The sequence below is a fragment of the Gorilla gorilla genome, chromosome X (assembly GCF_029281585.2).
Source record: "Gorilla gorilla gorilla isolate KB3781 chromosome X, NHGRI_mGorGor1-v2.1_pri, whole genome shotgun sequence".
Classification (NCBI taxonomy): Eukaryota; Metazoa; Chordata; class Mammalia; order Primates; family Hominidae; genus Gorilla; species Gorilla gorilla.
In genome coordinates this window covers 135,518,908-135,587,219 of record NC_073247.2, presented here as the reverse complement: position 1 = coordinate 135,587,219, position 68,312 = coordinate 135,518,908, and the positions used below count along the sequence as shown (strand labels likewise).

Sequence of the window (68,312 nt, the reverse complement as noted above, 5' to 3'; positions counted from 1 at the left end):
CTACAATACAGCATGCTTAGCCCCAGAGAGGAAAGAGAGAATTTCATCTGATTAAGACAATACAGGCAGGGCGCAGTGGCTCACGCCTGTAATCCCAGCACTTTGGGAGGCCAAGACGGGTGGATCATGAGGTCAGGAGTTCAAGACCAGCCTGGCCAAAATGGTGAAACCCCGTCTCTACTAAATATACAAAAATTAGCCGGGCATGGTGGCGGGCGCTTGTAATCCCATCTACTCGGGAGGTTGAGACAGGAGAATCGCTTGAACCCAGGAGGCGGAGGTTGCAGTGAGCCAATGTTGTGCCACTGCACTTCAGCCTGGGTGTCAGAGTGAGACTCCGTCTCAAAAAAAAAAAAAAAAAAGACAATACAGGCAAGGTATAGTGGCCCATGCCTTTCATCCTAGCACTTTGGGAGTCCAAGGTGGGTAGATCACTTGAGGCCAGGAGTTCGAGACCAGCCTGACCAACATGGAGAAATCCCATCTCTACTAAAAAATACAAAGATTGGCTGGGCGAGGTGGCTCACGCCTGTAACCCTAGCACTTTGGGAGGCCGAAGCTGGTGGATCACTTGAGGTCAGGAGTTCAAGACCAGCCTGACTAACATGGTGAAACCCTGTCTCTACTAAAAATACAAAATTAGCCAGGCATGGTGGCGCACACTTGTAATCCCAGCTACTTGAGAAGCTGAGGCAGGAGAATTGCTCAAACTCAGGAGGCAGAGGTTGCAGTGAGCCAAGATCACGCCATAGCACTCCAACCTGGGCAACAAGAGTGAAACTCTGCCTCAAAAAAAAAAAATAATAATAATAATACAAAAATTAGCTGGGTATGGTGGCACACACCTGTAATCTCAACTACTTGGGAGACTGAGGCATAAGAATTGCTTCAACCCAGGAGGTAGATGTTGCAATGAGCTGAGATCATGCCACTGCACTCCAGCCTGGGTGACAGAGTGAGACTCTGTCTCTAATAATAATAATAATAATAATAATAATAATAATAATACTTTCTTCATTTCCTTCCACCCAATCTTTCCTCGGGCTCATTAGCCTTGATCTCCTTGACTCAATCAATCCTCCCACCTCACCCTCCCAAGTAGCTGGGACTACAGGTGGGCAGCACTCCACCCAGCTTATATACCATTTTATCAACTGTGTAGATTCATGTACCCACCACCACAGTCAGGATACGGAACAATTACAGCATCACAGATTCTTCCTGTTGCCCTTTTATAACCACACCCATCTACCGCCACCCTCCCTTCCCCAATCCATGGCAACCACTTACTCTGGCCCTCCACTTCTTAAATTTTGTTATTTCAAAAAATGCTATATAAATAGGCACTTTTCAAAAGTTTTCTGCACTCAGAGTGAGAAACATATGCAGTGCTACAGTATTTCAAGAAGGGTGGAACCCTCTTGTGTTTTCTTACTCCATTTAAAGGAAAATATTTCCTTCCAGCAGAGTAAAATTGACTCACTTTCTGGGTACTTTAGTAAATTTCTACTTTAGTAATGGCGGCTGAATCCCCTTAGCAATGGGCACTGCTTCAAGTAGTAGTTTCTATGAAGGAAAACAGCCTCCCCACACCCTATATAGTTCAGACAGAACTTTGGGGCTGGAGGAAAGAAAAGTTTTTGCTTGAAATTCATGTATCAAAATTATCACACATTGATAAAGGACAGAATTCAAACCTAACATACGAAAATGGGGCTGGGCGTGATGGCTCATGCCTGTAGTCCCAGTACTTTAAGAGGCTGAGGCAGGAAGATCCAATTAAGTCCAGGAGTTCAAGACCAGCCTGGACAACATAGGGAGATCCCATCTTTATAAAAAAAAAAATTTTTAATTAGCTGAGTGTGGTGGCACAGCCTGTGGTCCTAGCTACTCGGGAGGGTGAGGTGGGAGGATGGCTTGAGCCCAGGAGGTTGAGGCTGCTGTGAGCTATGATCGTGCCACTGTACTCCAGCCTGGGTGACAGAAGAAGACCCTGTCCCTCCTGCCCCCCCCCAAAAAAAAGATAAAAAGAAAAATGTTTGATTTATACTCATAGTCTCATATTCCATTTCATATTCCATCTTGGAACCAAATATTTAGATTCTTTGGGGCTATCAGAGAAAATGTGCTTTCCTTTGAACATAAAGTTGCCACCAAGTAGGATCCAAGTTTATCCAAGTTCATTAGAAGATATAAACTTGACACTGTTTTCCTGTAATGGAGAGGGATACTACACTCTCTCCTTTCCTTCTCTCATATGGCAGAATGGCAAAAGGAGTGTGTGGGAAGGTTGCCCAGGTTACGGGTCAGTAGTTCTTTTTTCATGTGTTCTCAACTGGCTTTGTTGTTCCAGGTTTCCCCTTACTACCCAGAGTGACTGGGATGTTGTCACTACATCTTGCTGGTTTCTCCCCTCTTGTTTTCTGCTTGGCCAATCCCAGCCCTTCTCCTTCCCGACTTAAATATTCAACATTCTGATTTCAACATCTTTTTCCTTCTCCTGCTGTGGAGACATCTAAAGAATTTCACCTGCTGTGTGTTTCCAACAGGCCAATTAAAATATGGAGCAGGTGGAGGGAAAGAAGAGGAATAAGAACAGCAAACAAGAAATTACCAAGTATTCAGCAAAGCAAAGAGGGGCCTCCTATTAGGTTTCAGTGAAGCCACTGAGCTGATCTTTTACAATCTTCACGGACTGTTTTCAGAGAGGAGATGAGTGAGCCAACTGAAGTGGAAAAATTGAAAAATGAAGGTAGAAAATGATCTGGAAAACTATACTCCCCAAGAAGAAAGACTTGGGCCGGGTGTGGTGGCTCACGCCTGTAATCCCAGCACTTTGGGAGGCCGAGGCGGGTGGATCACCCGAGGTCAGGAGTTCAAGACCAGCCTGGTCAACATGACGAGACTCTGTCTCTACTAAAAATACAAAAATTAGCTGGGCATGGTGGCAGGCGCTTGTAATCCCAGCTACTCGGGAGGCTGAGGCAGGAGAATCGCTTGAACCCGGGAGGAAGAGCTTGCAGTGAGCCGAGATCGCACCACTGCACTCCAGCCTGGGCGACAGAGTGAGACTCCGTCTCAAAAAAAAAAAAAAAAAAAAAGAAGAAAGACTTTAAGTATCCTAAAGCCCAAAGGATTAATGGTCCTTACTACTACTGTGGGTTGCATTCTATTTTAAAGACAACTGGTATCAGTGGATAAATAATGTAGTACTAACTTGAGAACATGGAAAACCTACCTGAGTTGTGTCATTTCAAATACCTATTAAAGAGTTGAGTAGAGGATGCAAGTATGAGAGACTCGCTGCAGTATGTAATTATGCACTTTGAAAGCATGGTTCATCCATGGCTCTCAAAGCACATTACCAACTTTAATTGTTTTTTGTAACACCTCTGTAAGACCATTATTCCCTACAGACAGATGAAGAAATGGAGACAGAAAGGTTACCAGGCGCCTTCAGTCACCATGAATCATCTGTGGAGTTGCTCCTATTCCAGATTGATTTGTCATTTGAGTTAATTGACCACTTCCAAATGAAGACAGACTGCTTGAGCAGTGCTTTGAGTAAATTTTGGCTTCTAATTTTTGTTTGTTTGTTTGTTTGGAAGCAAGGGAGGCTAGATTCATTTTAAGCTGTAATCTGTTTGAAGAGTTATTATTCAATAAAATGTACATGGAAACATATTAAAATATGCAAGACATATGCCAGCACACACATATAAGTTTATAACATAATAGACCAAGTGGGTCCTTTTGTCCTCCATCACTCACCTTGCACAGAAAACAAAACAAAACAAAATGACAAATGTATCATATACGATCATACAGCTTTAGGATCTGGAACAACCTCAGATCTTTTTTTTTTTTTGTGAGACAGAGTCTCACTCTGTCACCCAGGCTGGAGTGCACTGGTTGCCCACTGCAACCTCCACCTCCTGGGCTCAAGCAGTTCTCCTGTCTCAGCCTTCCTAGTAGCTGGGTCCACAGGTGCGCACCACCATGCCCAGCTAATTTTTGTATTTTTAGTAGAGATGGGGTTTCACCATACTGGTCAGGCTGGTCTTAAACTCCAGACCTCAGGTGATCCACTCACCTCGGCCTCCCAAAGTGCTGGGATTATAGACGTGAGCCACTGCACCTGGTCAATCTCAGATCTTTTAGCTTTTGTGACACTCCTTTCAGAAAACCTACTCCAATTATTGGGCCACACCTCATTTGTCCTTCTGTGTTCCTGTTGTAGTGATAGTCTATTACACACAATCTAGCGCTGTATCACACTGTACTTATACTCTTTTGTTCTTTTGATTTTTTGGGGTTAAACAACACAACAGTTATCAATGCCCCTGTATTGTATTTGGAATCAGGGAATAGCTTGTGAATGATGTATGTAAGTCTCTTTCTGCCAACGAGACTATAAACCCCAGGAGGGCTAAGTTTGAGTCTTGTTTTCTTATATCCTACTTCCCAGAATTTCTGGGTACACATCAAACACTTAACACACAGTGTTAGTTTGATTTAATAGGATTGAGAGACGGTGGTGAGGGTAACAGTGAAGTGAAATGGGTTCTATTAAACTCATTAATCAAGGTGGCTGAATTTAAATATATATTTCAGGTGGCCGGGCGCGGTGGCTCACGCCTGTAATCCCAGCACTTTGGGAGGCCGAGGCAGGCGGATCACGAGGTCAGGAGAACAAGACCATCCTGGCTAACATGGTGAAACCTCGTCTCTACTAAAAATACAAAAAAGATCAGCCAAACATGGTGGCGGGTGCCTGTAGTCCCAGCTACTTGGGAGGCTGAGGCAGGAGAATGGCTTGAACCTGGGAGGCAGAGTTTGCAGTGACCCAAGATCGTGCCACTGCACTCCAGCCTGGGCGACAGAGTGAGACTCCATCTCAAAAAAATAAAATAAAATAAAATAAAGTAAAATAAATATATATTTCAGGCCGGGCATGGTGGCTCATGCCTGTAATCCCAGCACTTTGGGAGGCTGAGGCAGGTGGATCACAAGGTCAGGAGTTGAAGACTGGCCTGACCAACATGGAGAAACCCTGTCTTTACTAAAAATACAAAAGTTTGCTGGGCGTGGTAGCACACGCCTGTAATCCCAGCTACCCGAGAGGCTGAGGCAGGAGAATCGCTCGAATCCGGGAGGCGGAGGTTGCAGCGAGCCGAGATCGCCCACTGCACTCCAGCCTGGGCGACAGAGTAAAACTCCATCTCAAAAAATAAAAAAAAGGGCCAGGCACGGTGGCTCACGCCTGTAATCCCAGCACTTTGGGAGACCAAGGCGGGTGGATCACGAGGTCAAGAGATCGAGACCATCCTGGCCAACATGGTGAAACCCCGTCTCTACTAAAAATACAAAAATTAGCTGGGCATGGTGGCGCTCGCCTGTAGTTCCAGCTACTTGGGAGGCTGAGGCAGGAGAATCGCTTGAACCCGGGCGGCAGAGGTTGCAGTGAGCCAAGATCGGCCACTGCACTCTAGCCTGGGGACAGAGTGAGACTCTGTCTCAAAAAAAAAAAAAAAAAAAGAAATACAAAAATTAGGCAGGCATGGTGGCACACCTGTAGTCCCAGCTACTCAGGAGGCTGAAGTGGGAGTTTCCCTTGAGCCTCGGAGACAGAGGTTGCAGTGAGCTGGAATTGCACCACTGCACTCCAGCCTGGGCAACAGAGCAAGACTCTGTCTCAAAAAAAAAAAAAAAAAAAAAAAAAGGAGGCCAGACGCAGTGGCTCACGCGTATAATCCTAGCATTTTGGGAGGCTGAGGCGGGTGGATAACCTGACGTCAGGAGTTCGAGACCAGCCTGACCAACATGGAGAAACCCCGTCTCTACTAAAAATACAAAAATTAGCTGGCGAGGCTGAGGCAGGAGTATCACTTGAACCCAGGAGACAGAGGTTGCAGTGAGCCAAGAACACGCCATTGCACTCCAGCCTGGGCAACAAGAGCAAAACTCTGTCTCAAAGAAAAAAGAAAAGAAAAGAAAAATTTGTAAAAACATCAGTATTGATCCAAATTATATTGTACTTGTCAATGCACAGTTTTTGGATGGGGAGGTCTTCCCACTCCATTTATTTATTCATTTGTTCATTCATTCCTTCACTCATATATTTAGGTACTGAGCAAAAATTAACTCAGTGCCTACTAATGGACTAGGTAGTGTGCTAGTCATGATAACATAGGGACTAGGGAGACATGGTTCCTGACTTCCAAGGTTTGCCTTGGCAGTGTAGTGAAAAGTTATCTTTCCCATTTCCAAATTCCTGAGATCAGAAATGTAGTTAAACTTTTTTTTTTTAAGAATTACTTTAATTTTTCAATTCAAGTTGAATAGATTTGGTTTTGTGGTTTGGTATCATATGGCCAGCCAGGTCTTGCCATCCAAAAAGGAGCTTAGATTTAGACGTATATACATCAGACAGTGAGGCAGCCAATTTAGCTAAATGATGCCAAAAATTAGCTAGAAACAGCTTTGTTGCCTATAAGAACAGCTTGACTGGTGATTCACCATATGATTTAGGTGAGTCATATAACCTCTACGTCTGGGGTTTCTCAGCTGTAAATTACAGAGATGCTAGGAATATAATGAATAAGAAACACAATGGCATAGTGCAAGAGTACCAGACCAGAAGTCAGAGTTATTTTTATGGCTTCGCTTCTACCTATCTGTATGACCCTGGGCAAGTCACCTAACCTTTCAGTGGCCATTTCATTAACTGCAGAATTATAATAAACTGCCCACTTTAGAGAGATGTTACAAAACAAAGCAGGTAAAGTGCTTTGAAAATTATAGTTTCAGGTTGGGCGTGGTGGCTCACGCCTGTAATCCCAGCACTTTGGGAGGCCGAGGCGGGCAGATCACAAGGTCAGGAGCTCGAGACCATCCTGGCTAACACGGTGAAACCCCGTCTCTACTTAAAAATACAAAAAATTAGTCGGGCGTGGTGGCAGGAGCCTGTAGTCCCAGCTACTCGGGAGGCTGAGGCAGGAGAATGGCGTGAACCCGGGAGGCGGAGCTTGCAGTGAGCCGAGATTGCGCCACTGCACTCCAGCCTGGGAGACAGAGCGAGACTCCACCTCAAAAAAAAAAAAAAAAAGAAAAGAAAAGAAAAGAAAATTATAGTTTCAGAGATGCTGTTGTGTAAATTGATATCACTACTATGTATCAAGAGATCCTTTGAGAATACAAATTAACATCCCTAAATTTATCTGTTTCATACATTCTTATTTTCATGTTAGAAAACAGAACTGACTTGACTGTCCAAGTAAATCTGAGGGCCCCTTGAATGGCAGGACTTAAGAACACAATTTCCACAATGGTACACAACAACGATTTCTCCAATTATCTCAGTGCCATTACCCATATACTGATTTAAACATAAGGAGTAACCATATAGAGAGTAGAAGGCAAAGAGATAATGTATATAAAGGGTTTCGAGAGCCATGGAAATGGCTAAGAAGCTGTATAAATGAATTTCATCATGCTATATCCCTGATTAATCATACTGTTTCACGACTGTTTCATTTCGTGTGAAACTAACACATAATTAGTCCAATAAACTCTAATTAGAGGAATGATTCCTCAGGCTTATATAGAGGGTTTGTACTTTTTGAATCTCTTTCATGTACGTGTTCTCATATGATCCTTACAACAATCCTCTGAGGTAGGTGAACAGGAATTATTACCCTCTTGTATTGATATTTTTATGTTTCACTTCATATAACTAGTCAAATATTGACTTACAATTCACACTTAATATAGGTCTTTTCACTTAATTTTTTTTTTTTTTTTTGAGACAGGCTCTTGCTCTGTCACTCAAGCTGGAGTGCAGTGGTACAATCACGGCTCACTGCAGCCTCGACCTCTTGGGCTCAGGTGATCCTCCCAGCTCAGCCTCCTGAGTAGCTGGCACCACAGACACATGCCACCACACCTGGCTAATTTTTCTATTTTTTTGTAGAGACGGGGTTTCGCCATGTTGCCCAGACTGGTCTCGAACTCCTGGACTAAAGCGATCCACCCACTTCAGCCTCCCAAAGTGCTGGGATTACAGGCGTGAGCCACCCTGTCCGGGCTTTTTCACTTAGTTATTATGGATCACATAAAAATCTAATGTATCTAAAAATTTATAACAGAAAACCAAGAACGGTACAGCATAGAGTACATTCTTTTTAGTAATCAAATAACAACAACAACAAAAAAATCTAGTTGAAAGAAAAACAGGTTTTTCCAGATTTGTTAGATCATTCTGTTTACTTAATGATTAACACAGACCTTTGTTAAATTTCTACTAAGAAATCCATGTGTAATGTTTGTTTAATGAAAAATAAAATGATTTTTAGCAAGTTTTTCTCAACTTCAGAAGATTAATTTTATGGGAGAAGATTTGGAGTCTTTTGTTTTTAATCCTAGTTTCCCTGAAACAACAGTTAGGTGTTCATGAACATACTCATGTGTTTGCCTTTCTTCCTCAACATAATTGTCAGTAATCTGGCAGAAGCAGAGCCTAGTCTCTGCCAAACAAAATTCCAGTATTTAACGAGAAAATACACTTTTTATGCCTTAGCCAAAAATGCAAAGCCCCTTATATAAGCTAATGGAATTAAAAAAGAAATCCTCAGTACCTAGTAACAGGAAAAAGCTAAAGAAACATTTCCAAGTCACTTATCTGAAAAAATAAAAAATAAACAACACACACACAAAGAAAACTGACTCTCAAAATAAAAGTTCACATAACAAATAGACATTAATAATTTTGTATGTAAAATATATTTTTGGAACAGTAAGGTCTATTGTAAGAAAAATTAAATTTTGAAGCTAGATCATTGTTTAAATACATATCTCAATTTATTATATCCTAGTCTTTCTTCGCAAATTTAAGTTCTGGGAAATTACAAGAAGAAAATAACAGTTTTGATTTCTCTTGGGTTCTTATTCTTTGTTTCTGTTTTCTTTCTTAGAGAAGGGGTCTTACTAAGTTGCGCAAGCTGGAGTACGGTGACTATTCATAGGAGCAATAATAGTGTACTGTAGCCTCGAACTCCCAGGCTCAAGCAATCTTTCTGCTTCAGCTTTCTGAGTAGCTGGAAATACAGGTGCACAAACACTCCAGGGACCCTTATTAACTTTTACCCAGTATTCTTCCAATATTTAGTCATAAGCCTACAATTAACAAGTATAGGCCCAGGCCAGGCGCGGTGGCTCACGCCTGTAATCCCAGCACTTTGGGAGGCCGAGGAGGGCATGAGCCACCGTGTTCGGCCAGTTTTCTTTGGTTCTTTTGTGGCACAATTATTTTTAAAATTTCAGAACTAAAAAAGAATTCAGAACTACTAATTATTATGAATTAGAGAGGCTGACTTCTTCCAACTCTGAAATTCTAGCATTCCAAATTCAAGGCTCATGTTGCACTGAAGCTTTGGCACTTTAGAAATGCAGTTCTGTTCTGTACAATCTCAACTTGTTGCTGTTGGGCTAGCACTAATGAGTGAGCCTTCAAATACATAACTCTTTCATTGCTTAACTGGAGGATAGTGTAATGGCAATGAGCAATGTGGGGCTATGTTGAACTCAGCAGGGAAAGGGTTGCAGAAAAATTCCCATTACAAAGTTCAAAGTGTATGCAAGAGTTTTTTTGGAAAAGTAGAATCAGAAGGCATTCACAAGATGTTGTATTTTATGCCTTTATATTTTGTAACATGAGAAAATACAACACTGGGCCACCAATGAGTGAGTTATAGGGAAAAGTAAGAAAGGTGAGGATGATAATCATTTGCAGAGATCTACATCAATTTGATTTATAGGTTTCAGACCCCATATGATATTCCAGTGTTTTTCAAACTTTAGCTGGCACCTATACCACGTAGAGAGCTCATTAAAAGATTGCTGGGTTGCACCTTCAGTTTCTGATTCTAGGTTTGAGGTGGGGCCCAGGAATTTGAATTTCTAACAAATTCCCAGGTGATGCACTTTTGAGAACCACTAGGTATCCATATACCATGTAGTTAGTCTACTAACTTTTTTTTTTTTTTTTTTTTTGAGACGGAGTCTCGCTCTGTCGCCCAGGCTGGAGTGCAGTGGCGCGATCTCCGCTCACTGCAAGCTCCACCTCCTGGGTTCACGCCATTCTCCTGCCTCAGCCTCCCGAGTAGCTGGGACTATAGGCGCCCGCCAGTACGCCCGGCTAATTTTTTATATTTTTAGTAGAGATGGGGTTTCACCGTGTTAGCCAGGATGGTCTCGATCTCCTGACCTTGTGATCTGCCCGCCTCGGCCCCCCAAAGTGCTGGGATTACAGGCGTGAGCCACCGCGCGCCGCTAGTCTACTAACTTTTAATAAGTACTATATTTGTTCTACAATTTATAAGCAAACTACCACATGAAATAGTGAAAACGTGGTTTAAAAGTATTTTTGAAATGATAATATCAGTTATGGGGGATTTTATTTCCCTTAATTTTCAAATATGGAAAAATGGGACATAAAGTTGATTTTAATTATTGTGTTTTTTGTTTTTTTTTGTTTTTTGTTTTTTTGAGACAGAGTCTCTCTCTCTTGCCCAGGGTGGAGTGCAGTGGCGCGATCTAGGCTCACTGCAAGCTCCACCTCCCGGGTTCACGCCATTCTCCTGCCTCAGCCTCCCGAGTAGCTGGGACTACAGACACCCGCCACAATGCCCGGCTAATTTTTTTGTATTTTTAGTAGAGACGGGGGTTTCACTGTGTTAGCCAGGATGGTCTCGATCTCCTGACCTCGTGATCCGCCCACGTCGGCCTCCCAAAGTGCTGGGATTACAGGCGTGAGCCACCGTGCCCGGCCTAATTATTGTTTAAATGTATATTAAAATTCAGCAATAATAGTGGTGAGTTAAAAATTCACACATTTATGCAAATTTTTTGTTATGCATTAGAAATACATAACAAGGCAGCTGGGCGCGGTGGCTCAAGCCTTTAATCCTAGCACCTTGGGAGGCCGAGGTGGGCGGATCACCTGAGGTCAGGAGTTCGAGACCAGCCTGACCAACATGGAGAACTCCCCTCTACTAAAAATACAAAAAATTAGCCGGGCATGGTGGCACATGCTTGTACTCTCAGCTACTCAGGAGGCTGAGGCAGGAGAATTGCTTGAACCCGAGAAAGAAAGAGAGAGAGAGAAGGAAGGAAGGAAAGAAGGAAAGAAAGACATAACAAGGCTGGGCACGCGGTGCCTCATGTCTGTAATCCCAGCACTTTGGGAGACTGAGGCGGGCAGATGGCTTGAACCTAGGAGTTCAAGACCAGCCTGGGCAACATGGTGAAACCCCATCTCTATAAAACATTTAAAAAAAGAAATATATAATGAGGTAATTACAGGACAAATGACATTATGTCTAGGATTTACTTTGGAGTATTGGGGTGAGCAAGTGGAAGGAGTGCTAGATGAAACAGGACTGATAAAATGTCAAATTGTTGAGGATAAGTGATGAATATCGTGGAGTCATTATGCTTTCTAATTTTGTATTGTTTAAAATTTTCTGTAATAGAAAGCTTTGAAAATTCACATCTTCAATATTAAAGTTTAGTTGACACGTAAGAAAATATTTGGACTGTGTTTAAGACATGGTTATTAAGGTTTATCTCAGACAACAGTGCAGTGATAACACTGTCAAAGATTAGATAACCAGTCCCTACGTAGACTGGGCCTGAAATACAACTTAATTCAGGAATCTCCATTGTGGGCAGGAACTTCTAAATTTCTTTCTGGCCGGACATGGTGGTTCACGCCTGTAATCCCAGCACTTTGGGAGGCCAAGGCGGGTGGATCATTTGAGGTCAGGAGTTCCAAACCAGCCTGGTCAACATGGTAAAACCCCGTCTCTACTAAAAATACAAAAATTAGGCTGGGCACAGTGGCTCACATCTGTAATCCCAGCACTTTAGGAGGCCGAGGCAGGTGGACCACCTGAGGTTGGGAGTTCAAGACCAGCCTGGTCAACATGGTGATACCCCATCTCTACTAAAAATACAAAAATAGCCGGGCATAGTTGCGTGCACCTGTAATCCCAGCTACTCGGGAGGCTGAAGCAGGAGAATCACTTGAACCCGGGAGGTGGAGGTTGCAGTGAGCTGAGATTGTGCCACTGCACTCCAGCCTGGGCGACAGAGCAAGACTCCGTATCAAAAAGAAAAAAAAAATTACCCGGCATGGTGGTGGGTTCCTGTAATCCCAGCTACTCCAGAGGCTGAGGCAGAATTGCTTGAGCCTGGAGGTGGAGGTTGCAGTGAGCAAAGATCGCGCCGCTGCATTCCAGCCTGCGAGACAGAGTGAGACTCCATCTCAAAAAAAAAAAAAAAAAAAATCTTTTTGCCAAAGGTTCTTTATTCCCTCATTCTTTATCCCACCAGATTGCTCACAGCTTCTGAAACTCACTGGCAGTTGCTTCCACAAACTCACAAATATCCTTCCTTGCTGCCTGCCTCAAAGGGGCAGTGGTTTTTTAGGTTCATTGCTACTTGCCTGTTCAAGTTTTGTTATAGTGAGTATACTATCTCCTGAGACAACCAAGCATATCTTTTTGGAGGGAGTGGTGTTACTATTGTTCATATATATACATTTTAAAAATTGACATTTCATGCACTTATAGAATTCCATACATTAATGTGAAAACTGATGTCTTTTCTTTTAAAACATGGCATGACCTAATGTGTACCTTACGCCTACGTACAATGGCATAAGATATATTTAGGAGGTTACATTGCAGTATTTTTAAGAGGGTGATTTTATTTTTTCTAAGAAAGTGAAACAAATACAAGGTAGTAAGATATAATTTTAAAGAATAGTATTTTATTGAATACGTTTTATTCACAGAAAAATAAGCTTTAATCTACAATGAATGCCAGATTATACAGCAGAAAGCAATTTTCTTAAGTTTTCCACACAGAAAGGTTCTTACTAAGTGAAAAAAACCATAAAATTATATTCACAAATATAGTACTCTGTCTCAAAACATTTCACATGATTATTCACAATACTAATACAATTAGATCAGTCAGTCAGGTTAAAATATAACAGTAATGAAAAAAATGCAAAATCTAACATAAATTACATTAAAACCCTTGTTACATCAAACCAAAACTGCAAATTTCTTACTAAATCCAGAAAAATGGTAACATATATAGTAATTTAAAATATTACATTAATGATACAGAATAAGAAAGTGGTAAACTCCAAAAATCTATAGGCATATCTGCAAACTTCAGATTCAAAGTAGAATCTGACCACCCAAACATTAATGTAGCATTTGTCTAATTTTTTTGTTTTGTTTTTGAGAGGGAGTCTCACTCTATCACCTAGGCTGGAGTGCGGTGGCGCCATCTTGGCTCCCTGCAACCTCCGCCTCCCAGGTTCAAGCAATTCTCCTGCCTCAGTCGCTCTAGTAGCTGGGACTACAGGCATGCGCCACCATGCCCAGCTATTTTTGTATTTTTGTACAGACAGGGTTTCAGCATGTTGGCCAGGCTGGTCTCCAACTCCTGACCTCAGGTGAGCCGCCTGCCTCAGCCTCCGAAACTGCTGGGATTACAGGCGTGAGCCACCGTGCCCGGCGCCATTTGTCTACTTTGAAGATACAATTGTCCCTTGCTATCCCTGGGGTTTTGGTTTCACGACCCCCTAGGACCTGAGGACGCTTAAGTCCCTTAGATAAAATCACACAAGGCCGGGCGCAGTGGTTCACGCCTGTAATCCCAGCACCTTGTGAGGCCAAGGCAGGCAGATCACCTGAGATCAGGAGTTCGAGACCAGCCTGGCCAACACCGCGAAACCAGTCACTACTAAAAAATAGAAAAATTAGCCGGCCGTGGTGGCTCACGCCTGTAATCCCAGCACTTTGGGAGGTGAATCACTTGAGGTCAGAAATTCAAGACTAGCCTGGCCAACATGGTGAAACCCTGTCTCTACTAATACAAAAAAAATTAACTGGGCACCGTGGAGCATGCCTGTAGTCCCAGCTGCTTGCGAGGCAGTTTGCCATGAACCAAGATTGTGCCATTGCACTCCATCCTGGGCAACACAGTGAGACTGTTTAAATTAAAAAAAAAAATAGTATTTGCATATAATGTATGCACATCTTCATCACATACCTTATTTATTCTGAGACAAGGTCTTGCACTGTCACCCAGGCTGGAATGCAGTGCCACGATCATAGCTCAATGCAGCCTCTGCCTCCCAGACTCAAGCGATCCTCCCACCTCAGGCTCCGGAGTAGCCAGGACTACAGGCACACACCACCACGCCCAGCTAATTTTTGTATTTTTTGTAGAGACAGGGTTTTGCCTTTTGTCCAGGCTGGCATCATATACTTTAAATCATGTCCAGATGACTTTAATACCTAATACAATATATTAGGTTGGTTTAAAAATAATTGCATTTTTTTTTTGCATTTTTGCACCGACCTTAATGCTATGTAAATAGTTGTTATACTGTTGCTTAACAACAGTATGACAATTTTGGCTTTTTCCTTGTATTATTTTGTATTTTTTTTTTTTTTATTGTGTGGTCTTTTTTTTTTTTTTTTCCTCAGTGTTTTCAATTCCTCCTTGGTTGAATCCATGGATGCAAAACCCACAGATATGAAGGGCTGGCTATATATGCATTGATGATTGTCCTATTATATTAGTTATAAAGTGTCATTTAATATGTAGTGAAAGTTATGGTACAGTGGAAAGAATAGTTGAAAAAATAAACATTTGGACCTTTCAAGAAAGGTAGCTTGGTGAAGTTTTTCACCTTCGAACTATGTCCCAGTCAGGGCTCTGCTACTAATTAGCTATAATCTTTGCACAAATTACATCACCTTTGAGTCTCAGTTGCCTCACCTGTAAAATGAAAGAACTGGATACTCTCTAAGGTCACTTTCAGCCCTGTCATTCTATAACTCTGTTATGCTGAGGAAGAAATTCACATTGTGTTAACTGTATGAGTCAAACTGAAAATGATTATTAAAGTGGGAAAAAGCCAACTGTTTCTCTTAGAAAGCTCAACTAAATTTGAGAAGAATAATCTTTTCAATTTTTTAAGAAGAATTTAAATATTTTTAAGGGTTTGACCTATTTATTTAGAGATGGGGTCTCACTCTGTCACCCAGACTGGAGTACAGTGGCACAATCATAGCTCACTGCTGCCTCAAACTCATGGACTCAAGTGATCCTCCTGCCTCTGCCTCCAGAGTAGCTGAGACTATGGGCACGTGCCACCACGCCTGGCTAACATTTGTATTGACCTATTTATTTATTGTGATTTATATCTTTTTTTTTTTTTTTTGAGACAGTTTTGCTCTTGTTGCCCAGGCTGGAGTGCAATGGCACGATCTTGGCTCACCACAACCTCCGCCTCCTGGGTTCAAGCGATTCTCCTGCCTCAGCCTCCCGAGTAGCTGGGATTACAGGCATGAGCCACCACGCCCAGCTAATTTTGTATTTTTAGTAGAGACGGGGTTTCTCCATGTTGGTCAGGCTGGTCTCGACCTCCCGACCTCAGGTGATCCGCCCGCCTCGGCCTCCCAAAGTGCTGGGATTACAGGCATGAGCCACCGCGCCCAGCCGATTTATATCTTACCTATGAGAAACACCAAAAACTATGAGTAAGCATCACTGAAAGAGTTATCATGTAAGAATTTTTTCTAAGTTTTAGCCCAAATATCCAGGTCAAGACAAACCCACAGAGAGGTAAAAGGGTGTTAGGATGGGAGTTCATATTTACAGCAGGAACTTTACATACATGGTCTCCTTGAGCTCTTGCAACCTTGTAAGATAAGTATTATTTTCCTTTCACAGATGAATAAACTGCTACCCTTTTTTTAACAAGTAGATTTGACTAAAAAGAACTATGTCAAATATTGCTTCCCATTTTCTTATTTCTCTTTTTTTTTTTTTTTTTTTTTGAGACAGTCTTGCTCTGTTGCCCAGGCTGGAGTGCAGTGGCGCGATCTCGGCTCACTGCAAGCTCTGCCTCCCGGGTTCACACCATTCTCCTGCCTCAGCCTCCCGAGTAGCTGGGACTACAGGCGCCCGCCACCACGCCCGGCTAATTTTCTGTTTTTTAGTAGAGATGGGGTTTCACCGTATTAGCCAGGATGGTCTCAATCTCCTGACCTCGTGATCCACCTGCCTCAGCCTCCCAAAGTGCTGGGATTACAGGCGTGAGCCACTGCGCCCAGCCCCATTTTATTTCATTTCTCTAACGGCAATGATATATATACATCCCATAGTATATCCTACTGATATACTAGCCCCTTTCCCCATTCAACACCTGTGTAATCAGGAAATAAAACAATGATTCGGGTTTAAAGGGTATATCATGTGAAACTAATGCTGGGGCGGTAGTCTCCATTCATAGTTCAAAATACAAATTTTATCCACTAAAATGGAAACACAAAAAACAACTACTGAAATGTAAATAATATAACAACAAAAATAACAAAATGTCATAATACACAGGGCCAAATCACATTATATACACTCACTACACCCACTCTACCCTACCTTAGCCCGTAATCAAAGGGACAGGGGAAAAAACCAAATGTAGCAGGAAAGGCAATATAAAGCCATTAATTAATTAACTGGAATTTAGTTTGTAAATGCTAAAACCAGTTCTCAAAAATTAAGACAATGCTTTTGATCAGCAGACTAAATTATTACAAATAAAGATAAGTACTTATTGCAAAACTACTTGAATCTTTGCATGACTAAAATGTAAAATAAGTGGTGACTTGAAATCCTAGAGTGAACTTTATACAGAAAAGGAATAGTCTACATGTAGACACTGAGAACTCTTGGGAGGGGGAAAAGATTTGGATATGGCTATAGTTTTGACTTTGCAAATGATCAATTTTTGCGGAATTAGATGGAAAAGATCCAGTGCTTTTTATAGTTCAAACACAGACAAATGCTGGTAAGTCTCCAAAAATTTGATTAGAAGTTGGAGTGCTGAGTGATTTTAAGAACCTGAAGCAACAGCATTTCTAAACAATTCTTAAAATAAACTTGTTAGCCACATCAGCGTTGTGCATTAAATTTCACAACTCATGGAGAGGAAGAAAAAAAGTCTTGCTTAACTCTAAACATACAAGTTTTAGAAGAATTTTAATGAAGTGCAGCTCCCAGAACAGGAAAAGCCTTATGTTAAAACAATTCAGTCCTTGAGTCCTTGGCTAACAACTAGATTGAACTACCTACCTGACTTGGAAGTGAAGTGTCCTGGAAAACATATTTTAAAAATTTTAACACTTTTCTCCCCTTGTAGAAAACTTTAAAGTCTAGACTATACAGACCAAATTCAAGTTAATGACTATATAACCAAACTAAGTGGCAGACAGTGCAAAGGTGAAGAATTGAGGATTTACATACTAAAACAGAAACAGGGCAGTCATTATTTAATTTTTAAAACTCTCATTTAAATTTGCAATGTTTTAGCCGGGCGTGGTGGCTCAAGCCTGTAATCCCAGCACTTTGGGAGGGCAAGGCGAGTGGATCTCTTGAGGTCAGGAGTTTGATACCAGCCCGGCCAACATGGTGAAACCCCGTCTCTACTAAAAATAAAAAAAATTAGTCGGGCATGGTGGCACCTGCCTGTAATTCCAGCTACTCAGGAAGTTGAGGCACGAGAATCGCTTGAACCCAGAAGGCGGAGGTTGCAGTGAGCAGAGATCACTCCACTGCACTCCAGCCTGGGTGACAAGCAAGACTCCATCTCAAAAAGAAAATTAAATAAATAAAATAAATTTGCAATGTTTTAAATGAATATCACTTAAAGTAGTAATCAACAGAAGTTAGGAGAACATAACAATACTCTTTCTCTTAGAAAGTACAACAAAAATATAATTTTTTACAGTTTTACTCTCAAACTTTCCTCTGTAGTAACATGCCTTACTCACCTCTACGATAGGTTTGTTGTGAGAATCTTGTAATGTAAACCCTGGACGTTCTATGAAGCATTTTTAAACTTCTAGTTTATATCCTACTGATTCTTATTCAAGTGTTTTTCAAAAAATATTTAAACAACTATTCTTCTTTTCTTGCCAATATTTTTATAATTTCCAAGAGGTTTTAAGGATCTTGAGAGAACATTTATTTCAGAAGTATCTACTACTATTACTAGTCAAGAAAACAAATGTAGGTAGAGGAAAGACTTAACATTTTGTCCTATATACATCTTAATCATCCTAACGGTAAAAACTCACATGAAACTTTAAGATACAAGATGATATGAGAATCTCAACATGGAAAGCTGTCACTATAACTACAAGCAGTGTACAAACATGCTTCTACTTTTACCTACATAAGCTGACAGATGTTTAAAATACTGAGTTAACAAAGATCTTTTAGTAAAGTGACTTAGGCAGGCTTAAACTAGCAAGGATTAAGGATGAATCCTTACTAATTAATTGGAAGATCTGAGACATATTTTATATTTCATTTTACAAAATCAGAAATACTTATTTTGAAACAAGATAAGACATGGTCTACCTGTCAAAAAACTACCACTCAGAAATATTTTTCATCCACAAAGCAGGAAAAACATAAAATCATTTACATTTCACATTGGCACCAAAAAGGTTAACTGCCCTGCCTTCTTGGATTAGAAAAATAAAGCTGAGTGATAAGTAGTTTTGCAGGCGTTTGAACATGCCTAAGCCTTTAAATCAGTAAAATACTTTCTAAAAATTCTGATTACAAAAGTAATACATACTTATAAAAAATTCGAACAGAACAAAATGAAAAAAGTAGAAAGTGAAAAGGCCCCTATAAAACCCCTCTGGGGCCCCTCCCCCAATCCCCCCCTCCCCGAAGAGAAATCACATTTAACAGTTTGGTGTATATCTTTCCAAATCTTTTGTTCTATGCATATTAAAAACATACATACTTTGATTTGGCTCAGACTATACATAGTGTTTTGCCACTTGCATTTTACACTTAACATATCTTTGACATCTTTCCATGTCAGTACATGTTGGCTTGATAGTATTCTATCATTAAATATGCTTTCAGAAATGGCAAATCACTTTAAAAAAATAATTCGCACAAGTACGTGTTTATAACTTTAAAAGAAAATGGACAGAATCCTAAAACACAACAACCAACCTCTAAAAACAATCTCTATCTTTCCACCAGCGTGGAACAATTTATTCCTTTTTCACACAAAACAAATTATGTGATTGGGGAGATTAACTCTAATCTCCACATTTATATACAGAAAGCTCCATTTGTTAAGCCTATCTGAAAAGAATAAAAAATCCAGATGATTAATTCACTTACACTTAGAAATTAAATCAGTATACTATGAATACACATTGTGTTCAGTTATAATATGATGCTTCCTAGTCTATGGTTTCAATTAAATAACAGTAAAAAAAATGGATAATACAGCTAATACCGTGAAAAATCCAGAAATTCAAAGATTATATTGCCAACTAAAACACTGCCATGTACATTTTTTTTCCTACTTGGTAGCAAATGCTAATGGAATTCAATCCTGATTACTTAAAGTCAGTTCACATCACACAATCAGGGTAATAAGAACAACATAACATGCCTACTATAGAGTTAGATTAAGACATAAAAATTTTTTGCTTGAAAGTAATGACTGTGTAGCACATGGGACACTTGTCAACTGCTTCAGCACATTGTTTACAAGTGACCAGATGTCCACAAGGAACAAAAACGATAGCAATATTTCTATCCATACAGATTTTGCAAAGCTTCTCCTCTTGCAGGCGCCTTAGCTGCTCTTCAGTACTAATCTCTGCAAAAAGAGAAAATAATTATGCTAGTTTTAGACTTTCTTAGTTGTTTAAATTCATTGAAAACATTTATTGAGCCCCTACTACGTGCCAAGCACCCAACAAGTGCCGGGAGATATGAGGACGACTCACCCGTGGCATCTGCTCTTAAATAGCTCACACGCTAGTGGGAGAGGATGTAAGATGAGGCTATGGAGGTTAAGCACAAAGTACAAAGTGATAAGTGCTATAATAAAGTTATGTACAAAGTGCTCTGGGACAAGATGAGAAAACAAGTTCTTCTGCTCAGGCTAGTTGGAGAAGGCTTCACAGGTTGGCAGTGGCTGGATCGGGGGAGGAGGGAAGTGGAGGAGTGACATTTAAGCATGGACAGTCATTTGCCAGGCACAAAAACAAGGGTTAGGTAAAAGGAGCAGCATATGGAAAGGTCACGACTAATTCCAGAAATAGAGGGATGGATTTGAGGGACACTTCTGAACTGGGACAAGTAGGATTGGGTGACTGACTGGATATGAGGGCTGAAGAAGAAAGACAGACTAAAGTTGATTACAAGATTGCTAGCTTGGCTGACAAGGATATGGTGATGCCAATAAGAAATATAAAAGGAGGTACAGGTTTGGGATCTTCAGATATTTTTGAGGTGTTTTCAGGACACCCATATAAAAATAACCAGTAGGCAACTGAAGAGTCAAATCTTGAGGTCAGGAGAAGTCAGGGCTAGAGATAGAGATCTGCATGTCATCAGCATATAGGTGGCACTGAAGTACTTGCTTAATTCAGCCTTTCCCAAAATAGTTTTGTGAAATGTGAATAAATATGCCACAAAAAATGTGTTTCATGGTCACATATAACAATAATGACAACAGCAGCAGCAGTTACCAGTAATATTGCATAAATAGTATGTGCTAGGCACTATTCCAAATGCATTACATATTTTAACTATACCTTTGTGATCACAACTATTTATTTATTTTAGCATCTTTATAATCATTATGTACCAGTGGTTTCCAAATATGGCCTCACATGAGAATAACCTGGGGCATTTTTAAACAACGGATTCCTGGGCTCCATTCACAGAATCTAAAATTTCTGGGGTTGGGCACACTGGCGTTTGAGAACCACTGTCATCCAGGACAGGGCAGTACAGTACAATATAGGACAGTATAGTCTATGTTCCCTCTTAGAAATGTACAAGGCATTTCCCTATTTAACTATGGGGTTCCTTTTTCATGGCATCCTTTTAACATCCTGCTGAACACTATTCTGAAAACATGTTTGGAAAACAATAGTTTATTCAAGAAATACTTACTGGACACTTAACTAGGTTCTAGGTACTAGGGATACAATTAACAAATACATAAACCTCAGGCCCCCAATAGTTCATAGACAAGTAAAGAACACAAGCAAACAGGAAAGTATAAATGGTATGATGACAAAGGTAATTACAATGTGTTATGAAGAGCACAGGAAGGGTGTGTGTGCATGTGTGTGCATGCATGCATAAACGAAGGCCTCCTGGAGGAAATTATACCTAAAACTGGGTACAAAAGAATGAATTAGGAGTTTACTAGGAGAGGGAGGCCTTGGGGGATAAGGGCAATGGGAGAAAAGTGTTTTAGGCAAAGGAAACAGCATAAACAAGCTCCAAGGAGAGAGACAGAACGTGGCCTACAAGTGCACAGGCAAAGCTTGGGCACAGAATTTGAGAAAATAGCATGAGATGAGGCTACAAAAGGGTGCCTGATCATGAAAGATTAGGTGAGCCACGTAAAGGAGTTTGGACTTGATCCCAAGGGCCCTGGGAGCCAGTGAAGGGTTTTAAACTAGAGACAGATATGATCACATCTATGTCTCAGAAAGGTTTCTCTGGCTAGGGGGTAGAGGAAAGGATTGTTTAATCTCTTTCTTCTTAAAAAGTACCCTCTTGGGCATAATAAAAACTATAGGCTCAAACATGGAATGCATCAGAGATAAGAAGATAAAGCACTTACCCTTAAGAAGCTTGGTCTAATGGGCAAGGCAGAAATCAGTTCCAAAATAGTGTAAAAAGCAAAATGCTCAGCCAGGCATGGTGGCTCACGCCTGTAATCCCAGCACTTTGGGAGGCTGAGGCGGGCAGATCATTTGAGGTCAGGAGTTCAAGACTAGCCTGGCCAACATGGTGAAACCCCATCTCTACTAAAAATACACATACAAAAAATTAGCTGGGTGTGGTGGCACATGCCTGTAATCCCAGCTACTCGGGAGGCTGAGGCAGCAGAATCGCTTGAACCTGAGAGATGGAGGTTGCAGTGAGCTGAGATTGTGTGCCACTGCACTCCAGCCTGGGCGACAGAGCGAGACCCTGTCTCAAGAAAAACAAAACAAAACAAAATAAAACAAAACAAAACTCTACCAGCACCAGGAGTAGATAAGAAGGAGCTCCTAACTCTGCTGTGGGTGCGGGAGAAAACTTGAAAGAAGTGACTTCTGAGCTGAACCTTGAAACATGAGTTCACAAAGTAGATTCAGGGAGTTGGGGGTAGAGTGGGGAATGGGACTAGGTATACAGATAGAGAAAAGGTACTCAAGGCAGAGGAAAAAATACAAGAAACGGCACTATAAGCTGATTTATATTATAAGAAAGCATCAACACCAAAAAAAGTCAGAATGAAGTGTGTATTTCATGCCAAAAAAATCAAAAGGAGAACAAGTAATTTCCACATTACTTTTAGATGCAATGCTACAACGAGTTAAAAACAAACAAACAGGCTGGGCGCGGTGGCTCACGCCTGTAATCCCAGCTCTCAGGGAGGCAGAGGCGGGAGGATAGCTTGAGCCCAGAAGTTCGAGACCTGCCTGAGCAATATAGTGAGACCCCGTTCTCCACAAAAAGGAAGAAAAAAACAAACAAACAAACAAAGCAACAACAATACTGACACCTAGAGTAGTCAAATTTATAGAGACAAAAAGTAAAATGGTAGTTGCCGGGGTTGGGAAGAGAGGGAATGGGGAGTTGTTTAATGAACATGTTTTTATTATTATTATTATTTTTTAAAGATGGGGTCTTGCTCTGTATCCCAGGCTGGAGAGCAGTGGTGCAATCACAGCTCATTGCAGCCTTGAGCTCCTGGTCTCAAGCAATCCTCCTACCTCAGCCTCCCAAGCAGCTGGAACTACAGGCGTGTGCCACCACGCCTGGCTGTTTAATGGATGTAGAGTTTCGGTTTTGCAAGATGAAGAGTTCTGGAGGTTGACTGTGCAACAATGTAAATGTACTTAACACTACAGAACCATACACTAAAAATGGTTAAGATGGTAAACTGTATGTGTATTTTATCACAATTTTTAAAAATCTAAAAAAAAAAACAAAAAAAAAAACTGAAACAAACCCCAAAACACTGGACCAGAAGTCAGGAAATGTGAATTCTATTCCCAACTATCGGCATGATCCTAGGCAACAGCCCATCTGTACTTCAGGTTCCCGATTAAGGTCATAAAAGTTATAAAATGGGCTGGGTGCAGTGGTTCATGCCTGTAATCCCAGCACTTTATGAGGCCGAGGCGGGCAGATCACCTGAGGTTGGAAGTTGGAGACCGGCCTGACCAACATGGAGAAACCCCGTCTCTACTAAAAATACAAAATTAACAGGGCGTGGTGGCACATGCCTATAATCCCAGCTACTCAGGAGGCTGAGGCAGGAGAATTGCTTGAACCCGGGAGGTGGAGGTTGCAGTGAGCCAAGATTGCACCACTGCATTCCAGCCTGGGCAACAAAAGTGAAACTCCGTCTCCAAAAAAAAAAAAAAAAAAAAATATAAAATAATCTTTTAAGGTTCCTTTGGTTCTGATTGTTTGTGATACCATATCATCTCATTTTTTTCTATATTATTTCATCTTTGTATAAAGCCACTAACTTGAGATGGTGATATTCTGGGCATAGATCTTTTCCCCTCAGACCAGTAGTTTACCACTGGCAATTACTTCCCTCTTGGCTTAAAGGTAACTACTGGATTCTACATACTTCTCTACAGCGCCTTTCCCCTTCTCCCCACAAAGCCCTCTTCTAGGTCAGAAGGTTACTGGCACATGAGCAATAAAGGCTAGATAACTTTTGATGTTATTTGCTAATATTTGTAATTATTTAAAACCTCTTCTAGAATAAACTGATGTTATTCATTTTACTATTAGAGCAGATTCATGTGGAAAGACAGATAAGAAATGAATACGGGTTATTTGATTTTTATATTATATACAGTAATATATACACATAAAGATTAAAATAAGTACTTTAGTACGTATACTAAATAAAGGGCTTTATCTTACACTACATAATTTTTTCAAAGAAAGAAAAAAAGATACTGATTTGGTACTATTTTTACAAGACCTTTTACTAGGGCATTCTCTGTTACACAGCCATTGGCAAAAAAGTTTAGCACTAAATCTAGGATTTCTCAGTAAGTGACAATGTTATATTTTCTCTAATAACCTTCACCTGCTTCACTTCAGTTAGCCCCATCCTTATTTTATATAAAATTAAAAGATTCTTAGTGCCAGTCTTTCCTCATCAGCTTTTGGGAAGACAAATAGGCAGCAGTCCCAGCATGAGTAGAAAGCCTGTATCAATTACCTGCCTCTCAATTTAGCGAGACTGAGGAGAGTTCAAATGAATTCCAACCCTTAGGCTCTCCTTCCCACACCATCCTAGTTTGTAGTCTCAGTGATAATATGAGCGCCCATTGACTCCTGTTACATAGAGAAAAGACACTCTCCCTAATGCACAGTCTCTGGATCTCTTCCTATTACAACCTGCTAAACTCTTCTGCTGCAGATACATTAAGGTTTGAAAACTAACAACTTATGGCCAAACAATTAAGCGCGTGTTTAAGATGCAGGAAAAAAATGACACAATTGCTTGTATTTCTGTTATAGTAGAAAAATTCCAGCCCGGCCAACTTGGCAAAACCCTGTCTCTACTATAAATACAAAAAATTAGCCGGGCGTGGTGGCACATGCCTGTAATTCCAGCTACTCGGGAGGGTGAGGCAGGAGAATTGCTTGAGCTGGGAAGGCGGAGGTTGCAGTGAGCCAAGATCGTGCCATTGCACTCCAGCCTGGGCGACACAGTGAGACTTCGTCTTAGAACAAATAAAAAATTAAAAAAAGAAAGAAAGATGACAATTAAAGGGTTTATTTTACCACCACCAAGATAAGTGGAGCTTGTGTAAGTTTTAAATAAATGCATCTATAAGGAAAAAATTGGAAGCTTTCCATTGATTCTTACATCAATGAATATCATTTTAAATATCATTAATGTTCATACTGTTTCATAACTTATACAATTATCTGAATAATGTTTCAAAGGCACTTGAAATATCTTAAAGATCAAAAGGATCTTAAATGCGTCAAAAATAAGTAAACGTTTAAGTTTTTTTAGCAGTAGGAGAATTCTCATCTTTTTGGAGGGAGGATGGTCAAAAGCTTAAAGAACTATTACAGGTAAAGTACCCAAAAGTGTACTCAGTTTGAAACTTCTTCTTTAACCTTCGATGTTGTTGGCAAGCACTATAGTGTCCATCATCCTTAAAGGAGAGACACATATATTTTGAGACAAGATCTCGCTCAGTTGCCCAGGCTGAAGTGTAGTGGCATGATCATGGCTCACTGCAGCCTTGACCTCCCTGGCTCAGGTGATCTTCCCCGCTCAGCCTCCCAGGGAGCTGGGACTACAGGCACACACCACCATGCCCGGCTAATTTTTGTATTTTTTGTAGAGACAGTTTCATTATGTTGTCCAGGCTGGTAGAACTCATATTTTTAATCTTTTTTCCATGATTAATGTAATGATATTTGGAAATGAGGCCTTTGGGAAGTAATTAGGTTTAGATGAGGTCATGAAGATGAGACCCCCCCATGATGGGATTAGTGTCCCTAAAAGTAGAGGAAAAGAGACCAGAGTACTTGCTCCATCTTGTCCCATCCAATCCCAACCCATGCCATGTGAGGACACAGTGAGAAGGCAGCCATCTGCAAGGCAGGAAGAGGGCCCTCACCAATAACCAAATCAGCCAGCACCTTGATTTTGGAGCCTCCAAAACTGTCAGAAATAAGTCTGTTGTTTAAGACACCTAGTCTATGGAATTTTATTATAGCAGCTTGAGCAGACTAACACACAGCATTAAGGTTACGTTTAAAAAATGTCCATATCCACCTGTCCCAGCCTCCCAAAGTGCTGGGATTACAGGTGTGAGCCACCACATCCGGCCCTTTCTTGCTTTTTAAAAACAGCAATGCATACCTTTCTGTAATGAAGTCTGACTTGACTCATCTTGCATACTGTCTTTCTGAGCATTCACTAGATCTGCAACCAGAACCTCAAGTGATTTATAGTTGCTCCCAGATATCTGAATTTTTTCCTCCATTATTTTCTTAATGTCCTTGAAACTGAACCCCATTCGTATAGCTTCTTGTACCATAGGATTTTGGAAGATGGTATCATCTGAAATAAAAATTGGTGAGGAAAAAGAACATAGAATTTAAACAATTATTTTCATTATCACAACTCAATAGCAAAATATAGTTAAAATGAAAAAATTAAGGAGCAAGCGAAAGAACAAAAACAAACCAGCAAAGCAAAGCTGCTTTGGGAAGATTTTTTTAAGTATTCAGGCACTGAAAAATCACTTTCAGAATCTTACAATTAATTGTAAATGCAATGAGTATGTATTTTGTAGTGTTTGAAACGATGCAAGGTAAAATAGGCAAGAAAAAGGTTAAGTGCTTCAAAAATCTGAACTGTTTTGAATCTAGCTGTACTCATTAACAATTAACCTAAGTTACTTAAAGAGTGGATGTTGTTACTGAGTCACTAGCAATTATTTGGGGAAAATGATGGGAAATCAGGGAAGTCCCAGTCTATAACCTTGAATGTGTCAATTTCCTAGCTCTCAAACTTCGTTTCTGTAGCAGAGTGGGTAGGACTGAATAAAGCAAGAAAGTCAATGGAAACTTGTTTTTATGATACTTAAAGTAGGAACACAGCATGTGTAGGGAAGTGCTAGGAGAGGACACTTATACCCTCTGACTCATCAATTCCACTCTTGGGTATTAAAAATGAGTGTATATCTCTGCCAAAGATATGCACAAGAGTATTCATAGCAGTGTTATTTATAATAGCCCCAAACTGGAAACAACTCAAATGTCCATCATCAGGTGAACAGATACATAAATTGTGGTATATTCATACGCTACACAGCAAGAAAAAATAAAAAAAACTATTGCCACAGACAATATGGATGGATCTCATAGATATAACGAGCAAAACATAATCATAATTCATCATTATGACACAAAAGAGTACCTACTGCATGAGTCCATTTATAAGAACTTCAAAACTAATCTATGGTAATAAACAAAATTAATCTATGGTAATAGAAGCCAGAATATAACTTGGGGGTGGGTACTGATGGGGAAGGAGCATGAAAGAACTTTCTAGGGTTGTGGGAATGTTCTATATCTTAATCTGGGGGATAGTTACACAGATAAATATATATATTTTAACATATACATTTTAATATATATTTAACACATATTTAATATATATTTTAACATATATATGTTAAAATTCATCAAGTAGAAAACTTACGATTAGGGTACTTTAAGCATTTTATGTGTGTGTGTGTGTGTATATATATACACAAAATCATACATATACACAAAATCATATATATATAGAAAATCATATATATATACACAAAATCATATATATGTATATATATACAAAATCATATATATATGTATATATATACAAAATCATATATATATATGTATATATATATATATATATATTTTTTTTTTTTTTTTTGAGACGTAGTCTTGCTCTGTCACCCAGGCCGGAGTGTAATGGCGGGTCTCGGCTCACTGCAACCTCCACCTCCCAGGTTCAAGCAATTCTCTTGCCTCAGCCTCTCGAGTAGCTGGGATTACAGGCGTGTGCCACCATGCCCGGCTAATTTTTTTGTATATTTAGTAGAGATGGGGTTTCACTATATTGGCCAGGCTGCTCTCGAACTCCTGACCTCGTGATCCACCTGCCTCAACTTCCCAAAGTGCTGGGATTACAGGCGTGAGCCACTGCGCCCGGCTACTGTATGTATATTATAGCTCAATAAATGTTTTTTGAAAGAGAGGAGGCCGGGTGCAGTGGCTCACACCTGTAATCCCAGCACTTTGGGGAGGCCAAGGGGGATTCCTTGAGGCCTGGAGTTTGAAACCACCCTGGTCAACAAAGTGTGACCCTATCTCTATTAAAAAATAAAAATAAAAGATAAGGCTGGGCATGGTGGCCCACGTCTGTAGTCCCAGCATTTCAGGAGGCTAAGACGGGCAGATCGCTTGAGCCTAGGAGTTCAAAACCCCGTCTCTGCAAAAAATACCAAAAAATAAAAAAAAAATTACCCGGGCATAGTGGTGGACGCCTGTAGTCCCAGCTACTCAGGAGGCTGAGGCAGGAGAATGGCGTGAACCCTGGAGGCGGAGGTTGCGGTGAGCCGAGATCGCGCCACTGCACTCCAGCCTGGGCGACAGAGCAAGACTCCGTCTCAGAAAAACAAAAAAACAAAACAAACAAAAACAAACAGACAAAAAGAAAAACTCTGTTGGCAGGTTATAATACAGACAAAAGACCAGTTAGGAGACTACTACAATTGTCCAGTTGAAAAACAAGGAAGGGCCTGAACTAGAGCAGAATAAGTGGGAAAGTCTGAAGCAACATTAAAAAGGTGGAATCCATCAAATTTGATGATTAATTAAATGTAAAAGGATTACAGAGAGCAAAGAGCTTAGGAACAACATAAATTACTGGGCAACCTTGTGAACTGTGGTACTATTAACCAATACAGGAGAAAAAAGTGCAGGATTAGATTCAGTCTGAGTGGTTTTTAGAGATGCATTCTAGGTGGAAATGTCCAGAGGGCAACTAGACATTGCTCTTTCCTGCTTCTCCTATCTTTGACTTGTTTTTATTTTCAGTTTGTTTTGTTGCTCCATTACTTGTGCCCACCTAATTAGATGTTGGTGGCTCCCTTCCATTCCCTCATCGACCCTTCTGAAAAATGGTCTTTCCAGCCGGGCGCAGTGGCTCACGCCTGTAATCCCACCACTTTGGGAGGCTGAGGTGGATCACCTGGGGTCAGGAGTTCAAGACCAGCCTGGCCAACATGGCGAAACCCTGTCTCTACTAAAAATACAAAAATTAGCCGGGCGCAGTGGCATGTGCCTGTAGTCCCAGCTACTGGGGAGGCTGATGCAGGAGAATCGCTTGAACCCGGGAGACGGTGGTTGCAGTGAGCCAAGATCGCACTACTGCACTCCAGCCTGGGTGACAGAGCGAGGCTCTGTCTCCGGAAAAAAAAAAAAGGTCTTTCCAGACACTTTCCCTACCAGCAACATCTTACTCTCATTTATACAGGTTTTATTATCCTCCTACTTCAATGTCCTGCAGGTATCTCAAACTCAACTTGCTAAAAACAAAAAGGAAGGACGTGGACCCCTACCTGATACCATATACAAAAATTAACTCAAAACGGATCAAAGACCAGAATGTAAGATATAACACCATAAAACTCTTGGAAGAAAACATAGGTATAAACCTTGGTGGCCCTGGATTAGGCAATGGTTTCTTAAATATGACATTAAAAGCATGAGCAACACACACAGAAAAATAGATAAATTGGATGTCATAAAAATTAAAGATGTTTCGCTGGGCACGGTGGCTCACGCCTGTAATCCCAGCACTTTGGGAGTCCGAGGCAGGCGGATCACCTGAGGTCAGGAGTTCGAGACGAGCCTCAACATGGAGAAACCCCGTCTCTACTAAAAATACAAAATTAGCCAGGCGTGGTGGTGCACGCCTGTAATCCCAGCTACTGGGGAGGCTGAGGCAGGAGAATTGCTTGAACCTGGGAGGCGGAGGTTGTGGTGAGCTGAGATGGCACCATTGCACTCCAGCCTGGGCAACAAGAGCAAAACTCCGTCTCAAAAAAAAAAAAAAAAAAAAATTAAAGACGTTTATGCTTCGAAGAACACCAAGAAAGTGAAAAAGGTGGCCGGGTGCAGTGGCTCACGCCTGTAATTCCAGCACTTTGGGAGGCTGAGGTGGGCAGATCACGAGGTCAGGAGTTTGAGGCCAGCCTGGCCAACATGGTGAAACTCCATCTCCACTAAAAATACAAAAAAAAATTAGCCAGCCGTGGTGGTGCACACCTGTAATCCCAGCTACTTGGGAGGCTAAGGAAGGAGAATTGCTTGAGCCCGGGAGGCAGAGGTTGCAGTGAGCAGAGATCACGCCTCTGTACTCCAGACTGGGCAACAGAGCAAGACTCCGTCTTGGGGAAAAAAAAAAAAAAGGAAACCCACAGAATGGGAGAAAATACTTGCAAATCATAAATCTGACAGGGACTTTTATATATAAATAACTATCATCTTCATTTAGAAAGTAAAAGAAGCCAAAAAAAAGAACTGTAATATATAAAGATCTCTTTTAACTCAATAACAAAAATATAACCCATCTCCCTAGACTGTTCAGTAGAAAAAGGACAACCCAAATAAAAAATGGTCAAGGCTGGGCACAGTGGATCACACCTGTAATCCCAGCACTTTGGGAGGCCAAGGGAGGCAGATTGTTTGAGCCCAGGAGTTCGAGACCACCAGGGCAACAATGGCGAAACCTTCTCGCTATAAAAAATACAAAAATTAACTGTGTGGTGGCGCACACCCGTAGTCCCAGCTACCCGGAAGACTGAGGCAGCAGAATTGCTTGAGCCAGGGAGGTCGAGGCCACAGTGAGCGTGACTGTACTACTGCACTCCAGCCCAGGTGACTGAGCAAGACCCTGTCTCAAAAAAAAGAAAAAATAAAATAAAAAATGGGTCGGGCATGGTGGCTCACACCTGTAATCCCAGCACTTTGGGAGCCCAAGGCGGGTGGATCACCTGAGGTCAGGAGTTCAAGACCAGCCTGGCTAACATGGCAAAACCCCATCCCTACTAAAAATACAAAAATTAGCCAGGTGTGGTGGTGAGCACCTGTAATCCCAGCTACTAGGGAGGCTGAGTCAGGAGGATCGCTTGAACCCAGGAGGCGGAGGTTGCAGTCAGCCGAGATCTCACCACTGCACTCCAGCCTAGGTGACAGAGCAAGACTCCATCTCAAAAAAAAAAAAAAAAAAAAAGTCAAAGGAGATGAACAGACGTTTCTACAAAGAAGATTTACAAATGGCCAATAGGCACATGAAAAGATGCTCAATATCATTAATCATCAGGGAAATGCAAAACAAAACCACAATGAGATACCATGTCACATCCACTAGAATGGCTGTGATAAATAAGACAGAATAATGAATGTAGAGAAAATGAAATCCTCATACACTTCTGGTAGGAATGTTAAAGGGTGCAGTCACTTTGGAAATCTGTCTGATAGTTTATCAAAAGGTTAAATATAGAATAACCACATGACCCAGCAATTCCATCCCTGGATATATACCCAAGAGAACTGGGTATATAACATGTCTATACAAAAACTTATGCACAAATGTTCATAGAACCATCATTCATAATAGTCAAAAAGTAGAAACAAGCCAAATGTCAACTGACAAATGGATAAAATGTGGTATTATTTATACAATGGACTCTTTTTCTACAATAAAAAAGAATGAAGTACTCATATATGCTACAACATGGATACACCTTGAGGACACATATTACATTATTCCATTTATATTAAATGTCCAGAATAGGCAAGTCCATAGAGACAGAAAGTAGATTACTGGTTGCCTTGGCCTAGGGGTAGGGTGGGCAATGGAGAATGACTGTTGATGGGTGAGCATGGAGTTTCTTGTTGAGGTAATGACAGTGTTCTGCAATTAAATAGTAGTAATGCCACTCACTGCGTAGTGGGTAGCCCTGCTCTGCAGGAGCAGTCATGGAGCTGAATTTATGTTTTATTTATTTATTTATTTACTTACTTATTTATGTTTGAGATAGAATCTTGGTCCATCACCCAGGCTGGAGTGCAGTAGCATGATCTCAGCTCACAGAAACCTCCGCCTTCCAGGTTCAAGAAATTTTTATGCCTCAGCCTCCCGAGCAGCTGGAACTATAGGTGCGTGCCACCATGCCCTGGTAATTTTTGTATTTTTCTTTTTTTTTTTTTGAGGTAGTTTTGCTCCTTTTTGCCCAGGGTGTAGTGCAATGGCGTGGTCTCGGCTCACTGCAACCTCTGCCTCCCAGGTTCAAGCAATTCTCCTGCCCCAGCCTCCCAAGTAGCTGGGATTACAGGCGTGCAGCACCACGCTCAGCTAATTTTGTATTTTTAGTAGAGACGGAGTTTCACCATGTTGGCCAGGCTGGTCTCGAACTCCGGACCTCAGGTGATCCACCTGCCTTGGCCTCCCAAAGTGCTGGGATTATAGGCGTGAGCCACCACACCCAGCCGCTTGTAATTCTTAAGATACTAAATAGATGATGGTACCAGTTTAGGAAGTGGGGAATCACTAGACATATTCTAAATTAAACTTTCTACTTTTGAAATATGCCTAAGTTGAAAATGAGATCTGCCCTGTGATGCAGGATTCAGAAGACCTTGCTTGTGGTCCTAGTTCCACTCACTTTGTAATGTGATTGTGTGCAAGTCACTTAACCTCTCTGACTCTGTTTCTTCATCTGAAAAGTGGGGATAACAATTACCTTCCTTGCTTAGCATAGTATCTTTCTCTGCCCACTTTTTGAGTTTTAAAACCTCTACTTCTCCATGAGGTAACAGGAGGTAAACAAACCAAAACTTACACCTCTGTGAAGAAGCTGGGGAAGGTACAATGACAGTATGGGATAAAGAAGCAGGTGGGTTAGGGCTTATCAGGGTAATGGCACACTAGTAGAAAACTGAAATAATTTTGGCTTACTTAAGGAACCCCAGGTACAAAAAGACACTTCACCCTTTCTCTTGTGATTTTAGCAGAGATGGCAATGAGGCAACCTATCAGTGTTCCTCCTGAACTTGGAAAAGCTATCTGATGGCCTACTAACATTTTTAATACAGACACGTCTGACTGATTTTTTTTTCTTTTATTTTATTTTTGAGACGGAGTCTTGCCCTGTTGCCCAGGCTAGAGTGCACTGGCACGATCTCAGCTGGCTGCAATCTCCACTGCCCAGGTTCAAGCGATTCTCCCGCCTCGGCCTCCCGAGTAGCTGGAATTACAGGCGCACACCATCACGCCCGGCTAATTTTTGGATTTTTAGTAGAGATGGGGTTTCGCCATGTTGGCTAGGATGGTCTTGAACTCCTCGGCCTCCCAAAGTGCTGGGATTACAGGTGTCAGCCACTGCACCCAGCCTCTGACTGCAATTTATAAGTACTTCATTAAATTATTTTTTTCGTTTTTGTTTTTTGAGATGGAATCTCGCTTTGTCGCCAGGCTTGAGTGCAATGGCATGATCTCGGCTCACTGCAACCTCCACCTCCTGCGTTCAGGCAATTCTCCTGCCTCAGCCTCCCAAGTACGTGGGACTACAGGTGTGCGCCACCACATCCAGCTAATTTTTTTTTTGTATTTTTAGTAGAGACGGGGTTTCACCATGTTAGCCAGGATGGTCTCGATCTCCTGACCTAGTGATTGGCCTGCCTCAGTCTCCCAAAGGGCTGGTATTACAGGCGTGAGCTACCACGCCCGGCCACCTAAATTCTTAAATTTATAGTAATGTCATCTCAAATAAATATATCATGGTGACCTTGGAAGAACATGCTTATCTTTCCACCCCATAGATAACAACTATAATAAATTGGCAGTTAAAGGCCGGGTGCGGTGGCTCATGCCTGTAATCCCAGCACTTTGGAAGGCCGAGGCGGGCGCATCACAAGATCAGGAGTTTGAGACCAGCCTGGCCAATATGGTAAAACCCCGTCTCTACTAAAAATATAAAAAGTTAGCCAGGCATGGTGGCGCAGGCCTGTAGTCCCAGCTACTCGGGAGGTTGAGGCAGGAGAATCGGTTGAACCCGGGAGGCAGAGGTTGCAGTGAGCTGAGATCGCACCACTGCACTCCAGCCTGGGCAACAGAGTGAGACTCTGTCTCTAAATAAATAAATAAATAAATAAATAAATAAATAAATAGACAGTTAAATTAAAAGGATAGTTAACAAGCATATTTACCAATTCTTCTAGTTAGTGATGGTGTTTTCTCAGTAGTTCTTACCTGTAACAGAAATAGGAACTGTAAGTTAGAATTATTTTTGGTAGAGGCAATCATTTCCATTTGAAAAGTGAAATTAATCATAAATTTAAAATAAATTGGCTTTATTCCAATTCAATATATGAATATTCACAAGAGGCATAGCCTGATGGAGCTAGAAGGAAGTCATAAGATTATCTAATCTAATCCCTTCATTTTGCAAACAAAAAGCTGAGGCCCAGGGATAATGAATGACTTCAAGGTAGAGTCACTGGGGGCAACTCTAGTCTCCCATTTTAGTCCAGGGTTCTTTCCACCTATTACTGATGCCTTGGCCACCTCAGTTCATCCTATCAATTTATTTATTTATTTATTTATTTATTTTTTATTTTTGAGATGGAGTGTCACTCTTGTTGCCCAGGCTGGAGTGTAGTGGCGTGATCTCAGCTCACTGCAACCTCCACCTCCCAGGTTCAAGCAATTCTCCTGCCTCAGTCTCCCCAGTAGCTGAGATTACAGGCGCCCGCCATTACGCCTAGCTAAATTTTTGTATTTTTAGTAGAGACGGGGTTTCATCATGTTGGCCAGGCTGGTCTCGAACTCCTGACCTTGGGTGATCCATCCGCCTTGGCCTCCCAAAGTGCTGGGATTACAGGCGTGAGCCACCGTGCCCTGCGCCCATCCTATCAATTTAGATATATTTGAGATTTTAAATATTGTCTGCAAAAATTTAAAACTACTTATGAGTACAAAGCACATTATACAAAGACCTAACTTCAGAAGGCTAAGGGACTTTTAATATTTTAGTTCTTCAAGCCCATTTTTGCCTACAATGATACTTAAATCAGTTCATCCTGATTATCTTTTGACAAATTTACTTCAGGTAAAGAATAAGAAACACTTTTTAGGCTCTCTCTTTTTTTTTTTTTTTTTTTTAAGAGATAGGGTTTCCCTTTCTCACTCAGGCTGGAGTACAGTGGAATGAACCTGGCTCACTGCATCTGACCTTCTGGGCTCAAGCGATCCTCTCGCCTCAGCCGCCCAAGTAGCTGGGACTACAGGCATGTACCACAAGTCTGGCTAATTGGTTTTTAAAATTTTTTGTAGAGACAGGGTCTCACTATGTTGCCTAGGCTGATCTCAAACTCCTGGGCTCAAGCAATCCTCTCACCTTGGCCTCTCAAAATGTTGGAATTACAGGTGTGAAACACTGCCCAGCTAGCTCTCACCTTTAAAGCCCATCATACATTTATTATTTTGTTTTTAACTTAAAATTTGTGTTTTGATGTAATGTACACATATATTGATTTATAATACTATACTGTGAATTTTGCATGAAGAAATAACTATAAAACAAATGATATAATATAAATTACATAATGAAAATATAAATTATAATTTGAAATGTGAATTTGAAAATATAAATTATATGAGACTTACCAGACACTCCTCAAGTGAATGAGTTAAATGAATATTGTTTATATATTCTTGTCCCTTCTGTTCTAACAGATATTTACACCTAAACAATTAAAAGATTAAACTTTAGTAGCTGATAAATTAGTGAAGTATAAGCAAAGATATAATCTCCATCATATTAATTCTATTAATTCCATTAACTTGCTTTTCAGTACTTCTAAGGAGCCACAAAGTAAAATGTTACCCAATTCCCTATCCCACTGTCATTTTAAGGTTAAAAAAGTTCCCTTTGTTATGCTACCTATGCTAATGTTAGTAGAGCAAAAAATATCAACTTGAGAACTTTCTAAAACAAGTTATTAAATTAGCACCTTGACTTTTGTTTTTTTTTTTTTTTTTGAGACAGAGTCTCGCTCTGTCACCCAGGCTGGAGTGCAGTGGCACGATCTTGGCTTACTGCAACATTCGCCTTCCGGGTTCAAGCGATTCTCCTGCCTTAGCCTCCTGAGTAGCTGGGATTACAGGCATGCACCACTACGCCCGGCTAATTTTTGTATTTTTAGTAGAGACAGGGTTTCACCATGTTGGTCAGGCTGGTCTCAAACTCCTCACCTCAAGTGATCTCCCTGTCTCAGCCTCCCGAAGTGCTGGGATTACAGGCGTAAGCCACCATGCCCGGCTAGTTTGGTTTTTTTTGTTTGTTTGTTTGTTTTTTGAGACAGTATCTTACTCTGTCGCCCAGGCTGGAGCGCAGTGGCACCGAGTGCAGCGGCATCAGCTCACCACAACCTCTGCCTCCCCAGCTCAAGTGATCCTCTTACCTCAGCCTCATGAGTAACTGGAACTACAGGTGTGTGCCATCATGACTGGCTAATTTTTTTTTTTGTATTTTTTGTAGAGACAGGGTCTCACTATGTTGCCCAGGCTGGTCTCAAACTCTTGGGCTCCAGCAATCCACCCGCCTCAGCCTCCCAAAGTGCTGAGATTACAGGCGTGAGCCACCACACTCCAACCAGAGATCTTAAAATGTGAACAACTGTATGTCATAGAGATAATGAGATACATTAATATTTCCTAGGGGTATGATGGCTTCTTAAGGAATCTCCTTGGCAATATGGGCTCTCATGCTGATCATAAAAGAGCCTACTTCCAACAACAAAAAAGCACACATTTCCTAATCTGTATTTAAAAATTGGATAATCTAGAGGCCAAGCAAGGTGGAGCATGCTTGTAATCCCAGCACTTTGGGAGTCTGAGGTGGGTGGATCACCTGAGGTTGGGAGTTCAAGACCAGCCTGACCAACATGGTCAAACCCCATCTCTACTAAAAATATAAAAAATTAGCTGGGCGTGGTGGCGGGCACCTGTAATCCCAGCTACTCAGGAGGCTGCGGCAGGAGAATCACTTGAACCCAGGAGGCGGAGATTGCAGTGAGCTGAGATAGCACCATTGCACTCCAGCATGGGCGACAAGAGCAAAACTCTGTCTCAAAAAAAAAAAAAGAAATGGGATAATCTAGAGGCCAGGTGCAGTGGCTCACACCTGTAATGCCAACACTTTGGGAGGCCGAGGCGGGCCGATCACCTGAGGTCAGGAGTTCAAGACCAACCTGGCCAACATGGTGATACCCTGTCTCTACTAAAAAATACAAAAATTAGCCAGAATCCCAGCACTTTGGGAGGCCGAGGCGGGCGGATCACAAGGTCAGGAGATCAAGACCATCGTGGCCAACATGGTGAAACCCTGCCTCTACTAAAAATACAAAAAATTAGCTGGGCGTGGTGGCACTTGCCTGTCGTCCCAGCTACTCGGGAGGCTGAGGCAGGAGAATCGCTTGAACCTGGGAGGCAGAGGTTGCAGTGAGCCAAGATCGCACCACTGCACTCCAGCCTGGCAACAGAGTGAGACTCCATATCAAAACAAAACAAAAAAAATTAGCCAGGCATGGTGGCAGTGGCGGGTGCCTGTAATCCCAGCTACTCAGGAGACTGAGGCACAAGAATCACTTGAACCTGGGAGGCGGAGGTTGCAGTGAGCTGAGATTCTGCCACTGCACTCTAGCCTGCAAAAGAGAGTGAGACTTCGTCTCAAAAAAAAAAAAAAAAACAAAGGGATAATCTGAATGTCATAGATATCACACATAAGCAGTGAATGTTTTGGTCATCAGAGAAGGCTTATAAACCTTGCTCATTTTTTTAAACCTAGCATGAATTTCAAGCCATAGTGAAGGCAAAAATAGTTGAGGTAAAAAGTAATTCAAGTCTCCCACTGCATGCTATCCAACTTGCCTGTACAATGAACAATTAAATATCTTACCCTGGATACCATTTAGCATGTTGTTCCCAAGGGTCTTCACTGGGCTTCCAATCAGTTAGCCCTCCTCCACAGTGAAAGCACTTTACTTTATCACCTTCACCTACGAAAACACACAGGAATATATGTATTTGTGCAATTAGAAGCTTACACAAAAATATTCATTTAACACCTAAAAATTAAGCACATCTAAAAAACATGAAAATCTCACAGCTTAAAACAAGACATTCAAATTCACATCTAAGTAACAGATATGATCTTTATCCTTTGAGGAAGAAATACACACTAAATTCACTGATTCAATGTGAGGTATTTTTACAGAAGACAAAAATAAAACTGCCCAAGTTTTATGTTAAAAACTAAAATTGTTACTTTCTTTCTTTTTTTGAGACTGAGTCTGGCTCTGTTCCCCAGACTGGAGTGCAATGGCGCAGTCTTGGTTCACTGCAACCTTTGCCTCCTGAGTTCAAGCGATTCTCCTGCCTCAGCCTCTCAAGTAGCTGGGATTACAGGCATGCGCCACCACACTCGGCTAATTTTTTATATCTTTGGTAGAGATGGGGTTTCACCATGTTGGCCAGCCTGATCTTGAACTCCTGACCTCAAGTGATCCACCCACCTCGGCCTTCCAAAGTGTTGGGATTACAGGCGTAAGCCACTGTACCTGGCATACTTTATTTTCATTTATTTATTTATTTATTTATTTATTTATTTATTTATTTATTTATTATATTTTTTTCTGAGATGGAGTTTTACTCTTGTTGCCCAGGCTGGAGTGCAATGGCGTGATCTCGGCTCACTGCAACCTCTGCCTTCTGGGTTCAAGTGATTCTCCTGCCTCAGTCTCCCGAGTAGCTGGGACTACAGGCGCGTGCCATCACACCCAGCTAATTTTTGTATTTTTAGTAGAGACGGGGTTTCACCATGTTGGCCAGGCTGGTCTTGAACTCCTGACTTCAGGTGATCCACCCACCTCAGCCTCCCAAAGTGCTGGGATTACAGGCGGGAGCCACCGCGCCCGGCCATACTTTCTTTTTAGTATGTTATTTGGGCCACCAATATTGTACTTACTGTTTCAAACTGTGAAATTTTAAAACAAGTTATGTTCCAAGTATTAGTAACATTAAAGTTCTACATAATGAAATTGTAAGTTTCTCTAAGTTTATAGCTACATGACACTAAACAAACCTTCAAGATTACTATATGATAGTACATAAATAAAATTTTTCGAAATAACCAATATTTTATAGGCATTATTCAATCTTAAAATAAATGGGTCAAATATACAATGGTATAACTTTTTTAAATATCTTTAGAAGCAATCACTCCAATGGCCCTTCCTGAAATGTCTACCACAGTCCATTTGAAAGTACTCATATGGCCGGCGCAGTGGCTCATGCCTGTAATCCTAGCACTTTGGGAGGCCAAGGCGGGCGGATCACAAGGTCAGGAGTTCGAGACCAGCCTGGCCATGGTGAAACCCCGTCTCTACTAAAAGTACAAAAATTAGCCAGGCATGGTGCATGCACCTGTAATCCCAGCACTTTGGGAGGCCGAGGCGGGTGGATCACCTGAGGTCAGGAGTTTGAGACCAGCCTGACTAACAGGGAGAGACCCTGTCTCTACTAAAAATACAAAATTAGCCGGGCGTGGTGGCACATGCCTGTAATCCCAGCAACGCAGGAGGCTGAGGCAGGAGAATCGCTTGAACCCAGGAGGTGGAGTTTGTGGTGAGCCTAAATCACGCCATTGCACTCCAGCCTGGATAACAAGAGCGAAACTCTGTCTCAAAAACAAACAAACAAACAAAGCTATTGTGAAGCTTAGAGAAAATGCATGAAGTATATGTATTGAGCACTTATAGTAAGTGCTCAATAAATGATGGTTAATATTACTATTAGACCCATTTTGCTATTGGGGATGTCTACCATCTTTTGCAAGTTATCTACTTCCTAAAAACAATTACATGAAGAGAAGCATGACTCATAATATGGTAGTCTTTTTCACATAAATTCAGTAGTTACATTACAGGTTCAACATAAGAGTTCACAGAATAATACAGATATATATATATAATCATGCCAAGTTATACCTAAATATTTACCAGTTCAGGGGGCTAAGGGCATCTATTTACTTTTTATGAGCCCTGGCATACTTGGGAAGCTATTTATTGGTTTTATAATAAAGTTTACCTAAAGCATAAAATCCAGCTCTTGCAAGCTGCTCCTTGTTAACTGAGTATATCCATGTCCCAAAAGTAAAGATCCGTGCTTCATAATCTGCCATGGATGGATTTCTTGGAAGATTTGTTGAATTTGGGAAATTCCTATCAGAACTCACAGCATCAGATTCACTTCGAATATTAAGATTCCGGCCCAAAACAAAGAAGCAATTAGGAAAGTGTCGCCTGTGTTCTGACCAGGCACGATCACAAGGTTCCCAATTTTTCAGTTTTCCACCACAACAAAAGCACTGCACTTGGTCACCAATACCTGTGTAGTAGAGTCCAGCACTTGCTAACTCTCTTGGGGTTAGGTGAGCATAGTCTGGCCAGTTCTGAAAGGACTTTAATCTAGCTTCTTCACTATACATGGCAGGGTTCCTCGGGTATATGGTGTCTGATATATCTACAACCTGCCCAGTTCTCAAAAGATAGTCTGCATGTGTCTCAGATGGCCTGTCTAAGGCAAAATGATTTCTGCTTCCCAGATAGTTTTCAACTTTGTACTGACCATTCTGGATACCAGAATTTGTAGACTGCGTGGCACTATTTTCAAGATAAAAGCCGTTGATAAATCTGCAATTTGGGGATACTTTCCTGTGTCTTCCAACTGCTGAGTCTCCATATTGCCATCTATCTACAGCTGCATGACAACTAAAGCACCGCACGGTATCTCCTTCACCAGTATAAAGAAACCCTGCTCGTGCCAGTGTTGATGCTGAAACAGGACTACCACTTGGAAAATTAGCAAAAGTTTTTAATCTATTAAACTCTTCTACAAATTCTTCTTCCTTATTGATGTCTGCAGGTACACAAGTTTTAGATCCTTCAAAACTGTTAAAAGTCATCTTCTCTTGAAAATAGGACTTGTCCACCTTTTCTAAAAAGAGAACATTATATTAGGAAATCCAAAATGTGAAACACAAGCAATAGACTTTTGTTATAGGAGCTAACAAATTATCCACTTATGACATAAAAATAACTACACGACCGCTAAGAAACATTCTAATTCTAAATACTAGAGTTCGACATTACCACATCATTCAAGTCATAAAGTAAAATCTAGCATTTTTGTTTTCTCTTTTTGAGGAAAGTAATATTTAAGCAGGCAGAATAAAACTAATAATTTTTAAATGCTTATTTTACATAAATATGTAAACTGTGATGCAGAATATATTATAATTATTAACCATGTCAAATCATTAATTAGGAAAAACATGAAAGAAGCATAAAATATGCAGATTATTAAAATCTATGCATAATTGTTATAATGAATCATTATATATTCAAGGCATCAAAGTTGTTTTTACAAGTTAAAAAATGTTCAGAATGTTAATGAATTAATTTTTAATATCTCTTTGCTTAGCAAAATATGTTTTAATCATAATATTGGTTCCAATGTGTTCTTTAAGAGTATGAAATATTTCTGATTTTCATGCATGAATGAGAGCCCTTTTTTTGTTGTAACTGGATAATTACAGACATATATATGTAACACTGCCCTCTAGAGGGTGGCTCAGGAAAAATTCTAAGTACCTGCAAACCTTAATTGCTGTTACTTTTTTTTTTTTTTTTTTTTTTTTGCCCATGACATACATGTGCCCTGCAGTTACTTTTGCTATTAACTTCCCTTGGTCAAGTAACAATCTGTTCAAATGGAAGATAAGTATTGCTGCAGTCTTATTAGAGCTGCCAAATTACAGCTGGTAATTTTAACCCAGATAAAATACTAAAAGGAACCCGTTAGGTTATGAGAAGGGTATAAATTATTAGAAAGATAATTTATCCTCCAAACCTGGACACTTCTCAAAGTGAAAAATCACACTAGTAATAATCACACTGGGACAACAGGAATAAATCAGGGTTGCCCCAGGCAAACTAGAGCATATGGTAACCCTAGTTATGAGGCAAACCTGGTTCTCCAGAATCTCCCACATTGCCTGATAACGTGCTCAATATAAACTTGTCAAACGCAAAACAAGAGAATGGTAACAATGACTCTGTCTCTATATTATGCGTGCATTAATTGATTTTTTTTTTTTTTTTGAGATGGAGTTTTGCTCTTGCTGCCCAGGCTGGAGTGCAATGGTGTGATACTGGTTCATGCGACCTCCACCTCCCAGGTTCAAGCGATTATCCTCCCTCAGCCTCTCAAGTAGCTGGGATTACAGGCATGAGCCACCATGCCCGGCTAATTTTGTATTTTTTAGTAGAGACGGGGTTTCTCCAGGTTGGTCAGGCTGGTCTCGAACTCCTGACCTCAGGTGATCCGCCCGCCTCGGCCTCCCAAAATGCTGGGATTACAGGCGTGAGCCACCGCGCCCTGCCATTAATTGATTTCTTGAGAAGAATTAGCCAGCTCTTTTGCCTTTATGTTGACACAATATGCCTTAAAATTTAATCTCTTTTGGAGTAATGTTCAACACAAAGCAAGCTGGCAATGGACTTCAGTCTTTCCTGGCCATGTCAATTTATAGTGGTATTAACTCATATACCTCAACAGCTGAGTTATATCTGCGCAAAACTTTTGGAATATAGTCTCCATGACTTTTGATGAATTATCATTTCCTATATGTCTGAAAACATTCCAACATTAGCTTCAAGGCCCTTTGTTGAATCAGCACAATAAACTGGATGACAAAAATCAAGATTCAAAGAAACCAAGGCTGATCAAACTCCTTGTTCTACTCTTTCCACCCTTCTCACTCTGCACTTGACTAGTCTTAAAAAAAACAGCCGGGCATGGTGGTTCACACCTGTAATCCCAGCACTTTGGGAGGCCGAGGTGGGCAAATCACCTGAGGTCGGGAGTTCGAGACCGGCCTGACCAACATGGAGAAACCCTGTCTCTACTAAAAACACAAAATTAGCCAGGCGTGGTGGAGCATGCCTGTAATCCCAGCTACTTGGGAGACTGAGGCAGGAGAATCGCTTGAACCCGGGAGGCAGAGGTTGCAGTGAGCCGAGATCGCGCCACTGCACTCCAGCCTGGGCAACAAGAGTGAAACTCTGTCTCAAAAAAAAAAAGAAAGAAAAGAAAAAACCAAGGCTACCTGATAGGCTAATGAGATAAAATTTAATAGGAATAAGTATAAAGTCTTACATCTGGCTTTTAAAAAATATCTGGTGCATAGGCCGGGCACGGTGACTCATGCCTGTAATCTCAGCACTTTGGGAGGCCAAGGTGGCTGGATAACTTGAGGTCAGGAGTTCGAGACCAGCCTGACCAACATGGTGAAACCCCCCTCTACTAAAAATACAAAAATTAGCCAGGCGTGGTGGCAGGTACCTGTAATCCCAGCTACTCGGAAGGCTGAGACAGAAGAATCCCTTGAACCCGGGCAGCGGAGGTTGCAGTGAGCCAAGATCATGCCACTGCACTCCATCCTGGGCGACAGAGCGAGGCTCCATCTCAAAAAAGGCCGGGCGTGATGGCTCACGCCTGTAATCCCAGCACTCTGGGAGGCTGAGGAGGGGGGGTCACCTGAGGTCAGGAGTTCGAGACCAGCCTGACCAAAATGGAGAAACCCCGTCTCTACTAAAAAAAAATTAAAAAGAAAGAAAGAAAATTAGCCAGGCATGGTGGCGGATGCCTGTAATCCCAGCTACTTGGGAGGCTGAGGCAGGAGAATTGCTTGAACCCAGGAAGTGGAGGTTGCAGTGAGCTGAGATCGTGCCACTGCACCCCAGCCTGGGCGACAGAGCGAGAGTCTCAAAAAACAAACAAACAAAAATCTGTTGCATAACTAAAAGAAGATGGAGACTTAGTTTAAGAAGAAATCACTTAAAGGCAATCCTCCAGATTAAAACCTTGGGATTTTATTTAATTACAAATTCATCATAAGCCAACATTACAAGTCGACTAAAAAACTTACAGCAACTTCAGACTGCATTAGTGTCCAGATGTGCAACATCCAGATCCAATTCAGCTACCAAGGGATATTATTTCCAGTTCCAAATACATTTTGGAAGGGACATTAACAAAGTTTAACGTCCTTAGGGAGCAATCGGGATGATAAAAATGATATCACATGAGAAATAGTTGGAATAGTGAAGGATATTTATCTCAAAGGGTGGAAAAACTGTGAGGGGAAGGGTAGAGAGGATAGACTAACTACCTTAAGATATCTAAAAGATTATCATGTAGAAAACAGATCCAAATTTTATATAGCTTGAGGGCAGAATTAAGGTCATTAAATACAACTACAAACAGTAGATTTTAACCCAAGGATGGGCTTTATAACAATCGATAGTAGCACCAAATGGATTGGGTTGCCTTGTAGATTATGAGTTCTTCCTATCACTTAAAGGAACTTCAGCATGGACTGGGAGACTGGATTAAACATTTCCAAGTCTATAATTATCCTGAAGAATTAATGCTCAGTATAATTCAAAACACATGAGAATTGCCTTCCCTGAGGTGTTAAATTTTATTTCAAGTCAATCAAAATAGATGTAAGTGGCCAGGCACAGTGGCTCACGCCTGTAATCCCAACACTTTGGGAGGCTGAGGTGGGCGGATCACTTGAGGTCAGGAGTTCAAGACCAGCCTGGCCAACATGGTGAAACCCCATCTCTACCAAAAACTACAAAAATTAGCCGGGTGTGGTGGCACATGCCTGTAATCCCAGCTACTTGGGAGGCCAAGGGACGAGAATCACCTGAACCTGGGAGGTGGAGGTTGCAGTGAGCCAAGACTGCCACTGCACTCCAGCCTGGGTGACAGAGTGAGACTCTGTCTCAAAAAAAAAAAAAAAAAAATAGAAGTATAAAATCAAAGATATTCTCATTTCACAATTTTGTGTAGTTCAAGTAGTCACCCTATTTCAGAAAATATTAGATAAAACCATCATTCAACATGAGCAGGAGAATCTCAATTTGAAGCTTTTGAGTGGAGATCTTATCTTCCCAGAGGTTGTTTCCATGCTAATAGTTCAGATTTCACTGTTTTGAAAAGTAAATATTTATTTAGAAGCACTCAAGTGAACAATATATACACATTAGCAGAGTGTGAGCTTTTTGAGAAGGAGGAAAACCAGAATTACCAGAGTTTAAGAGTGAAAGGTGGAAGGATGACTGATGAAAGACAGAAACCTTGGGTTTGGAGGAAGGCACCAAACAAAAAGGGTAAGATAGGGTAAAAAAATATAGGATCTAAGTGAAATGGAGGTGGGGAAAATGATACCACAGAAAACAAGTATATATGGAGCAGATGAATTGAGAATATAGAAGAAAATAGGGTATGAATATTGGATAAGGGTGACAAAAAGGTTTTTGAAGTGAAAAGGTGTGGGTACAATAAAGTACGCTGGGATAATTTAAGGCTTCTCTGTGAAAGCATCTTCAGGCTTTGTACTGCGTAAGTGGCAAGGCAGGAAGGCATGGAAAGAGAAAAATGTCAAAGAAAGCTTTTGGTATAAAGGGGCTGGGAAGTCAGGAATCTTAAGGGTAACAGTAGTTGGGAAAATAGCACTATGGAAGCAAAAAATGGGACAAAAAGGACCAGCAAGCAATGGTGCATGTTTAAATGAAGGGTTTGGGAGATTCTACAATGGTGATATGTAAGGTTTTACAGTATACATGTATGTACATACATTTAGTCCAGTCAACTGTGTAAAGAGAGCCACCAGGAGGTGCCAAGGAGAGGAGGTTGACAGCTAATCTAGCAAGAATGTGGGAATGCGGAGGTGGGGGATACAGAGACAAAGGCACATACAAAACCCTGGTATCTGTATACGACACAAAAGTTTCTATTTCTCCTTTTTTTTTTTTTTTTGAAACAGAGTTTTGCTCTTATGGCCCAGGCTGGAGTGAAATGGCGTGATCTCAACTCACTGCAACCTCCGCCTCCCAGGTCCAAGCCATTCTCCTGTCTCAGCCTCCCAAGTAGCTGGGATTACAGGCGCCCGCCACCGCGCCTGGCTAATTTTTTTATTTTTAGAAGAGATGGGGTTTCAACATGTTGGCCAGGCTGGAATTGAACTGCTGATCTCAGGTGATCCACCTGCCTCAAACTCCCAAAGTGCTGGGATTACAGGTGTGAACCACTGTGCCAGGCTGCTTTTTTTTATTATTATTATTAGGGTTTTCTTTCTTTTTTTTTTTGAGACAGAGTTTCACTCTTGTTGCCCAGGCTGGAGTGCAATGGCACGACCTCGGTTCACCGCAACCTCTGCCTCTTGAGCTCAAGTGATTTTCCCACCTCAGCCTCCTGAGTGGCTGGGATTACAGGCACCCACCACCACACCCGGCTAACTTTGTATTTTTAGTAGAGACAGGGTTCCTCTATGTTGGTCAGGCTGGTCTTGAACTCCTGACCTCAGGTGATCCGCCCGCCTCGGCCTCCCAAAGTGCTGGGATTATAGGCATGAGCCACCGCGCCCAGCCTTAAGGTTTTCTTTTTTGAGACGGAGTCTTGCTCTGTCGCCCAGGCTGGAGTGCAGTGGCGCAATCTCGGCTCACTGCAACCTCCGCCTCCCGGGTTCAAGGGATTCTCCTGTCTCAGCCTCCCAAGTAGCTGGGACTACAGGCACGTGCCACCACACCCAGCTAATTTTTTGTATTTTTAGTAAAGACGGGGTTTCACTGTGTTAGCCAGGATGGTCTCGATCTCCTGACCTCGTGATCCGCCCGCCTCGGCCTCCCAAAGTGCTGGGATTACAGGCGTGAGCCACTGAGCCCAGCCAAGGTTTTCAAATACGTAGAATAAAGGTTATTTTAAAGGGGAAAAGGATATAAGGTAGAATGCACGCCAGATTACCACTGTATGAAAATGTATACTTATAGACAAGACTCAGAAAGTAATATTAAATAAATCGAGAAAATGTTAAGGTGACGGGATTATAGGTGATCTTTTTCTCCAGAATGTCTTTAATAATATTGTCACTTAAAACCTCTCTTTCTGGCCAGGCGCGGTGGCTCACGCCTGTAATCCTAGCACTTTGGGAGGCCAAGGCAGGCGGATCACAAGGTCAGGAGATAGAGATCATCCTGGCTAACACGGTGAAACCCCGTCTCTACTAAACATTCAAAAAATTAGCTGGGCGTGGTGGCGGGCGCCTGTAGTCCCAGCTACTCGGGAGGTTGAGGCAGGAGAATGGCGTGAACCTAGGAGGTGGAGCTTGCAGTGAGCCGAGATTGTGCCACTGCACTCCAGCCTGGGTGACAGAGTGACTCCATCTCAAAAAAAAAAAAAAAAAAATCTCTTTCTGTGGTTTTGTCAACCACAGAAAAAGGCTATATCCAGTCACTGCTATGCCCTAAGACTTCAGACCCGTGTCTTCAATCATAGATGTGGATGTTCTCCCAGGAACTAAGCATCCCCTAGGACTCTATATCCAGGATGGTTCTAGCCTAAGGGAGACACCACATGGCTTCTAGAGAGCATCCCAGGGATCTTTTATATCCTGGCTTGTTCCAGGCCTGGCTCACAGCACAGAACTATGAACTGTTAATGATGAAGTTTTTAGAAGCTGATGGTACATAAGTTTCAGGGAAGCATCTCAATCAAGTAAACAGACATGATGAGTGCAAACAGCAGCCACCTCATCCTAACAGTGAGACCAGCAACCAGGAGAATAATGCTACTGGGAACAGTCAGACTTTGGTAGCTCCAGCCAACCTGCTGATAATAGCCTTCTTGCCTAACCACAGCAGATTGAACCAAACTTTGAGCCAAAGGATGAAGACAGTGGGGAAGGTGACAATATTATTTAAGATAATGGTGTGCCACAGAAGACTGCTAAAGCCATTCCTACCATCAAAAGCCTGGAATCGTTAACATAAACAGAACAAACTCACTTTTGAGTCTCGATAGAATGATTTTACTTCTTCTAATTAAGTGAATTTAGCAGTAGTACAAACATAGAATTTGAAACATGTGCTCCAGATCAAAAACTCTTAGAAGATGGAACTATCATAACATTATGAAACCATCATTTGAATGTTTTCTGAATGAGGATGTCATAGGACTTGTAAATTTGGGTAGTTTAAGAGCTTTTAAACCTCTGAGCCAACGACCCAGAATAGGCATGAGAACAATAATATTACAAGTTTGAAATGTTATTAAAATAAATGGAAACAGAAAGTAGATTAGTGGTTGCCTAGGGCTGGGGAGGGGGAAATAGGAAGTGACTACAAATGGTTACTGGGGTTGCTTCTGGAGTAATGAAAATGTTCTAAAATTAGATTGTGGTGATAGTTGCACAACTCTGCATATACTAAAAGCCACTGAACTATATACTTTAAATGGATCTTATGGTATATAAATTTTATCTTAATAAAGCTGTCAAAATGTTATTAAAATAGTAGTTTGGTAACTGCATAAACTTTGGTGGATCAGAGGTGATTTTAAGTCTAAAACAAAGAGGCTTTTGCTAATGAAAGTATGTGCTTTTGATATGGAAAATGGGATGTTAGTACATTTTCAGAACTAGGTGAGAGGACTAAGTCATTTCTGTTTGAAGTGGTTACATATTTAACCTGTTTCACAGAGCCCAGTGAATTTTTCCTTTAACTATATTCTTTAAATTCTTTATTTTTTTTTTTTCTTTGAGACGGAGTCTCGCTCCCAGGCTGGAGTGCAGTGGCGCGATCTCGGCTCACTGCAAGCTCCGCCTCCCGGGTTCACGCCATTCTTCTGCCTCAGCCACCCGAGTAGCTGGGACTACAGGCGCCCGCCACCACGCCCGGCTAATTTTTTTGTATTTTTAGTAGAGACGGGGTTTCACCGTGTTAGCCAGGATGGTCTCGATCTCCTGACCTCGTGATCCACCCGCCTCGGCCTCCCAAAGTGTTGGCATTACAGGCGTGAGCCACCGTGCGTGGCTATATTCTTTAAATTCCAATGAGAAAAAGTTTGATTCTATCTCTTGGTACTGGAGGACCTCAGTTCTTATGTTCCCAGTATTCTTATTTCTAATGTTGTTCTTCTGTTGCTAATTGTAACAAATCACTTTCTGGAATGCTTTTTCTAACTTTTAAGAAATTAAGCCAATTAACTATTTTTAGGAGTTGCTTTCCATGTTATGAAGCACTTGAAGCTATGTTCCTGAATTACAAAATTCTCTGACAGTTGTTCACATTGGTGTTTGCACATCCTGTAGCTTATATATTTAAAAACTAATTCCAAACAGGTATAGTTTGTGTTGTAAAAAGCAGTTAATGGCCGGGCATGGTGGCTCATGCCTGTAATCCCAGCACTTTGGGAGGCCGAGGCAGGCGGATCACTTGAGGTCAGGAGTTCGAAACCAGCCTGGCCAACATGGCGAAAACCCCATCTCTACTAAAAATGCAAAAAGTAGTCAGGCATGGTGGTGCATGCCTATAATCCCAGTTACTCAGGAGGCTGAGATATGAGAATTACTTGAACCCCGAAGGCGGGGGTTGCAGTGAGCCCAGATCATGCCACTGTACTCCAGCCTGGGTGACAGAGCAAAACTCTGTCTCAAAAAAAAAAAAAAAAAAAAAGGCAATTAATTTCACTGACTCTGGTAATATGAGACTCTCTCCTTTAACATTCTTGTATTTACTCCTAATTTCACTAGAAAGCATTCCCTGTGTTTTGTGTGTCCATATGTACATTGGAATGCTTTTGTACTCTTTTAATGTATTCAAGTAGTGTGAATGTTTTTGATAAAAAATGTACCAAGATTAAAAGATTTTTACACATGGAACAAACCTGTGTATTTTTTCATACAACGATTTTGGATTTTCTTTAATGGGATTATTCTAGGAAGACTGCCTAACATTGATAGAAATATGTGGTATTTACCACTGATGGGTAGAGTTTACTCATATTATTTTCCTTTTTATTTATTTATTTATTTTTTTTAAAAAGACAAGGCCTTGCTCTGTTGCCCGAGTTGGAGTGCAGTAGTGTGATCATAGCTCACTGTAACCTCGATCTCCTGGGCTGAAGCAATCCTCCCACCTCAGCCTCCCGAGTAGCTGGGACTATAGCCACATGCCACCATGCCCCGCTAATTTTAAAAAGTTTTCTTAGAGATGTGGTTTCTCTATGCTGTACAGGCTGGTCTGGAATTCCTGGACTCAAGCGATACTCCTGACTTGGCCTCCCAAAGTGTTGTGATTATAGGTGTGAACCACTGTGTTTGACTAGTTTTTTACTATTATGAACAATGCTGGAGTGAATGACCTTCTATCTAAACCTACTTATGTAATGTTTGCTTTTCACACCAATAATGGATGGCCTCAAACAGGGCAGTGTCCTGTAACTACCTCCATTTAATCTATCTTGTTTTTGACTAGTAATAGTCTCAAGAAGCACTTGACTAAAGTAGTTGGAAAAAAAAAAAAGCAGCATGAGGTCACATGCGGTGGCTCACCCCTGTAATCCCAACACTTTGGGAGGTTAGGGCGGGAGAATCACTTGAGCCCAGGAATTTAAGACCAGACTGGGCAACGTAGGCCAAGGAATTCCAGGTTACAGTGAGCTGTGACTGCGTCACTGCACTTCAGCCTATACAACAGGTCAAGACACTGTCTTAAAAAACAAAAAAAGTAGTATGAATACACTTATGAATCTATAAGAAGGCTGGGTGCAGTGGCTCACACCTGTAATCCCAACACTTTGGGAGGCCGAGGTGGGTGGATCACTTGATTTCGGGAGTTCAAGACCAGCCTGGCCAACATGGTGAAACACTGTCTCTACTAAAAATACAAAAAGTAGTCAGGCGTGGTGGCGCATGCCTGTAATCCCAGCTACTCGGGAGGCTGAGGCAGGGGAATCGCTTGAACCTGGGAGGCAGAGGTTGCAGTGAACCGAGATGGTGCCACTGTACTCCAGCCTGGGTGACACAGCGAGACTCTGTCTCAAAAAAAAAAAAAATCTATAAGAAAAAGATTAATACGTTCATAGAAAACAGGCAAATTTACAAGTGGGAAATATTAATGGTCAACAAACATATGCAACAGTGTTAAACCTCATTAATAATCAAAGAAATAAACACTTTAAAAGATAACATTTTTATCCTATTTGGCAAAGGTCAACATTACTACCAACAACGAAAACACAGTGGCTGGAGAGTATGAAGCAAGAGGCATTTGCCTGTTAGAACTAAAAACTGGTACATCTTTTCTGGAAGGTAATCTGGCAATATATGTTCTAAAAGTCTTAAATATATGATTATCTCTTGAACCACCCATTCTAGTTCTAAACATATTCTCAAAAAAATAAAAATAAAAATAAAAATAAATAAATCCCTGATCAGGCCGGGCGCGGTGGCTCACGCCTGTAATCCCAGTATTCTAGGAGGCCAAGGCAGGCGGATCACCTGAGGTCAGGAGTTCATGACCAGCCTGGCCATGGTGAAACCCCGTCTCTACTAAAAATACAAAAAATTAGCCAGGCATGGTGGTGCACGCCTGTAATCCCAGCTACTCGGGACGCTGAGGCAGGAGAATCACTTGAACCTGGGAGGCAGAGGTTGCAGTAAGCTGAGATTGTGCCATTGTACTCCAGCCTGGGAAACAAGAGCGAAACTCCGTCTCAAAAAAAAAAATAAATAAATCCCTGATCAGCCAGGTGCAGTGGCTCATGCCTGTAATCCCAGCACTTTGGGGGCTAAGGTGGGTGGATCACTTGAGGTCAGGAATTCAAGACCAGCCTGGCCAACATGGCAAAACCTAGGCTCCACACACAAAAAAAAAAAATACAAGAATTAGCTGGGGGTGGTGGCACACACCTGTAGTCCCAGCTACTCAGGAGACTGAGGCAGGAGAATTGTTTGAATTCGGGAGGTGGAGGTTGCAGCGAGCCAAGATTGCGCCACTGCATTCAAGCCTGCGCAACAGAGGGAGACTCCATCTCAAAAAAAAAATCCCCCATCATTTCATTATGAATGTATATATAAGGATGTTCCATAAAGTGCTATTTACTAAAAACAATTCAATATCTAACAAAAGAGGACAATACTATGGTAATATGGGCCACCAGGAAACCATTAAAAATTCATGTTCAGGATGTATTTTAAAAACATGCATATATTATACAGGGGCCATGTTAACCTTCTCTGTATCATTCCAATTTTAGTATATGTACTGCCAAAGCGAGCACCATGATGTTGTATTAAGTGGAAAAAGCTGGTTACAAAATGATGTTGTATTATATAACCCAAATTATAAAAAATACAGATATATAAAGACAGGCTAAATTACATATCAAAATTCTGCTGTGGTTATCTCTGAGCAGTGAGATTAAATTATTTTCTTTGCTCTTTTCTTAACTTTCTAAATTCTATACAGCAAATATATTAGATTCTAATGAAAAGAAATAAGCAGGTGGACTCTTGATTAGTCACGCACCCTTGTACAATCCTGCCAACCAGACTATGGGTGTAATCTGGTTATTTGCCATGTGACAATGCTTCCTCCCTCTGTGAATACACTGGCCAAGTAAACTATCAATAGCAAGGCCTGGACAATGCAAAGTTTTGGCTTTTCATTCACAGAAGGTAATTTTTATGACTTAGAAAGGGAAGGATATGTTCTTTGGTTCTTATCTTTTTGCCTATCCTGAAAATTTCTGCCAGCTTGTTACATAGGTAACTGCCTCTGAGCAACCCACCAGGTTTGTTTTTTTTTTTTTCAGACAGACTCTCCCTGTGTCGCCCAGGCTGGAGTGCAGTGGTGCAATTTGGGCTCACTGCAACCTCCGCCTTCCAGGTTCAAGCAATTCTTCTGCCTCAGCTTCCCAAGTAGCTGGGATTACAGGCGTGTGCTACCAGGCCCAGCTAATTTTTTTTTTTTCTATTTTTAGTAGAGATGTGGTTTCACCATGTTGGTCAGGCTGGGCTCAAAACTCCTCACCTCAAGCGATCCACCTGTCTCAGACTCCCAAAGTGCTGGGATTACAGGTGTGTGCCGCCACGACGCCTGGCTGATTTTTGTATTTTTAGTAGGGACAGCGTTTCATCATGTTGGCCAGGCTGGTCTCAAACTCCTCATCTCAAGTGATCTGCTTGCCTTGGCCTCCCAAAGTGCTGGGATTACAGGCGTGAGCCACCGTGCCTGGCGATCATCAGGTTTCAAAAAAGAGAGAGAGAGAGGGCCAGACATGGTGGTTCATGCCTGTATTCCCAGCACTTTGGGAGGTCAAGGCAGGAGGATTGCTTGAGCCCAGGTGTTTGAGGCCAGCCTGGGCAACATGGTGAGACCCCATCTCTACAAAAAAAAATAAAATAAAAATTAGGCCAGGTGTGGTGGCTCACGCCTGTAATCCCAGCACTTTGGGAGGCCAAGGTGGGAGGATCATCTGAGGTCGGGAGTTCGAGACCAGCCTGACCAACATGAAGAAACCCCGTCTCTACTAAAAATACAAAATTAGCCAGGCGTGCTGGCGCATGCCTGTAATCCCAGCTACTCAGGAAGGCTGAGGCAAGAGAATCACTTGAACCTGGGAGGCCGAGGTTGCGGTGAGCCGAGATTGCACCATTGCACTCCAGCCTGGGCAACAACAGCGAAATTTCGTCTCAAAAAAAAAAAAAATTAAAAATTAGTCGGGCATGGTTGCACATGCCTGTAGTCCACACATGCCTGTAGTCCCAGCTACTCAGGAAGCTGAGGTGGAAGGACTGCCTGAGCCTGGGAAGCAGAGTCTGCAGTGAGCTATGATTGTGCCAGTGCACTGTACCCTGGGAGACAGAATGAAAAGCTATCCAAAAAAAAGAGAGAGAGAGGGATACAGGTCAAGTCCCAGAGATAAAAGCAGTCATCAGGTCATGTCCATGGTGGTTGGCCAGAAACAAATGCCTTTTGGTCCACTGCTTGAGTGGCAGTAAACCAGCAGCAGAAGAGAAGGGCTGAGAAACACAGGTGATACCTGATTGCTACTTATTGGGTTTCTTTTTTTGTGATGGAGTCTTGCTCTGTCACCCAGGCTAGAGTGCAGTGGCGTGATCTCGGCTCACTGCAACCTCCATCTCCCACATTCAAGTGATTCTCCTGCCTTAGCCTCTTGAGTAGCAAGACTACAGGGGCGCGCCACCATGCCCGACTAATTTTTGTATTTTTAGTAGAGATGGGGTTTCGCCATGTTGGCCAGACTGTTCTCAAAACTTCTGACTTCAGGTGATCTGCCCGCCTCAGCCTCACAAAGTGCTGGGATTACAGGCGTGAGCCACCGCACCCGGCCAACTTATTGTTAACTTGAGTTGAAAATAAAAGGACTTGCTAAGTGAGACACTAGTGTGCCAAAAAAAAAAAAGGACGAAAAACAAAAGGACTTCTTGTGGAAAAACTTTTCTGAGTGATATCTATCTTTGGAGTTATGAACTGTTCATCCACTGCCTTGTAAAAATTTACAATGACTTTGGGGCCTGGTAAGAAGAAAGAAGTATCCGCGAACTTTGGGCAAAAACTTCCCTAAAATAATTTTAACAAAAAGAGCAGCTCAGAATCAAGTATACTAAAAAGCATCATCATTATTATTATTACTATGAGATGGAGTCTCGCTCTGTCACCAGGCTGGAGTGCAGTGGCACAATCTCGGCTCACTGCAACCTCCGCCTCCTGGGTTCAAGCAATTCTCGTGCCTTAGCCTCCCAAGTAGCTGGGATTACAGGCACGTGCCACCATACCCAGCTAATTTTTGTACTTTTAGTAGAGACGGGGTTTCACCATGTTGGCCAAGATGGTCTCGATCTCCTGACCTCATGATCCTCCCGCCTCATTCTCCCAAAGTGCTAGGATTACAGGCATGAGCCACCGCACCCGGCCATTATTATATTTTGTAGACACTCAGGAGCAAAAATTGTTCATAATAACTATGTCTTGCTGGACAGGATAATAAAAATCATTCTCTTACTTCACAGAAAAAGAAACTAATCCGCTTGGGAAACATAGGTAGACCCAGTCACTAAAAAAAACAAAAAAAAAACAAAAAAAAAACCCAAAAAACTAAGGCATGGTGGCTGGAGCCTGTAGTCCCAGCTACTCAGGAGGATGAGGTGGGAGGATCACTTGAGCCTGGCCACTCCAGCCTGGGCTGATAAAACCAGATCCTGTCTCAAAAAAAAAAAAAAAAAAAAGAAAGAAAGAAAGAAACTAAAACATAAGGAAGGTAAATGATTTGACTAAGGCCATAGAGCTGATTAGTGGCATGGAACCAGAACTTACTGTACTCTGATACTTTGTCCAGATAACTTATTCTGACAGAGTGATTAGATAGCAGTTCATACAATCAGATGGTTCCAGAAATGCCATGGATGACTTCATAAGCAGGTAATACCTACCCCTAGACATTTCTCAGAATGAAGTATTCTTTTTTTTTCTTTAAGAGATGGGGTCTCGACCGGGCTTGGTGGCTCATGGCCAAGTGTGGTGGCTCACGCCTGTAATCCCAGCACTTTGGGAGGCTGAGGTGGGTGGATCACTTGGTCAGGAGTTCGAGACCACCCTGACCAACATGGTGAAACCCAGCCCCTACTAAAAATACAAAAATTAGCTGGGCATGGTGGCACATGCCTGTAATCCCAGCTACCCGGTAGGCTGAGGCAGGAGAATCACTTGAACCTGGGAGGCGGAGGTTGCATTGAGCCCAGATCGTGCCAATGTACTCCAGCAGCCTGGCTGACAGAATGAAACTCCGACTCCCTCACACACACACACGCACGCACAAAAAGAGATGGGGTCTTACTATGTTGCTCAAGCTGGTCTTGAACTCCTGGCCTCAAGTGATCTTCTCACCTCAGAGTGAAGTATTCTATTCCATGATCATGTTAGGATCTCAAGCAAGTACTTAAACAACTTTTTTTTTTCTTCTGGGACAGGGTCTTGCTCTATCGCCCAGACTGGAGTGCAGTGTCACAGTCTCGGCTCACTGCAGCCCCTGCCTTGCAGTTTCAAGCAATCCTACCACCTCAGCCTCCTGAGGAGCTGGACTCCAGGCAGGCGCCAGCACACTCAGCTAATTTTTAAATTTTTTTTTGTAGAGACAAGGTCTCACTATATTGCCCAGGCTGATCCAACAAGTTATGGATAAGAGCCCACATCTTTTCTCTTTCTTCAGTAAAAATATTTAACTCTATCTGAAAGCCACAGTGCTATCTATATTCAAACATTTAGTACGTTTCTCTTCTGTCTAGGTTTTAATTTTTTTTAAATGACACAAAGTAAAGGAAACTGTGCTACAAACCAAATTTAAATGATACAACATATTTCATGAGTGTCCGCATGTACCCAAATACTATCTACAAACTAATTTTCATTTTCCTTCATCCTATCATTTTAGCTACAAGTAAGTACTTTCTCTACTAAACATGCTGAATTTAAACTAAAAATTTTCAATCTTGGCTGGGCATGGTGGCTTAAGCCTGTAATCCCAGCACTTTGGGAGGCTGAGGTGGGCAGACCACCTGAGGTCAGGAGTTCGAGACCAGCCTCGCCAAAATGGCAAAACCCTGTCTCTACTAAAAATACAAAAAAATTAGCTGGGCGTGGTGGCGCGTGCCTGTAGTCCCAGCTACTAAGGAGGCTGTGGCACGAGAATCGCTTGAACCTGGGCGGCAGAGGTTGCAGTGAGCTAAGATTGCGCCACTGCACTCCAGCCTGAGCGACAGAGCGAGACTCCGTCTCAATTTAAAAAAAAAAGATCAATCCTCTTTGGTTTAATGTAAGGTCAAAATTTAAGCATGGGCTTGTGTGATTCTATAGCTCATCTTCTCTTCCTTCACGATGTTACCTTTGATAATAACTAACATATGTAATGTGCTTTACAATTTAGAATGTTTTCATATATGGAATCTAATTTAACCTACATAATATATCATAGGCCTCATCTGAAATATGAGGAAACAGTAGTTCTGACTGTTACTCATCAAAGGTCATGCACCCAGTGATTATGACCAATATAGGTCTAAGGAAATTACTACAAGGACTACTGGCAGAAGGGACAGTCCAATGAGGTAGCAGAAAATGTTAGGCTTCCTTCCCTCTCAAGGCCTAAAAAATTAGCTAGAACCATAGAAAGGTTAAGTCACATGGTAATATATGCTGAGATGTCTGTGTTTTTTTTTTTCTTTTCTTTTCTTTATTTTTGAGATGGAGTCTCACTCTGTCATCCAGGCTGCAGTACAGTGGCATGATCTCAGCTCACTGCAACCTCCACCTCCCAGGCTCAAGTGATTCTCCTGCCTCAGCCTCCTAAGTAGCTGGGATTGCAGAGGCATGACCCAGCTTTTTTTTTTTTTTTTTTTTTTTTTTTTTTTTTAGTAGAGATGGGGTTTCGCCCTGTTGGTCAGGCTGGTCTTGAACTCCTGACCTCAAGTGATCCACCTGCCTCGGCCACCCAAAGTGCTGGGATTTCAGGTGTGAGCCACTGCGCCCAGCCAGATGTCTGTATTTCTGTATTTAAGGTGAATAAGATGATTACAGAAATAAGAATAAAATTTAAACCATAATATTTTATAAGTACCAGGGAATGCACAATGGCAGCAGCCTTGTCCAGTTTAAGAAATCAGCTTTAATCCACTTAGTTCAACATCTGACCATCTGAGATCAAGCTATTCTCAGTCTGTACAGGTAAACGTGACTTTTCACTATGACCCATATCCTCGAAAATACATAAAACTATATCATAACAAGGTGAATCACATGTATCCATAACAAAGACTGGGTACCAAATCATACCAAAATCAAATCCCAAAATGTATCAAACAGCAGAGCTACAAATGTATCACAATTTAAAACAATAAAAGCCCATGCCAAGTCCTGCAAAATGGACATAAGTATGTTTTTATCATATAAAGGATAACCTATTATTAACCACATACAGAGCAGATAAAATATATAATCCATAAATTTGGCCTCAAATTCCTGTTTTTGTTTTTTGAGATAGGGTCTTGCTCTGTCCCCCAAGCTGGAATGCAGCGCCCTGATCTTGACTCACTGCAACCTCCACCTCCTGGGCTCAAGTGATCCTCCCACCTCAGCCTCCAGAGTAGCTGAGATTACAGGCACACGCACAACCATGCCCAGTTAATTTTTCTATTTTTAGTAGAGATAGCATTTTACCATGTTGCCCAGGCTGGTCTTGAACTCCTGGGCTCAAGGGATCTCCCTGACTTGGCCTCCCAAAGTGCTGGGATTAAAGGCATGAGCCACCATGCCTGGCCTGGGATTGTTATATGGAATTTTTTTCCTTGACAAAATCTCAGATAATCAGGCTTAAAAACTATTATAATGGGTTTTGAATCGTTGGAATCAACTAGCCCTTAAGCCCAGCCACCCTGGGTTTTTTGTTTGTTTGTTTGCTTGTTTGTTTGTTTTGAGACAGGGCCTCACTCTGTCACTCAGGCTAGAATGCAGTGGTGCCCTCATGGCTCACTGCCGCCTTGACCTCCCGGGCTCAAGCGATCTTCACAGGCGCATGCCATCACATCCAGCTCATTTTTTTATTATTGGTAGAGACGGGGTCTCACAATGTTGCCCAGGCTGGTCTCAAACAATCCTCCCACCTCAGCCTCCCAAAGTGCTGGGCTTACAGGTATGAGTCACCATGCCTGACTCTGTTACTTTACAGATGAAGAAAGTGCAGTATAAAATAATACACTGGATAAATACAAAATGTATTTTGAAAGACTTCAGGCCGGGCGCAGTGGCTCACGCCTGTAATCCCAGGACTTTGGGAGGCCGAAGCAGGTGGATGACCTGAGGTCAGGAGTTCGAGACCAGCCTGGCCAACATGGTAAAATGCTATCTCTACTAAAAATAGAAAAAATAACTGGGCATGGTTGTGCGTGCGCCTGTAATCCCAGCTACTTGGGAGGCTGAGGCAGGAGAATCACTTAAACCCAGGAGGCAGAGGTTGCAGTGAGCTGAGATTGCACCAATGCACTCCAGCCTGGGCAACATGAGCAAAACTCCGTCTCAAAAAAAAAAAAAAAGGCCAGGTACGGGGGCTCACACCTTTAATCCCAACACTCTGGGAGGCCAAGGCAGGCGGATCACAAGGTCAGGAGTTCAAGACCAGCCTGGCCAACATGGGGAAACCATGCCTCCACTAAAAATACAAAAATTAGCCGGGCGTGGTGGCACACGTCTATAATCCTAGCTACTCAGGAGGCTCACGCAGGAGAATCACTTGAACCCAGGAGGCGGAGATGCAGTGAGCTGAGATTGTGCCACTGCACTCTAGCCTGGGGGACAGAGTGAGACTCTGTCTAAAAAACCAAACCAAACCAAAAAAAAAAAAAAAAAGACTGCTGGGCGCAGTGGCTCACACTTGTAATCCCAGCACTTTGGGAGGCTGAGGCGGGCTAATCACGAGGTCAGGAGATGGAGACCATGGTGAAACCCCGTCTCTACTAAAAATACAAAAACATTAGCCAGGCGTGGTGGCGGGCACCTGTAGTCCCAGCTACTTAGAGAGGCTGAGGCAGGAGAATGGCATGAACCCGGGAGGCGGAGGTTGCAGTGAGCTGAGATCGCACCACTGCACTCCAGCCTGGGCGACAGAGCGAGACTCCGTCTCAAAAAAAAAAAAAAAAAGAAATGTTAACTATAGAATGTTGAATGGGGGGGAAAAAAGATTAAAACAACCTGTAGACAATATGATCGTAATTATTCTATTTCATAAATTTTCTATAATAAACACATATCTCTGGCCAGGCACGGTGGTTCATGCCTGTAATCCCAGCACATTGGGAGGCCGAGGCGGGCAGATCACATGAGGTCAGGAGCAAGACTCCGTCTCAGAAAAATAAATAAATACATAAAATAAAATAAGCCAGGTGTGGTAGCACACCTGTAGTCCCAGCTACTTGGGAGGCTGAGGCAGAAGAATCGCTTGAACCTGGGAGGCGGAGGTTCAGTGAGCCAAGATCTCACCACTGCACTCCAGCCTGGGTGACAGAGCTAGACTCTGTCTGAAAAATATATATATTATATATTATATATATATATTTTACATATTATATTGTATTATATATCATGTATATTATACATATAATATGTAATATATTATATACTATATTATATATATGTTATATACATATATTTTATGATATTATATATGATATATCATATCTTATATATCATATATCAATCATATATAATATACTGTATATGATATAATATATGATATATCATATATATTATATATCAGGTATAATATATATTATATAATATATATAGAAACACATATTTCTTTTATAACTTAAAATACTCAAAGGCCGGCGCAGTGGCTCATGCCTGTAATCCCGGCACTTTGGGAGGCCGAGGCGGGCAGATCACATGAGGTCAGGAGTTCAAGACCAGCCTGGGCAACATGGTGAAACCCTGTCTCTACTTAAAATACAAAAAAGGCTAGGTGTGGTGGCTCACACCTGTAATCCCAGCACTTTGGGAGGCTGAGGTGGGTGGATCACGAGGTCAGGAGTTCAAGGCCAACCTGGTTAACATGGTGAAACCCCGTCTCTACTAAAAATACAAAAATTAGCCAGTTGTGGTGGCATGCGCCTGTAATCCCAGCTACTTGGGAGGCTGAGGCAGGAGAATTGCCTGAACCCAGGAGGCGGAGTCTGCAGTGAACAGAGATCGCGCCATTGCACTCCAGCTCTGGGCGACAGAGCAAGACTGTCTCTGAGGGGAAAAAAAAAGATACAAAAAAAAAAAAAAATTAGCCGGGTGTGGTAGCACACGCCTGTAATCCCAGCTACTTGGGAGGCTGAGTCACCAGAATCACTTGAACCCAGGAGGTGGAGGTTGCAGTGAGCTGGGATCATGCACTGAACTCCAGCCTGGGTGACACAGCAAGACAATGTCTCAAAAATAAATAAATAAAATAAAATATTCAAAATACCCTTTTTTTTTTTTTTGAGACGGAGTCTCGCTCTGTAGCTCAGGCTGGAGTGCAGTGGCGCAATCTCGGCTCATTGCAAGGTCTGCGTCCCGGGTTTACACCATTCTCCTGCCTCAGCCTCCCAAGTAGCTGGGACTACAGGCGCCCGCCACCATGCCCGGCTAATTTTTTGTATTTTTTTTTTTTTTAGCAGAGACGGGTGCCAGGATGGTCTAGATCTCCTGACCTCGTGATCCGCCCGCCTCAGTCTCCCAAAGTGCTGGGATTACAGGCATGAGCCACCACGCCCGGCCTTAAAATACCCTTTTTATGTTTTGAATTCAACACCTAAAATAACATATCAAAAATGTGAACATGTAAAGAAAGATGGGGTCACTGACACGCACAATCCCACAGCTAATTGGAAACAAAGTCAATAACCTAGGTACTGTGGTACCCAACCTAGGGCTCTTTCCAAACACTGTAGCACATGACCTCTAAGATACAGAAACAGTATTTGTTAAATTCTAAAGTATTTTTTATCTTATCACTACTGTTTGTCTCCTCATATCTACTCACACAATGTCCTTTAATAGTGCTAACAGGTTACATTTTATAATACTATTACCAGATTACCTCACAGAGATAAAGCTTGAGAATTGACAGCTCATGATAATCTCCCAGCCTCAAAAGAACAATGGAAAAACAAACAAACACACAAAAGCAAAATAAAAACAGAGGAACAAAAAAAAGCAAAAAAAAAAAAAGAAGAAAGGCGGCCTAGCGTGGTAGCTCGCGCCTGTAATCCCAGCACTTTAGGAGGCCAACGCAGGCAGATCACGAGGTCAGGAGAATACCATCCTGGCTAACATGGTGAAACCCTGTCTTTACTAAAACACACACACACACACACACACACACACACACACACACGGTGAAACCCTGTCTTTACTAAAACAAACACACACACACACACTCTTAGCCGGGTGTGGTGGCGGGTGCCTGTAGTCCCAGCTACTTGAGAGGCTGAGGCAGGAGAATGGCGTGAAGCCGGGAGGCAGTGCCTGCAGTGAGCCAAGATCGCGCTACCGCACTCCAGCCTGGGCAACAGAGCCAGACTCCGTCGTCTCAAAAAAAAAAACAAAAAACAAAACAAAAAAAAACAGAAGAAAGGCATTTGTTTTGCCATATTTATCCTTGGAATCCTACCACATACTACAACGAATGCCTGGAACACATTAAGTGCTCAATGAATGTTTATTTCATAAACTGTAGGTTTTGCTCTCTGCTAATACTACCTACCAGACTTAAATATTAGACCAAACAAAAACAGTGAAATATCATTATTTTATATTTGGTATCTCTAAACATTTACAATATAAATACAGGATTTACTAAAGAAATTAATGTTTACAATGAAATAAAAGGAGAACATTTATTTACTAAATTAGTAAATTTAGTAAAATTTATGTTACTAAAATATTTTAAGCACTATACAAATTAGCTGGTCCATTAATTATAATAATTTTGAGAAACTGCTCACTTTCTGAAAATGAAAAAAAAGAAAGACAAAATAAAATAAAAACCAAGGAAAAAAATAATAATTCTTAACTATTGAAATGGTCCTGGCTAACCTTTAGATATTATTACTTTGTCAGCCTAGTTGGAATCATCCAATGCACTAGAAAGCAATAAAATTACAGGTATAGTACAAGGGCCACTAGACTAGAACCTAGACTCTAGTCCAAGCTTTGCTAATAATCAGATATATTACGGTGGGCAATATATTTTTTTGAGTCTTAATCTATTTCTAAAAACCAGACAGCTGGGCCAGGTGCAGTGACTCACGCCTGTAATCCCAGCACTTTTTCACCTGAGGTCGGGAGTTTGAGACCAGCCTGACCAACATGGAGAAACCCGGTCTCCACTGAAAATACAAAATTAGCCGGGCGTGGTGGCGCATGCCTGTAATCCCAGCTACTCGGGAGGCTGAGGCAGGAGAACTGCTTGAACCTGGGAGGCAGAGGTTGAGGTGAGCCGAGATTGCACCATTGCACTCCAGCCTGGGCAACAAGAGTGAAACTCCATCTCAAAACAAAAACAAAACTAGACAGCTGAACTCCTAATCACTACAAACTGTTTTAGTCTTAACTTTTTATTTCTTTTTGAGGTGGAGTCTCACTCTGTGGCCCAGGCTGGAGTTGAATGTTGCGTTCTCAGCTCACGGCAACCTCCGCCTCATGGGCTCTCAAGTGGTTCTCCTGCCTCAGCCTCCCAAGTAGCTGGGACTACAGGGGTGCACCGCCACACCCAGCTAATTTTTGTATTTTTAGTAGAGATGGGGTTTCACCATGTTAGCCAGGCTGGTCTTGAACTCCTGACCTCAGGTGATCCGCCCACCTCAGCCTCCCAAAGTGCTGGGATTACAGGTGAAAGCCACCGCACTTGGCCCTAGTCTTAACTTTTTTAAAAAATATGTTCTTATCTACAAGAGTCTACAATTCAGATTTTTGTTTCTTTGTTTTGTTTGAGACAGGGTCTCACTCTTTCGCCCAGGCTGGAGTACAGTGGCCCAATCATGGCTCACTGCAGCCTCCACCTCCCAAGGCTCAGGTGATCCTCCTGCCTCAGCTCTCCAAAGTAGCTAGGACTACAGGCACAAGCCACTGTGCCCGGCTAATTTTTGTATTTTTATTAGAGAGAGGGCTGCGCCATGTTGCCCAGGCTGCAGATATTTTCCTTGTGTCAATTTTTTTTTTTTTCGGGACAAAGGGGCACTCTTGTCGCCCAGGCTGGAGTACAGTGGTGCGATCTCGGCTCACTGCAGCCTCTGCTCCTGGGTTCAAGCAGTTCTCCTGCTTCAGCCTCCCATGTAGCTGGGACTACAGGCGCACGCCACCACACCCGGCTAGTCTTTTTAGTAGAGGCGGGGTTTCACCATGTTGGCCAGTCTGGACTCCAACTCCTGACCTCAGGTGATCCGCCCGCCTTGGCCTCCCAAAGTGCTGGGATTACAGACATGAGCCACAGCGTCAGGTGTCAAATTTTTCTTGTGGTTTATTAAAAAAAGGGACCTAATTAGCCAGGTGTGGTGGTGGGCACCTGTAATCCCAGCTACTTGGGAGGCTGAGGCAGAAGAATCACTTGAACCTGGGAGGCGGAGGTTGCAGTGAGCTGAGATGGCACCACTGCACTCCAGCCTGGGAAACAAAAGTGAAACTCTGTCTCAAAAAAAAAAAAAAAAATGGACTGGCCAGGCGAGGTGGCTCACACCTGTAATCCCAGCACTTTGGGAGGCCGAGGCTGGTGCATCACCTGAGGTCAGGAGTTCGAGATCAGCCTGGCCAACATGGGGAAACCCGGTGTCTACTAAAAATACAAAAATTAGCCAGGCGTGGTGGCGCATGCCTGTAGTCCTAGCTACTGGGGAGGCTGAGTAGCTTGAACCCAGGAGGCGGAGGCTGCTGTGAGCCAAGATCGGGCCACTGCACTCCAGCCTGGATGACAGAGTAAGACTCTGTCTCAAAAAAAAAAAAAAATTAATTAATTAATAAAAAAAAAACACCATGCTAATCTTCTTTGAATTGTTCCAATTTTAGTATATGTGCTACCACTGAAGCAAGTACCCAAATTTGATGTTTTAAATGTGTTAAAAGTTTGCTATATTATTTGATAATCAAGAAGCTTAGGACAATTTCTAAAAATATATGACGACTAGTAACATATTATTTTTACTATCTTACATTAGGAGAGAGCAATACAAGAAAACGAAACATGAGTATCCAATAATAAGGTCTGCTTTGTCAGCTGAGTTGACCTGAATCATACCGGATTTTACAGTACAAACCACTGATATGTATAAATACATATATGCACATAAATATGTGTACATACCATTGGTATATACTTGCTTATGTTGATATATATATTTGTGTGGGAAGGTGTGAACTTTAAAACTTTTCAATTATGAAATCAATATGAATTTATAACAAATTCAAACCGTACATTAGGTCATGTGAAGTGCAAAGTAAAAAGTCTTCTATCTCTCTTCTCCTCCATAAGTAATTACTATTAACATTTTTATTGTGTATCCTTCAAGAAACTATCTGAGCAAATGCAAGTATACACACGTACATGTGAAGGTGTGTGTATAAATCTAAACTGTTGCCACTTCTTGAATGTGGGGGTGGGGGGGGAATCTCAAGTACTCCATAAGCATGTTAAATACATTGAAATACATAGAAAGTGGTACCACAGTCACTGGTACAAAGTATTATACTCTTCAGAAATGTGTGTTGAATTGAATACATTTAATTTTCATGCTTGGAGGCGATATGGAGCAATTGCGCAGAAAGAGTGGTGGGCAGGAAGCCAGATAACATGGGTTCTAATCTAACTAGTTGGATAGCCTTTAGCAAGCTATGAAATCTTCCTAAGCCGTGGTTTCTGGTTTTGTAAAAGGACAGGGTTTGACTAAGATCCCTTCCAACTCTAAAATGTTATAATTCTAAGATGGCCGTCTGTAACACTGTTCATTGACTATAATAAATATTATGGGGGAAAAAAGAAAAAGAAACACTACTGCAACCTCCAGTCTTACAAATTTCTGTGAGTCATTAAACTATCAAAGTATAGTTGTGACAGAACTAGCGACATAATTATATTTGAAAGCAAACTACTAGATTATTAAAATCTGATAGGTTGGAGTTTTTTAACAAAGGTTGGATTGACGTTGTTCCTTTTTCGGAGGTGGAGAGGGCTACTGCTTAGTTTGAGAAAAAACACTCCCCTCCCCGAAAAGAAAACAATTTAAGTGTTATGGAGTTAAAATAATGAAACAAAGTCAAATTACATTTTGTTTTACAGAACATGCCGGAAAGGTGACTGGGAAAGCAGATTGGAAAGAATCACCAGCTAATTTCCTCTTCCGGAAGCTCTTTGGCCCTTATTCTTTCAGTTTCATATGCCCTCTCCAGACACACTCCACCCTGCTCCACACAAGCCACAGGTTATCACATGGGGAGGAAATCCCTTTGATCATATTTTTTTAAAAAGTTCTTTGCCTCAATTTACCTTAGGTGTCACAGGGTTTAGGAAGGCAATCCTGCAGGCCTGAAGTCACCCACCCACCCACGCCTGCCGTCGGCAGTCCGAGGAACCCAGGCAAGCAGCCGGGGCCGGGCCACCCCTGATGGGCTGGCGCGGCCTTCCCGCCCTCCCCAGCAGCGCCGGCCCGAGGGAAGTGGAGGGGAAAAGAAGAGAGGGGAAGGAGGGAAAGCGGGGGAGGGGAAAGCCTACACAAGCTGTACCCACCACGCCAGGACAGCCGGCCCGAACTGCCTCGCGGCGATCGGCTCGGTCCAAGGGGAGGGTCCCGGAGGAAGCGCGGCCCGAGCCCCAATCTGGAAATGCCAACTCCGCTCTGCGGCTTGGCCCCAGCCTAGGTGAAGGAAACGGAAGTCCCTTCGTCTCCCTCAGGCGCCTCTACCGACCGACCCATCCCCTGGAGAAACCCGGAGTCGTGAAACCCGAAGTGTGTCCACGTCAGGGCCTCAAAGAGACACCGGGCGCGGTCCGTCAGTCTCCCAGCCCGGGCTGCGCCACTGGGCCCCGGCTGTGTCCCTCCCACCCCCGGCCGGGAGGTCAGCCTCCTGCCCTGCAAAGCCCCTCCTTCTTCCCCCCCTCCGCCATTTTTCAACTTACCACTTGGGCCGGGCGTCCCTCGATGAGCGCCACGCCGGCTCCGGGCGCCGCCAAGGTCCCGCCACCTCCCCGAACCGGATGGGGGCAGTAAGAAAAAATGAGGCCCTTGCAACCCCTACCCCCACCCCCACCCGACCCCCCCGCCCGGCTGGAACCGGGAATCTGACCTAGCGGGCGCACATGCGCAGTGAGCACCTCGTAGTCTCCGCCCCCAGCTCCAGTGTGTCTTCTTTCAGCCTCAAGGATGGTTTTTCCCACGGTTTTTACCTGTTGGGCCCTGGGGTTGAGAAATAGTGGAAGAAAGGCCCAAAGACAGAAAAGAGGAGGAGAAGGGGCGAAAATGTTGAGTTCTTACTGTAGATCAGGTACTGTGTTAGGCATATAACGTGTTCTTTGTTGTAATGTTGACAACCCTGTAAGATAAGCACTGTCTTTGGGGGTTTAGTAAGCCCATTTTACAAAGGAAACTGAGGCCCAGAGGGGATGACTATCCCAGTATCACGCGGCTAATAACGTAACTGAGGTTAGAATAGGATCTGTTTCCAAGAAGGGAAGGATGAAAGGGATGACAAGAAAGGGAGACCCTGGGGGAATGGCGGGGGTTAAGATTGGGAGGTGAAGGGAAAATTAATAGAGGAAAAAGAAAGCAGATGGACCGGAAACAAAGGAAGTCTGTGTACATAAAATGCTGGTCATACCCTGAATTTATTTCAAATGCGTTGTAGGATTGTCAGATCAACATAGGAATTTTTGTTTCAGGAAAATGGGATCTTACAGGGTAATGTGGTGAGATGATGGATTCTGAATATTTCACTTCAAATGAAATCAAGTGATACAAGATATGATCCTCCCTTCACAACAAGGGAACTTGGAGGGAGGAGAGGAAAGAATTTTCTTAAAACTCGTAGTTGCATGTTTATTCTCCCCTTGGGTACCCTACCCTATCTTCTAACAAATCAGAACTACTCCTTGTGCCCCGCCTATCCTCAGTTTTCCTGCCTTCCGCTAATTTGTTCAAACTACTCCCTCTGCCTATGTGAAAAGACTGCCCGTGGAAGGGAGCGGGACTCCGTCTCAGAAAAAAAAAAAAAAAAAGACTGCCCGTACACAAAGCCTTCTCTGATTTTCTTAGCTGAAGTTCATCTCTCCATGCTCTGAACTCTAGTGGCACTTCTCTAATCTTTGTTTTTGCTTTTTTTAAGCACCGTTTTTTTCTTGTGGTAAAATGTACATAACATAAAATTTACTGTTTTGGCTGGGCATGGTGGCTCACGCCTGTAATCCTAACACTTTGGGAGGCCGAGGCGGGTGGATCACCAGAAGTCAGTAGTTTGAGACCAGCCTGGCCAACATGGTGAAAACCCGTCTCTACTAAAAATACAAAAATTAGCCGAGTGTGGTGGTGAGTGCCTGTAATCCCAGCTACTTGGTAGGCTGAGGCTGGAGAATCTCTGGAACCCGGGAGGCGGAGGCTGCAGTAAGCCGAGATCGCACCACTGCACTCCACCGTGGGTGACAGAGCGAGACTCCGTCTCAAAATAAATAAGTAAATAAAAATAAATAGGCCGGCGCGGTGGCTCACGCCTGTAATCCCAGCACTTTGGGAGGCTGAGGCGGGCGGATCATGAGGTCAGGAGATCGAGACCATCCTGGCTAACACGGTGAAACCCCAGTCTCTACTAAAAATACAAAAAATTAGCCGGGTGTGGTGGCAGGCACCTGTAGTCCCAGCTACTCGGGAGCCTGAGGCAGGAGAATGGCGTGAACCTGGAAGGCGGAACTTGCAGTGAACCGAGATCCTGCCACTGCACTCCAGGCTGGGTGACACAGCGAGACTCCGTCTCAAAAAAATAAAAATAAAAATAAA

At 42.2% G+C, this 68,312-nt stretch overlaps 1 protein-coding gene and 1 non-coding gene across 3 annotated transcripts; both read right to left on the bottom strand.

The window, feature by feature from the left end:
- Positions 1–12,812: 12,812 nt before the first annotated feature.
- On the bottom strand, positions 12,813–66,645 carry XIAP (X-linked inhibitor of apoptosis). 2 transcript variants are annotated; one of them, XM_031006063.2, is made up of 8 exons: positions 66,446–66,645; positions 66,056–66,182; positions 39,917–40,825; positions 37,728–37,827; positions 35,435–35,513; positions 33,976–34,018; positions 26,066–26,266; positions 12,813–19,789 (listed from the first exon to the last, which is right to left on the bottom strand). In XM_031006063.2, the coding sequence occupies exons 3-8, from the start codon at positions 40,791–40,793 to the stop codon at positions 19,596–19,598; spliced, it is 1,494 nt and encodes a 497-aa protein (XP_030861923.1). In that variant the 5' UTR covers positions 40,794–40,825; positions 66,056–66,182; positions 66,446–66,645; the 3' UTR covers positions 12,813–19,595. The 2 variants fall into 2 exon arrangements, with proteins under 2 accessions (XP_030861923.1, XP_055232847.1); XM_055376872.2 differs by lacking the exon at positions 66,056–66,182 and having other exon boundaries at positions 66,446–66,537.
- LOC115932504 (U6 spliceosomal RNA) lies at positions 51,911–52,021 on the bottom strand. The gene has a single exon (XR_004068777.1). It is a non-coding gene; the product is annotated as a U6 spliceosomal RNA (small nuclear RNA).
- Positions 66,646–68,312: the final 1,667 nt, after the last annotated feature.

Excerpts from the sequence above, each read along its gene's own strand:
- XIAP (XM_031006063.2), bottom strand. The coding sequence starts at position 40,793 with ATGACTTTTAACAGTTTTGAAGGATCTAAAACTTGTGTACCTGCAGAC. Across the intron at positions 34,019-35,434 it reads ATTCACTTGAGGAGTGTCTG|GTAAGAACTACTGAGAAAAC; the intron begins GTAAGTCTCATA and ends TTTCTGTTACAG. Across the intron at positions 26,267-33,975 it reads ATCACTAACTAGAAGAATTG|ATGATACCATCTTCCAAAAT; the intron begins GTAAATATGCTT and ends TTTTTATTTCAG.